The sequence below is a fragment of the Perca fluviatilis genome, chromosome 6 (genome assembly GCF_010015445.1).
Source record: "Perca fluviatilis chromosome 6, GENO_Pfluv_1.0, whole genome shotgun sequence".
NCBI lineage: Eukaryota > Metazoa > Chordata > Actinopteri > Perciformes > Percidae > Perca > Perca fluviatilis.
The window spans coordinates 49,282-121,370 of record NC_053117.1 but is presented as its reverse complement, the minus strand read 5'-3'; the positions used below and the strand labels follow the sequence as shown (position 1 = coordinate 121,370).

At 41.2% G+C, this 72,089-nt stretch overlaps 3 protein-coding genes and 1 long non-coding RNA gene across 7 annotated transcripts in view; 2 read left to right on the top strand and 2 right to left on the bottom strand.

Annotated features, from left to right (window-relative positions):
- Positions 1-1,764, top strand: part of LOC120559980 (apelin receptor A) — a 2,155-nt gene extending 391 nt beyond the window's left edge. The window contains exon 1 of the mRNA XM_039802055.1: positions 1-1,764. This exon is cut by the window's left edge and continues 391 nt beyond it. Coding sequence (XP_039657989.1) covers positions 1-907 — 907 coding nt within the window. The 3' untranslated portion in view covers positions 908-1,764.
- A 9,545-nt stretch (positions 1,765-11,309) lies between these two features.
- LOC120560560 lies at positions 11,310-12,805 on the bottom strand. The gene is made up of 3 exons (XR_005639491.1): positions 12,721-12,805; positions 11,980-12,210; positions 11,310-11,583 (listed from the first exon to the last, which is right to left on the bottom strand). It is a non-coding gene; the product is annotated as an uncharacterized LOC120560560 (long non-coding RNA).
- Positions 12,806-16,488: 3,683 nt separating this feature from the next.
- On the top strand, positions 16,489-18,612 carry LOC120560559 (putative uncharacterized protein BRD3OS). Its single transcript, XM_039803192.1, has one exon. The coding sequence runs from the start codon at positions 16,514-16,516 to the stop codon at positions 16,817-16,819; it is 306 nt and encodes a 101-aa protein (XP_039659126.1). The 5' UTR covers positions 16,489-16,513; the 3' UTR covers positions 16,820-18,612.
- Positions 18,613-21,866: 3,254 nt separating this feature from the next.
- LOC120560558 (bromodomain-containing protein 3-like) lies at positions 21,867-41,739 on the bottom strand. 4 transcript variants are annotated; one of them, XM_039803187.1, is made up of 12 exons: positions 41,613-41,739; positions 37,225-37,516; positions 34,782-34,893; positions 31,979-32,116; positions 31,650-31,794; positions 28,801-28,970; positions 28,128-28,523; positions 27,654-27,782; positions 27,348-27,554; positions 26,890-27,122; positions 26,468-26,766; positions 21,867-23,998 (listed from the first exon to the last, which is right to left on the bottom strand). In XM_039803187.1, the coding sequence occupies exons 2-12, from the start codon at positions 37,314-37,316 to the stop codon at positions 23,880-23,882; spliced, it is 2,040 nt and encodes a 679-aa protein (XP_039659121.1). In that variant the 5' UTR covers positions 37,317-37,516; positions 41,613-41,739; the 3' UTR covers positions 21,867-23,879. The 4 variants fall into 4 exon arrangements, with proteins under 4 accessions (XP_039659121.1, XP_039659124.1, XP_039659123.1 ...); XM_039803190.1 differs by having other exon boundaries at positions 27,372-27,554; XM_039803189.1 differs by having other exon boundaries at positions 28,128-28,520.
- Between the last annotated feature and the right edge of the window lie 30,350 nt (positions 41,740-72,089).

The following is a 72,089-nucleotide window of genomic DNA, read 5'->3' as shown; positions in this document are numbered from 1 at the left end:
ATCGAAACGTCGGGCTGCAGATGTCTACATAGGAAACCTGGCCATTGCTGACCTCACCTTTGTTATAACCCTGCCTCTGTGGGCCGTGTACACAGCTCTGGGCTACCACTGGCCCTTCGGTGTGGCTCTGTGCAAGATCAGCAGCTACGTTGTTCTGGTCAACATGTACGCCAGTGTTTTCTGCCTTACCTGCTTGAGCTTTGACCGCTACCTGGCCATCGTCCACTCTCTGTCCAGCAGCAGGCTGCGCTCTCGGGGCACCATGCTGGCGTCCTTGGGCGCAATTTGGTTTCTGTCCGGCCTGCTGGCTGTGCCCACCCTGCTCTTCCGCACCACGGTGAACGACCAAAACAACAACCGGACCACATGCGCCATGGACTTCAGCCTGGTGACCATGAACCAGAGGCACGAGTACCTCTGGATCGCTGGGCTCAGCCTGTCCTCCTCTGCCTTGGGGTTTCTCCTACCGTTCTTGGCCATGACCATCTTCTACTGCTTCATCGGCTGCACCGTCACACGCCACTTCAACAACTTGCGCAAGGAGGACCAGAAGAAGAAGCGGCTGCTGAAGATCATCACCACACTGGTGGTGGTGTTTGCCATCTGCTGGACTCCATTCCACGTCCTAAAGAGCATGGACGCCCTCTCCTACCTGAACCTGGCTCCCAACTTCTGTGGCTTCCTGCGCTTCCTGCTGCTGGCTCACCCCTACGCTACCTGCCTGGCCTACGTCAACAGCTGCCTCAACCCCTTCTTGTATGCCTTCTTTGACCTGCGCTTTCGTTCCCAGTGTCTGTGCCTGCTCAACCTGAAGAAGGCTATGCATGGCCAGATGAGCTCAATGTCATCTACGCTCAGCGCCCAGACTCAGAAGTCAGAGATTCAGTCTCTTGCCACCAAGGTGTAGAGGCTAAAAGGAAAGGTGGAGCAGGGCTGCGGGTTGGCCCGAGCTCCAACCACTGGAACACTTGTAAAAAAAGACTTCATGTGTCCATTGTTCAAAGCTGGTAAGCTGAGATGATAAACTTTCACTGCTCACAGTCATGAAATCCATAATATGTTCCTCCTATTCTACAGCGAGAGATGGGGATGCTCTGTATGTTGTGTGGACTTGAAGCCGGAGCCAGCTGGCTGAACTCCTGAGCTGCTTTGTTCCTCAAATTCTCAGAGAGAGAACAAAAAAGACTAAATTTTTTTGTTTTTCTCCTGCTCTGCAAAAGTTCTCATTTCTATCACGAAAAGAGGGCATAATTGTGATTTTTAGAAACACACAGTGATGTTGGGAATTGTAAATCAATTTACACGGAAATCTATTTACACTGGATGAAACATAAAGCTGTACAGTATTTTCATACCATAGCATTTTCTTTTTCTGATCTATTGCTGTTTTGTTTTAGAAGCACTTGTTAAAAAGATGTGTGAGCAGGGAAATAAAACAGAGCGGTGTCCTCTTAAAAGTTTGTTTATGAAGGTAGAAGTCTGCAGCAGGGAGGTGGGGGGGGGGCTGCGTAAGAGGAGAAAAGGTGTTGCGGCTTAATTATATAGCTTGTGGAGAGGAGACAGGGGGCAGACAGGCAGATGGCGGTCGACAAATGTTGGGGAACAGGAACGGGGTCGGGTGGGGTTGGGGGGGATTCACAGTGTAGTCGCAGCACTAAAAGGGGACAAAGGAACTCTGTAAATAAATGTTCCAAATTGATGTGTTTTATTTTTCGACATCACTGTAACTAACTACTGTATTAAAGATGTGTTCTATGAACCAGATCTCTTAGATTTATTGAGTGTGTGTACGTGTGTGTGTCAAGAAAACCAAAGTTGTACATGTGCTAACACCTTTGAAAATGTCATTTTAATGGTGGAGAGGAGAAAGTAAAGAAACATAAATACTAGATTTAAATATTTGCAAAATATTGGATCTTTTGAAACTTAAACTCCTGTAGTTTCACATCAGTTTCATTACACCATCCTTTTATTTAAATGTAAACTATATCCAGTGGATTAAAGCTTTGTTATGAATGCTTTGCATTTGGTTTACACCTTCAGACTAACAGATCCCTAATCTCTGTTGATTCACATCAGGTATCCAGACTGTAACTGGATTATGCAAAGTGACCGTCATCCTGAGAGTGTGTATTCGATACTCAGTTGTGACTTCTATCTGCTGTGGTACTTTTAACTTTTTTATGTCACAGTCTTGCGGGTCACGGTATAGTTATTTATAACCAGCAGAATGAGGCACCATCCCAGTGTTTTTGAGTTATTTGTCTTGAGTTAAAGTTATTTGAAAGTTCCTATGATTCATGTAATACAATGTCACTAAAGGACTATCTATCCGCAGGAGGTAAAGCCAACCAAACCCCCACATGTTCACTGAATAATAGGGTCATTACCAACGAGTGACTCTTCTGAAGCATCCTTTGATTTGACAGTAATGAGCTCTGTTGGACATAATCACCATTTAGAGATGGCAGGCGGCGGGGGGGAAGTGGGGCTCTAATCCTGGCAGAAGTCGGGCCACCGAACAAGTCAATATTTGTCCCCACTGACAAGTGATTGCAGTTAGAGCGGTGGGTGGAGGGGAGGGGGTGGGGTGTAGGGGGTGATGTGTGGAGGCCCTCTGACTGCAGATGCTCCAACACACTGAGCAGAGGACTTTGCTAAGAAAAAAATAGTGAACTAGGTGAGGAAGTTGGGGGGGAAATCCCAGGTCTACGGGTTCGTCTTGCATCACACTTAAAGTAACGTGTGAAACGCCGAGATTGTGAAGCCGCATGATTCATCTCGTCTCTGTGTGTGTGAGAGATCATATGTTACTTATTGTCCATCCTGGCGAAATGCAGCAGATTTGACAGCGGTGGAATTTGAAGCAGATCGCAGGATGGTCACGGTGATGGATGTGAGGGCCTTGGCGTGTTCAACACACGCAGACAGAAACAGGAGTGCTTAAACACACAGTTATTCTTCAAATAGTCTAGTCAGATGCCATTTGGAAGGATTTATAAGTGGAAAGCCCATAACACAGGCTTTTACAGCATCATTATAAGAGCCATAACAAAAGCACTCCTCCAGCCTGCATCTGGTTCATCTTTAAACATATGAGTTTGACACTAAGACAGTGGAATCAGGGTGGAGTCGATCATGCGTGCCGGACTGGCCAGACTTGTTGTTGTTATTGAGATGAGCTGGGCTGACAGCTTGTCTCATGCTGTTAGCCAGTCCAGCAAGTCCACTTTGGAATAACTCACCCAGAATACCAGCTGAGCAAAGCACCGGGGGTGCATGTGGGACACCGCCAACACAAAAACAACAGTTGTGTAGTAGGCCTCTGTATGCTCATGAATGTTATCTATGTTCGTGTGTGGCCTGTGTGACCTGTTTGCATGCAGACATGTTTGGGTGTGTGGGCTTTACAGTGCTCCCAGAGTATTCTTATAGGCTTTTGGCGGAATGATGTGATTGTGAATATTAAGGTACTGCAGCTACATAAATGGTCATATAACCCTAACATTTTGCATGGTGTATCCTGACACATAAGGGAAACTAGAAGAAAAAGATTCTGGGGATTGCTGCCTTTTTGCTGTCAAATATCACCCTCAACATACCCCCAAAAGAAAAAGAATGTCTGTCCGCCTCACAAATTGTCATCAAAAGTGATAAATTTCAAGCATTTTATTATAGACATCACTGCCTCAAATGTACATGAAAAACTTCCCAAGTTTATAAGCTTCAATTTAAGTCAAAGATGACCTTTCTATCTAGAGGATTACAGCTGGTATGACCAAAGTTCTCCACTGTACCTCAAATCGGAGAAAACAAAACTTTCAAGTATTCCCATTCCATATGGGATTAAGCATATTTTTTGCATATGAACAATATCTTTAACAAGAGTTGAGATTTGACTTATGTACTGCTATACTAAATGAAGTGAATTACCTTACAAGTGAATAATATTAAGCCCCTAGGTGGACTGGGGTCAGGGTGTTACTGGTGTAACAATGGTAACCAGGTTACACACATACACACACTAACCAACCAACACACTAACCCAGTGGTGTAGTCTAATGTATTGTAGTTGGTATACTGTACCACTTGCTCAGAATGGGCCTTTTGGGGGGCATATCAAAGTGTGGGGTCTTGGTGTTCTCCCCCAGGGTTATTTAGAGCACCAAAGACTGATATCCTGCATCCTGATTTTGTGTACGTATATATATATATATATATATATATATATATATATATATATATGTATGTGTGTATGTACACTTTTATGCATCAATTTATGGTGGGAATACCTTTATGTATGCTATGAGAAGGAAAACACAGATGCTATTCAAAATATATCAAACATATAATGGAATATAAAGCAGTAAGGGGGCTTTCACATCAGGGACCTGAGCCTGGATCACAAAAGTTGACCCCAAAGCAATGAGGACAAAATAAAATGGGCTACTTATATTTGTCTTAAACGTGGTGAAGGGAGGATGCTGGCGTTAGTGTAGGCGGAGCATTGGGGCGCTGTCGCTACGCACATGTAGTGTGTGCGTAGCGACTGGGCCCCAATGTACTACACACACATTACACACTGCACTCAGCGAGGAGCGGGTCAGTGAAAGATGAGAGAAGTCTCTCTGCATGTTCTGCAGTGTTAGTTTTGTCTGCTGTCACATTACTCAACCACATATTTGTGAATACAAATATCTGAAGTGAAAGTTCTGTCACAAAAATATATGTTGTTGCTTATCATTGCACATTTTTAAGTGGGTATATGGAAATCCTGGAGATTTCTTAGTGGGTAAACTGCATATACTGCGTATCACGTAGACTACATCACTGCACTAACCAACCAACACACTAATCCTTCATGTCACATCCTGAAGTTATTCAGCAAAGACAATTTCGAGGTAAGTTGATCTATTTTTCTGGTTATAGAAAGATATTGATTCTATTGGGAGATTGGTGTCCTAAATTTTTCTACATGTAAGGCACCCACTCTACTTCTAGATTGATTCAAGTCAAACTCAGGGTCTGGGACATTCTGCTGGGGTCTGTGGAATAACCAGTAAGCAAGCATCAACGTCATATCCTGACTGCCCATGCCAAAAGAGAGTTTGTAGAAGCCATGTGGGAAATGACAAGTGGCAGAGGCGAACATACAGAGAAGTGACAAAGAGATCTCAGACCACGTGAAATCACTCAGTCTGAGGAGCAAGTGCAGCAAACAGTACAAGCTTTTCAGAGTTTTATCAACCCATTTCCGCTGGAGACTTCTCAGCCCTTGACAAGTTTGAAAAATGGCAAAACTCAAAAAGAGAAGTTCATCCGTGATCGACTACAAACAAAAAAGGTCTTTTTCTTTGAACCCATCAAGAGGAACAGATTCAAGACAATGTCGTCTACCACCGCCTAAAAGGAAGCTTGTGGCATCAAACCAGAAAGTGATCCAGTACAAGGCCACAAGTGGGTTTATCTTTCAGATCTTCATCAAATCACAAGAGTCACAAATTAGCATCTCTGACCTAATGACCTATCCCTTGACTCTGACGCCATACTCCATCTCAACAATCGATGGCTTTTCTGCAAAAAACAACAAAGCAAAAGGAATTAATCACATGATCAAAGATGCTGAGAATGCACAACTTCCTTCTCCAAGCCAATGTGCTCTCATTCAAGATGGAAACTCCAGAGCACACCTTCAAAAATCTACCTGCTGCAGCTGAAACAGCATTCAGCACAGACACTTACATTGGTCGTCTTTATTCACCAAAATCAGCTGAGAGAGATCGCAGAGGTTGTGGTAAACGTTTTATAGTTAATGGGCTTAATGTTCATCGACCCACTGACTGGAAGGGTTTTCTCACAGATGATGAAAACAAGAAGGCACTCATTCATTTACTTCTGGATCACTGGAGCTCTCATGATATGATGGAAGACATCATCCGAAGGCCTGTCATTTTCATAGAGGCTGGTCAAAGCTTTCAAGCAGTGACGGACTGGCCATCTGGAATTTGGGCAAATCCCAGAAGGGCCGCACCCCTATGGGCCACTACTGATAAAGTTATTTTATGCATGCAGCCGCAAGGTGCGTGGAAAGATTAACTCGGAAGTTACTAATTTCCAAGCTAGGTTGTTGACAAAAATAGGGCCGGTGTGTTGCAAATGCCAGGGCCGTTTTTTGATCCCAGTCCGTCACTGCTTTCAAGATAGAATGCAATGCTGGAGTTATGTCAAAAGAACTTCTACCAGAGATCTCTTCAAAACATGAAGAAACAGATGTGAGGTTGATCATTTACATGCAGTATATCCAAACGCCTCACATAAGAACAGTTAGAGTCAGAGCAAAAGACTGACATTTTCTTCATCCTCCTATATTATGCCAAGTCATCAACTGTCAACATCATCTTTGACATGGGAGACAGACTAATCAACATCAACCAGCTGGCTGAAGATTATTCACTTGAACACATTTCAGCTCTTCAGTACCGGTTTTTGGCACGGGCGAAGCGGGCAGCCGCCTGGGGCGGCATTTTTTCATGACACATGGGGGGCGGCACGAGCACTTTAAAAAAACATCCTCTAAGCGTTTTCTACTGTATTATCTATCATTTCACCGTGTGGGGAATTGGCGCCCCTGCTTGCTGAGAAGGTACGGTGCACAGAGAAGCTGTGTGAGAAGGGGAAATTGCACAAATCCTTCATTAGAACATTTGAAAAACATATTACATTTACACAAACTGCCGTGAGACTGGGTTGGTATATGTATTTTTATTTTATGTACAGGTTAAAAACGTTTACTCAATTGAAGGTTGGCTTTTTGATAACAGATTGCACACTAGAGTCATCTTTATTCCTTGTGTTGCGAGGACTTTGTGGACTTTAATAAATAACACATTTGGTTAATTGATTTTGTGTGATTGTAGACTATGTTGCACCCTGAACTCAGTCCACCTAGGGGCATAACATTACTCACTTTTCATGCAATTCACTTAATTTAGTATAGCAGTACATAAGTCAAGTCTCAACTCTTGTTAAAGATATTGTTCATATGCAAAAAATATGCTTAATCCCATACGGAATGGTAATGCTTGAAAGTTTTGTTTTCTCCAATTTGAGGTACAGTGGAGAACTTTGGTCATACCAGCTGTAATCCTCTAGATAGAAATCTTGGACTTAAATTATTAGGGTGATATTTGACAGTAAAAAGGCAGCAATGCCCAGAATCTTTTTCTGCTGTGTCAGGATACACCATGCACAATTGTAGGGTTATATGACCATTTATGTAGCTGCAGTACCTTAATATTCACAATTACATCATTCCGCCAAAAGCTTTTCCCAAAAAGGTTTTTTTTTGGCCCCTGAGACCAAACGGGGCCGAGTTGGGGGTAGTCGTTAACAATTTGTGATGGCCCAAGGTATAAGATAATAGGAAATAATAGTGAAAAAAAGGTAGCAAAAAACATCCTGAGGAGTGGACCTGGCTCCGGGCCTATTAGAGGGAGTTCAATCATGTTAACCCACTGGCCCCCGTAAACTAATTTGGTTTTCCTCATTAGGAGAGCATGAGCATGAACACATTAATGCACTGGTTTTGCTTGTTCTGACCAACAGCTGCTGCACCAAAAAATATTCACAACACTATAATGTAATTGAATTATTCTAGAATGAAAATAACTAATACATTTTTTTAAGCTATGAGTGTTTTAATTATTATTAGTTATTATTATTATTTGTTTTATTTATTTAATATACTAAGTATTTGGAAACCAAATGACGTGTCCTACAACTCATGGTATTCACACAAAAATATACAAAAAATACACACGTACCCAAATATATAACAAGCAACAACAAAGTAGAGAACACACAGTTAGTTGTGCATTTTGGCAACTACTTTCAGCTGCTTCTAAATAAACATTTGGTGTTGAAGTGAGAACTTACAGCAGCAGGAGAGAGTGTATATAGTGTCTATGTTAATGGTAATAAAAGAACATGTTACCCAGTGAAACAGTAAGGTTTATGTGTCTTTATAGCTTTTGGACAACAATAGAGCTCTATTGCACAGAGGAATAAGACTTCAGCTTAACAGTCAAATATTTAATATCACCAGACTAATCGCACTGGTAGCACCATCACTCTGCATCTCAAGTCAAAACGAAACACATTAAAGCAGCAGACACAGGTGCCCGCTCTGAGTGTTGTCGCCAGTGTGAGCTGCCACACCCAAATGGGACATCTGAACCAAAACACAACTGCTCGCCTCTCAGATCTCCCTGCTGTTCCATCCCACCCAAGCAGCAACAAATGCACTCTGCACTCCACATGTGTGTGTGTGTGTGTGTGTGTGTGTGTTCATATGCACATGTAAACAGAGATCTGACACATTCCATGGGCTGTCAACACTAACCCCACTTTCTCATTCGTCCACCTGTTGCCAGACCAGACCAGACCATAACACACACACACACACACACACACACACACACACACACACACACACACACACACACACACACACACACACACACACACACACACACACACACACACACACACACACACACACACACACACACACACACACACACACACAGCTCTGCGACCCTATAATCACTCCTAAGACAAACAGCACAAGCTTGGGGAAATGTAACAGAAAAGACACAGTTAGGGAAAGTATCTCTCCACACAATCCATCTATTAGTTGGTTTAACAGTTGGTGGAGAGGGTGTTAATGTGTGTGTGTGTGTGTGTGTGTGTGTGTGTGTGTTTTCAGTCAGCTTTAGACTCTGATAGTGTTCAAATGCAAACTCCCTTAACAAATCCCATTTTCTTTGAAGAAGCATGAACATAAGTGAACAGGTAGGATTTTGTATGAGTAACCGTATTTTAAGCTCCGGATTGACAGCTTTGTGATGAGTAACTGTCCAGAGGATTAGTGCTCACACTGTACTATTAATAAAATAAAGTGTCTGAGACGGTTGTGGTCTGAGTATGAGCCCAGCACCTGTCTCGGATCCACTAAAACAAGTCAGCCCAGCCGGACGCAGAAACCCGGGAAAGTAGCAGTTTCCCTCTGTCAAAGCTGACCTTCATCCCCCCATCCCTTCCCACGGATGCCATGCTTCAATGCTTGTTAACAGTGTACACATTTGTTAGAAATTCTTTTTTTCAGTCTACTGTCTCCCCTCCAAAATGCTGGCAACCTTTTAATAAAAACCCATTTCCTGTAATAAATTGAAATGTTCATTCAGGATGGCGAGGCATTAAGATCATGGTAATAAACTAAAGAAAATATTGTGAAAATTGTATTGTATATACAGTATGTGTGAGTTGGATCTAAAAATGGGTTGATTACTTAATTAATTAATCACTAGAAAATTAATCTGCAACAATTTAATATAATCAATTCATTTTTAGAGAAGAAAAACCCAACATTTGGCAGGTTCCAGCCTTTCAAATGTGAATATTTGCTGATTTTCTTAGTCTTCTACAGTATGATAGTAAGTTAAATGTCTTTGGATTTTGGACTATTGATCGGGACAAAATACTTCATCTTGGACTCTGGGAAACTGTGATAACACTATTTTTATAAATAAATAAAATATTAATCAAAAAAAATAATCAATGCTGAAAGTAAAAATATCCTCTTTTTTTTTTAAATGATATATTTCATATAGAAATGAAGTGGAGTAAACATATAAAGTCCCACAAAATGGAAATATTCAGTTTCAGTTCCAATACTTGTGCTTTTTGGTTTTCCACCTTTCCACAGTGTGATCTTTTTGCAGTTTGTGCTCCTGAATCTAAATAAAAACAAGTAAAATCTCTGCATTCACAGCAACATTTCTACTCATATTCCTTCCCCTTTTGCTTGAATCTGTGCTGATTATGATCAGTGGCATTCCACAGCGTTTGGAAACTGAGCCAAATCACCACAAATCTTATCGATAAGGCCTCACAAATAATAGGGTATTACATATAATCATGCCTCACAAAAGTGGCCACTTGAGTATCCAATACACACCGACACTGCAGTCTCCCTCCTTGACTTCTCCCTGCTGTAAATTGCTACCACGTCTGCTCAAGAATTACTATTGAAAACAGCTTGTCTCAGTAATCTGTCTAGTTTAACCTGGAAGTGGCCTCTCGCTGTAATTGCCCAGACCTTGAGAACAACGGCCTAGAAAAACAGCATTTACATGAGATCAGTGTTTTCATGGTAATGTTGTTATCTTTTGGCACGTTTTGAGGAGGTGATTAGGCAATCAGGGCTTTCAAATGGATCTACCCCAACGTCGTATCCCTGTCATTGTTATTCACTGTTGTTCAGGGTCATGTCCACTCCACCCATTACGGCACTAACTAGATCTGATTCTGTGGCTAAGAAGATTTTAGTCAGCTGAGAAAATATATAAGAGGATGAACAGTACACTGTAAAGACTGGGGTTAAACTTCTAAACATATGTGGCACATATGTGGCCATGGATGTCGTGTCACAATAATCTGTGTGTGTGTGTGTGTGTGTGTGTGTGTGTGTGTGTGTGTGTGTGTGTGTGTGTGTGTGTGTGTGTGTGTGAGATCTTGTTGTCTGTCTGTTTATCTATCTATCTATCTATCTATCTATCTATCTATCTATCTATCTATCTATCTATATATCTATCTAGCTATGAAAACCATGAACCGGCTGCATGGTGCATAGTAATAAGCCCTGCTGCTGGTGGATATCGTTAGGCTAGAGATGCTGCTTCCGAGGACAGCATGGCTTGGCCAGACCTGAATGTGCTAGGCTCTCGTCCCCTCCGGATATGGTCGCTCAGGGCCCATCATCCCTTAGACACAAAGATCCTCTTCACATCCTTCTCTATCCCTTCCATTGTGAAGGGCCTGCCTCGAGGCACACGGCTCCTGTGCCTGCTTCAGGGCTAAATGCATCTCCTGTCACTGGCTGGTCCCAGTGCCAGTTCAGCTGCTGGAAGCACTCAGGTGCTCCGGTCTCTACTGGTAAATATCAGAACACCTTTCTTACACCTATACCCCTCATAAACCGGGAGCAAGCACTATACTTGCTGATGTGTATTTGAACACTTTAACCCTTTTATTGCTCATCTGAAGCTAGACAATTTGCAGGAAATAAATGGACTGTTTTCTAAACATCTACAAGTTTAGTCTGTCCTTATCACTGCATGTAGTGAACCTGAAATTCCTTCAATACCAGGGACCGGAATCAGCATCATGGTGACAAAATATTCAATCATTTAAAAAAATAAATAATAATTTCAAATAAATTTAAATCTTTAATCTGTTATTAGGAAGTCACATCAACATCAAAATGAAGTAAAATGATTTTGCACACTTTGCATGCCCCCCTTCATCTCTACTTCATAGTTACACGTCTTCTTTCCCGGGAGCTGAGTACAGCAGCAGTCCTCTGCTGCGGCCACTGAGGGGCAGCAGCAGACTGCAGAAATGAGTAAGGGAGGAGGTTACTTCACCTTAAAGCTGGTGTCTAACTTCTAATTAGTGACTTCATGGATCAGGCACTGTCCAATTGTCCCGTCACAATTTCTGTGACGTCCCGAGTTCATCTTCCTATAAAGAGGAAAATAAAATCAAGAAGTAAAGTGAAATACAACACACGTTGTTATTTGTATTTCCTATTTCTGTAAACATGTACTGTGTCATAATGAAATGAAAATTACATATATTTATTTTTTTGTCTTTAGTCTCTAAATGATTTTTTTTTATTACTTAAAGGTGACAATAACAAACATTTCTGTCGGGGCTGACCGTTCCCCCCGGTGTTAAAATGAGATTTAAGGTGAACCAGAGACACGTTCCGCCTCCAGCAGAAGAATGTGGAAACAAACTCTGACCAGTGAAGTCAACGAGAAGAACTTTAAACTCAAACATCAATACCCGAGAAGAAAAAACTGGGAATAAAAATCCAAACAACAGAAGAAGAACTGTGCTCAGTGTGTGTTCTACCTTCAGTCTGAGGTCCAGAATTGATCCAGAATCAGTTCTCAGTGTGTCCTTGCAGAAGAAACCAACAGCTGGTAATGAAGCTGGTGATGACAGCAGTGACCGTCCCCGCCCACTGCCAACCGCCATTACACAGCGACCAATCACAGCAAGCAACCGAGACTCCAGGAAGCTCCGTCTGCTGACAGTGGCGAGACGTCGCACAACCTCGAGACAAGACCAGGTCCAGAGACTCTACAGGGGTGATGATGTCCATATGATAAAATACTATGAAAACTCATCCCTAATAATAATAATAATAATAATAATAACAACAATAGAGCAGTGAAGTGTGATCAGTTACTTCAGTCTACTGCATGTTCAGTTTGTGTTCAACATGAAACAAAAGAGAAACAACTGAGTTAGAAAACATTTGCTTCTCTGATAAAAAAATAAATAAAAAAAATAAAAAGCTACAAGACAAAAAGTCACTTCGACTCCCATGGTGCTTTTCACTAACAGCCAATCACAGAGCTTCACATTAACGGTGAGCTGAAGATTAAACCGCTGAGAATACTGACTTATTCTTTAAAATAATACTCTTTCTAATTCTGAATCAGTTTTTCAATTAATTTAATGTCATTCTCAACAACAGCAGCCAAAGCTCATGGGAAATGTAGTATTTAGAGAGACAAAAACATCACAACATAACACCAAACAAAACATAAAACAGACAGACAAACAGAGAGACAGACAGCTACTGACTGCTGTACGTTGTGATGCAGAGTCGGAGTTTGAATCCTCTCTCTGTTCGACTGCAGTTCATGATTTCTGGTTGGCTGCAGCCCAGCTCCACGTAGCCCCGCCCCCGACCACGCCCACCACCTACATTACAACCAAAACACTGCAGACAGCCTCCTGACACACACACACACACACACACACACACACACACACACACACACACACACACACACACACACACACACACACACACACACACACACAATGTCTGAATCTGATCCATTTGTAGCACAACTAGAAACAACTACAACCTGCCCGAGCAACACTTTCATAGACTTTACGTAATCTTCTTTGGTTCCAAAATTTAGGCGCTCGGCTAAATTGAAAAATATTGTAGTTTCCCTTTTAAATTATGAAGACATCGCATATAGATACATGTCAGATCTTCCGTTTGATCCCCAAAAAGAGATGTTTGATGACGTGATGCTTTGCGAAGGTATGAACTAGTTCATGTGAAGCAGAGTGACCCCTTTAGTTTCAGACAGGTCTGTAAAGGTCTGTAAAGGTCTGTAAAGGTCAGAGGTCAGCGCCTAAAGCTCTGTTAGCATCTCATGCTAACACTGCATCACATTAACATTTAGACTGAGAACAGCTGCAGGTCACTCATTAAAAATAAACACCATGAAACAACAGAGTAACAGTCAGACAGCAAAGCAGTCTCTCTGTTAAAACACATCTGATCATATTATTGATCGTTGATATTTAGCTGTAGCTGTCACACGTCACATAACTGTCAATCAAACATCCCATCATCAACATCACTTTAAACAGGAAAAATAGCTATAGTAAATAGCACTTAACAATGAGTCAATCATTAGCTGATTAGCTGATGTAGAGATGATCATTATAGTAACTGAGTCAATATTTCTGACATTTTATAGATGACATCAGGGAATTAAAACACACAGATATTAAAGTAAATATAATGAGGAGTATGAGTGAAGTATGAATGTACCTGTCTTACCTTGCAGACAGATGAGAGACAGAGCAGTGAGACAGCAGAGGAGCAGCTGAGAGGACGACATGATGAGACAGACTGAACACCAACAGCCCGCTCTTTGTCCTCAACCTAAACACCGGCGTCTGATTGGTGGAGCCTGCAGACACTTCTCAGTGTTACTTTGCCCTTTCACCACAAGACTCAGTCCGTAATGGAGATATTCCACCTTGTTGGCATAATGATGTCAAACTGTTATAGACAGCAACAGCAAAAATGACTGAAAGCGAAAAGGATTCCAGCTCCACGGTGGAGGATGAGTTATTTCCAAAAAGTAGAGCAACGTCAGTGGTGTGGAAATGGTTTGGTTACAAAATATTAGAGGTACAAAAAACTATGGTAATATAAGTAGTGCAAGATGACTGTAACACCAAAAGTGGGCAATTAAACAAACTCATTTTACAACCTCAAGCAGGAGCATCAGGTATTTATATGTCAGGAGGTTATATGTAACCTCCAGATATTCAGTAAAACTAAATAAAATTGATCACAAACAGTTGTATAATATATTCCTCAGAATTTTGTAATATGTAAATAAGTAATATTGTAATCAATATTGTTATCGCATAAACAAAATGAACCCTGAAATATCGTTATATCACTCCCAACCCCTACAACACACACATTGTTCCTAAACAGGGAACATGTTACTGCTCAATCACTTTGGGTACTTTATCTACCTTTTGAGTGCATATTCCACACAGGGCCTCAACTCATCAGGGGCCCTATGTCGAGGGGGCCCCTCTATTTGAGATTTGTATGCAGGACATGGCCTGACAGACCATGCCATGCCATGCCTTGGCCTGGAGTGACATCTTTTTCTTTCAAAACTAGCCCTGTAACCTGGCAGGTTTGCATCTGGCTGTGCCACCTAAGCATGGGTGCTGTCTTGCACCAAGGCCATGGGTGCGTTTTCTTTTCTTTTTTTTTGCTGCTAACAATATCAAAGAAAAATATCAGGAACCCAACAATAAATTACAAGAACTCGTCACTAAACTCCATGAACCAACACTACATTTTATGAACCCGACACTACTTTTCTGTTTTCATGCTTCTTAAATGTAAGAATTTGATGCTTTTTTTCACACACGATAAACCGAATAGCTTTGGAATTTTGGGCTGTTGTTCAGATAAAACATACTGGTAACACTTCCAACCATCAATGGTAAATTGGAATTTAAATAAACTTAAGTTAAGTTAATTTACTAACGAACAATCAGAAGAATTAATAATGTTTACTACAAATATTAGTTATGCTATAATTTATGGGTAATTAAATTCTTAGAAATAACAAAGCAGGGTATGTTTCACTATTCTGACATTTTATTGACAAAACAATTATTTGAAAAATAAGAATAATCGTTGATGAAATAATTGTTGATTAGTAGTAAGGTGATTCAAATAAGGAAGGATGTTTGGTCAGCAATCTGACAGACTGTAGGAGTTATTTATCTCACTCCAGAGGATGGCAGTAGTGCAACACTCATAGACAGTTAAAGAGGCAACACTGAGGCTGCAAGCTGCCTTTAAAGCTAAAGAACAAGAAGAGGAACCTTTGTTGCTGTGTTTTGTGTTCCTCCTACCCGGACGCGGTTTGCAGACACACCGTTGCTATTGGATGCAAGAGGAGCTTCTCCGCAGTATGGCAGTAGCAGCATGCTAACAGCAGCTAAACTGTCAGAGAAAAGAGAAGAAAAGATATAAAACGTCACAGTTTATACTCCGACGTTATCACACTCTGACGTTGTGACGTCATAACGGTGGTAAACTAAAGCTATGTGTTTATCTCAGGAGCTAACAGCAGGATGAGCTGTAACGTTAAGCCTTTAAACTAAGCTGCTAACAACCGTTAGCTCCTCTCTGTGTGTGTATGTGTGTTTGAGCGGAGAGTCTCCGGTAGTTTAACGGCAAAAACGACAGTTTAACAATATGGGGAATGTACGGGAACCGACAGGGACACGAGGATGACCCAGCTGGTACTGATGTGAGTCTGTTGGCGTTTATACAGTAGCACTGAGTTAAACCAGCTCACCTGAAGGTCTCACCAACTTCGCTTCACTCATAGATATAAACATGAGCCTCTAGACTAAATAACAATACATAATACGTTATATATTACACACTACAACACCATACTGTACAATATTATATTTGATATTCTGTTTGTTATACTGCTGTACTATATTATACTACTATACTATAGTAAATTAGTATTATTACATTGCACCTTATACATCTTATACCACATAATTTATTCCCTATTGTCTTTGTGTACATGTTACTCCAATTTTGTATTGTTTTCTTTTCTTTCATGCTTAAAAGGCCTTAATGTTTCTATGGTGTCAATTTAGTTCATTATTTCTTTGAAAGTAAATAAAAAAAATAAATAAAAAGCAATTACAAAAAACAAGTTTAAAATATACAGTACCAGTCAAAAGTTTGGGGAAAGCGTGTCCAAACTTTTGACTGGTACTTTTGACGGTGTAAGTACTGCATTAAAGATGTTACTAAAGTAAAAGTAGGCGATGTGAGTATAATCAGGAAAATTGTGGATCCAGTTTAAACTCCCAGCTCACCGACCTGGTTTTGTTCCCTCAGGTTCTGCTGAAGGATCAGACGAGCAGCTGGACTCTTCAGGTGTTTGAACATGACTGAGAAATACTTTGGCCTTAGCCGGTGCAAACCGGGCCAGGCCATCCCGCTTCTGGACGTTTCTCTTCTCCCCATGCTGGTTTATGGAGCACTGACACCTCCAACATGTCTGACTATGATCCAGCTGCTGTAGAGGGGCAGGCGGCCGCAGAGGAACCTCCTGGTCCTGGTCGTCCCCCCCTGGCAGAGAAGGCCCTGTCGGAGGCCTTTGCTCGGCTGAGGTACCGGGACACGTCCCTGCTGATCTGGCAGCAGCAGCAGCAGGACCTGCAGGCAGCCCCTCCCTCCACCTACCTGAACCGCAGCCAGTCGGCCTGGTACAGCAGCTTCGGAAACCAGGCCGTGCTGGTCCGGGACAAGAAGGGCCTGGAGGACGCAGAAGGGCGGTCCAGGATCTGCAGCGTCATGTAGACTGGAACCAGAAACCTGAACAGACTGGTTTGATTTTAAAACCGAGACTTAGCTTAGTTTGTGATTCACACCGAACTCCATGTATTTTTGAGTCGATTTAAACCTGATTTTAAAGGCTGGTGCTGCTCCATTTTATCTATTAATGACCCTTAAAGATGAAGCCACATCTGCTTGTTTTATAAGCAGTTTAACTCAAAGTGGATTTTCCCTCAAATTAACCTCAAATGTTTTCTGAAACTGTTTTTATTTTCCCATAAAGCTTATCTTGCTATGGAGTGTTGGAAACGACTGGCATTGTGGGAATCAATATAGTTTGTGACGTAAACAGCAGTGTTACAGTTTGACTACATATTCTGGTTTTAACTGCAACAAATGTTTTTATTCTTGTGGATATGGTTTTACATGCTGCATACAAGACCCACTCGTACACAGGTTTTTTGTATTTGTAAATATGGTTTTTCCTCCTTCATTCTCAAAACAAAATCCCATCCACATAAGCACTGTATTAAAAAAATCTTCAACCAAATGAAATCAAGAGCATGTCAAACCAACAGGCAGCGATATAACCCTAAAGTCATGTTGGTCGATCAGACCAGGCTGAAATGGTGCATTGATCGTTCCATAGCGCATCCGAACCATGGATGTATTACAAAAACCTGGATGCAACGTTGATGACGGAGCCCCGTTCATTCCTATGAGAGTTGCTCGGTTTCTAAGCTACCGGGTTTACTTCTGTGATAGTTTACCACTGACTATGCGCAGTAGTGTTTGTCTCGCTTGCCCAGCCCGCGGCTTTACTTTGAGGTGACGTCACAGGTCTTTAAATCGCTTTCCTCAGAGGTTTTTCAAACATAAAAAGTCCATGAATTTAAAATTCAGAATAGATATAACCTACGTTTGCAGTTGGAAGTGTCCTGGCAGCAGTTTTACACACTTCTCTTTTACAGTGGTGGTCTATGATTAAAATCCTTTCTGGGTCACAGAGGGATTTTTTTCAGTGCAATACCGCAAGTGGCCACTGGACAAAATCAGCTGTATGTTCGGGCCTGATTGGGACGCCTCTGTTCCTCAATATAGCAAAAGAGTAACTGTGCATTTATGTATAAACACATTAAAAAGTGTGTTGTTAGCAGATAGAACCAGCACCATTTTGGACACATCTGCCATTGCACGAAATCTTGCCTCATTCTCTAAAGGAAATAACAGCGCACACTGACGTTACAAGACAAAAACTGTTTTTCCTGTCCACACGTCAACACTGAAAACAGACTTTCTGAACATCTTCACTCTGAAAGGAGTTTTACAAAAGATCTGTTTTCAGTTAACTGTGCAGACGAAAGATAAAAATGCAGAGAAACGTGTTTTTAAAATACCTACTTTTGAAGTAGGCCTTAGTCATGACCAAGTCCCTGGTCATGATAAGTAAGTCCAGAGTGGAGTCCTGCGTTCACGTTACTTAAAAAAAATAAAATAAAACCACCTACATCTGGGTTTTATCTGCCATGAAGAAAAGAAAGATTACAATCGACATTCACTACTGCAGAGTCATTCCCGGAACGAATGACTCTGCAGTAGCCGCAGCAGCTCCAGCTCCAATCAGCAGTGATGGAAACATGACATCCGGGTGGACACAATCATTTTTGCCCCTTTTCCAGTGCAACCACCTTCGTTAACTTCTGTCATCATGGCCACAAATGCCGTCCGCCTCCGCCCAAGCAGTGCTCGGACATGGTTCCAAACTGGTCGACACAGAGTTTGAAAGAGACACAAAAATAAAAAAGTAACCATCCCAACATTGTCACTGGCCTCCATGCTTCCTACTGTTTACTAACCCTGTTTTCCGGCGCATCCCTGATGTTGAACATGACACACACAAAAAACATAAAGTCGTACTCATCTACTGGCAATGACAAAAGATTATCTTCTATTTAATTGGTTTACCCACGTTAAAAAAAAAACAACTTGCATATACACTTATTTTGGTGGAAGGGGTATACGACACATGTAAGACGTGAGGAAAACAAAGATGCAAAGCAAGGTAATGTTATGAATCCCTCATCTATTCTTCGCCTACTCCGCTAACATCTCAGGTGGGAAGAACTAGGAGGCGAGAAAAGGAATCCAGGATGTACACGCTAAGAAATGAGAAGAGGTAATTGTAAACATTGTATGTGCTAAACATTAGCATGTTCGCATTTAGCTCACAGCACTGCAGTGTCTCATTACAGCCTCACAGAGCGGCAGACATGACTGTAGACTGACCGAAACGTTCACAGGTTTGTTTTTATGAAAATGTGGGGACTCGCCTCCCACCAGGGGACAATCGGGGCCCCATTAGATAATCCACAAAATGTTAGGGTTAAGACGATATGATGTCTCCAGAGAGAAATATCTTGTGGTGTGTGTAAATGAGAGTCGAGTCAGCGGCTCAGTTTATGTGTTTATTTATGAAAACAAAGGAACTCAGAAAATAAGGATCCCATATCAGTAATTACATCAAATAATTCACTTGTTGGTTTTCGTCAGTTCGTCCTCTCCCTCTCTCTCGGTGTCTCTACTCTATCGAGTGGAGATCGATCTAAACCCCAGACAGCTACTATACAGTGCTCAAACATACGGAAGAAAGAACGTACGGCCGGAGTGCATGCAAATACATAAAATCACTTTTTTCCTTTTTCTTATTAAAATACAAAAATTAACTATTAGCATCAAAGCTCGACCAACTAAAAACAGAGGAGGGTTACTGTGGCAACGAGCGGTCTCACTGTCTGTCTGTCTGTCTGTCTGTCTGTCTGTCACAAGGGAGCATTTTATCATTACTTATTGTTATCTTGGTCTGTAAAATATCCAAAATAAAACCAGATGTCTGTTTTTAGTTTCCTCAACACGCTTTTTTCAGTCTGACATCAAAAAGCACAAACGACTAACTACGTAACTAAACTATCTCCATGACAACTGAGCAACTTCACCCCGATGAAGGCCGTAAAATTTGGTTGAGAGCTTCGAAAACTTAGATTTGTTTGTCCGACTAACATCCAGTTTGAGATGAAACTCAAACAAGAAAATCTGAAAGATCGTTGAAGCTAAAGTTTGAAAATGAAAAATTCCATCAGAATTGTCAGATTAATTCCTATCTAAACAAGTAATCAATCACTTGTTACAACTTCAAGTTCTCTGTCCGGTTGTGAAGCTGCTGAACTTTAACAGATTGTTCACCAATAATCAATAAGTATTCAATATCTTTAACCACAAAATCAATACAAATCAGAAGCTTTTAGTTTACAGACAAGTGAGGCTTGACTAATCACAGAGGAGGCAGAACACAGTCCGAGACACACAAAAAATAAGTCTTATTACTCAACACAGGCTACACCAAGGTCTGGGAAAAAAAAACAAAAAAAAACACTACATATCCAGACTTAAAGACTCAAGGGCCTGACAGGTGTGGACATACGAAGTCCTGGTTTGGATCTAGGACAAGTCAGGTTGGAGGGTCCCAGCACACAAGGTCAAAAGTCAAATAAGAGGACAAACATCAACAGGAGGCGTTTGTTTTTAACCAACAGCAAGAAACCAACAGACTAGAGACAGACAGGCAGACATACAGATGAGCTGTGTGTTTGAGAGAAGTCAAATGATTTAATCTGATTGGTTCAACCTGATTGACTGATTGATCTAATCAGCAGCACTGCAGCGAAACCAGATTGACACATAAACACGGTGGTTAGACGAAAAACAAACTGACGCACGCCCCCCCCCAACATCTGACTATGAGTTTAAAACATGGTGGAAAATTGGAAATTCTAACTTTCTGCCACAAGAAACTTTCCTGTGAGGTTTCAGGTGTCCAGCATCACAGCCTTTAACCAACCAATCAGAGCAGAGCATGGAGTTTGGTCTTGTGTTGAAGTTTGTTTTACCATATATTTGAGTTTCCCCTTTAACTCAACCTGACCCCCTGGAGACCGAAAATCCTCCAGCAACAGAAAACACTGCAACGCCAGCGTGCCCTGCCACAGTGACCCAGATATCAGGGATCAAAGGTCAAGGCCCAGAACAACCAGTCAGACATCTACCAGAGTGCTGACAGGCGTTGGCTGCATCCCAAACGTAAGGAAGCTTCCTGCGGCTCAACTCCAACAAACCAAGGCGATTAAGAAGTTGTGGTGTCACCACAGACACAATGTGGCTTCTTCACAAAAAAATATTTATTTTTACTGACGGGGCTGCTGCAGCCAATCAGATCAACTTCATAAAAAAAAAAAAAAATCAAAACTTTAAGTAAAACATGTGATAAAACTGGTTTACGGTAAATAAAATGTTGATACTTATAATTCCCAAAGTTAAATCATCAAATCATTAAATCATCACCTACAGATTAAAAACTTTACTTAACATTGAGAAATAAAATATTCTGTATCGTCTGACCAGAGAATGTGATATCTGCCTTCATGAGAGTTTGTCTTTATTTTGGACATTTAAAGCAGTAAATAATCATAAAAATAACCAATAATAAATAAGCTGTTTTCCTCTCAATTTGTAAAAGACATTGTATTTATTTTACACCCTTGCAACTTCCTTTTTTGGGAAACCTCCATTTTTCCAAGCAGATTTTTTTTCTTATACTAATTTTGTTGAAGTTTGAAAATCGCTAAAATAATAAACGTTTTTTAAACTTAGATGTAAAACTCACATCTGATCAGGACTCTTCCTTACATTTGGTGAAGTATCCTAACAGGAAGTATCCATGGGGTGGGGGCTTTTACAGTATGAGTGGTTTTCTTTTGGCAGGGGGGTTTGAAGAGGACAGCGGTACAAAGACATTTTTTTTTATATAGAGAACCTTATAAGACACAAACAAGTTCAGCACACAACCTGAAAAATCAAACAGAAAAATAAAAAGGAAATGTAGTGTTAAAAAAAACTAAAAAAAACGTTTGTCTTGCTCTGTGCTGACAGAGCCGGGCTTGGGGGGTCTGGGTCCGAGCCTTGTGATCCCCCCCCCCACTGTTGACCCCAGGGACAGACAGTAGGTTGTGGGTTTGGGTTGCAGGACCAGCAGAGGACAGGTTTTTGGTCTCAGAGGGTTTTTACTTTCAAGTAAAAGAAGAGTTTGGAACCTGGATCCTGTAGCAAACTTTTTTCTTTTCTTTTTTTTTAGCAGAGCACAGATTAGCTTCACAGCGGATCATTATACAAATTATCCATCAGATTTTCAATTGATTTCCTTCCTTTCAAATAAAAAAAAATAATCCAAGATTTTCAATAATAAAAAAAAAAAAAAAAAAAAGAAGTCCTGCACAGACTTGAAAGTTGTTGCAGAGAAAAATCCATCCCAGTCAAATTTTATTGTTAAAGCTAAAGCTAAAGTTAAAATTAGAGTGCTGATGTAGTTGAGACCCTTTCTGAAAATGTTTGGTGCATTAAAGAACGTTTTGGACTGCTTGGAAAAACCAGACATCTGAAGACGTCACCTGAGACTGAGAAACTAAGACTGATGTTTTTCACGATTTTCCGACATTTCTAAAACTAAATGAAAGATCAAGAACATAACTAATAAAGACAACAATTGTTAGGTGCTGCACCAGTTTAAACCAGATTTACATCACGTTAAAGAATAACAAAATGCCTAATTTCAGCTTGACAATCACATATTCAATAGATACAAAGCCTCTGCAGTTAGACAACTAATGACAGCACAAGTTTAAACCATCTTCTTCGGTCACAGATTTAATAAGTGGAGCTGTCTACAGCAGCAACGTAACACACCTCTGACCAAACTAGAGATAGTCTCCATACTAGAGAGAGATATATATGACAGCTCTGAGGTCAGTTTGACATCCAGACTCAGTATGTGACTCGTGTGTTGAGCAGGAAGAATTGATTTCTGTTTTATATATGTGTGTCTATGGGACCAGACCAAAGACACATCAGAGGTAACACCATCATTTTAAAGACATCTTTTGGTCTTTAAAAGAATAACTGGATTTTCACTGGAAAAAGAAAAAAAACTGCTGTTACAGTGAACAATGCAGACTAAGACCAGAATGATAAATTGACCATACAGACAGTTTAACCTGATGGATTTCAGATACTCTTTAAAGAAAAGTAATAAACACACTGAGTGGCTCTAAAAGTGGATTATTTAAGAGCTTTTCTCTGCAGCAAGTTTCAAGTCCATTTAAGTTGATTTGTGGACGTCATAAAGCAAAGAGTTGATGTTTGAACATAATTGATCAGGACTGGATCATCTCCAGTCTGAAGTTAAACAGTTTCACTGGTTACAGATTTACTGCAGATGTGAACTACACTCTAATGTAAGAACTTGATTGGCTCCCATGTGTCCCATGATGCTCCGAACTTTGTCCCACAGGCGTTTCCACCTTGTTGACCAAAGGTAGCTCTTCAAGTTCAACTTCCATTCAATCAATATCCAAAACCTTAAATCAGAGTAAAACCCACTGAGATCACCTCCTCCTCCTCCTCCTCCTCCTCCTCCATGATGCTCTATAGATGCTTCTGGAATGTTTTCAGAGGTCAGGGGTCACAGCCGGCCGTCCAAGGAGAAGAAGAAAGCCTCCACGGAAACGATGCTCGAGCGTTGTGTGAGAGAAGATCAATACGACTCTCAGACAGACAGACAGACAGACAGACAGCCCGTCTCTCTACCATGTCTCCCTCCCTTCTTCTTCTCTCGCTGGGAAGTTGTTTCTTTCTTCTTCCCTTCTATCTGTCGGCATTCCTCCAGGAAGAAAAAAACAACACTAGGAGCTAAAAAACAGGGCAGCCTATTTACATACAGTCTCCAAGTCTGGGCGTGTGTGTGTGTGAGTGTGTGTGTGTGTTGTAAGTTCAGAGTGTGTATCTCTGTCTTTTGTTTGTGTTTGTTCAGGATGGAAGTTTACATGGATGTGTGCGTTAATGTATATATGCATGTGTTAACTTTATAGATTGAGCTGTGTGTGTGTGTGTGTGTGTGTGTGTGTGTATAAACCTCTGTGTGTGCGTGTTCAGTAACGTGTGGGTGTACTGTGTGTTTCTGTACGTGTACTGTGTGTGTTCAGTCTGTGTCAGAGGAAGAGGAGGTTCCTGTTGAGGAGCTGTCATCAGAGGAGGAAGAGGAGCTGCCACTCAAACGACTAGCCCCGCCTCCCGAGGCCCCGCCTCCAGCTGCCTTCTCTAGAGAGAGAAAAAAAAAAAAAAAAAAAAAAAAAAAAAAAAAAAAAAAAAAAAAAAAAAAAAAAAAAAAAAAAAAAAAAAAAAAAAAAAAAAAAAAAAAAAAAAAAAAAGAGAAAAAGAAAGGGGTCATGAGAAAAAAAAAAAAAAAGAGAGAGAGAGAGAGAGAGAGAGAGAGAGAGAGAGGGGTCATGAAATCTGACCTGCTAACTACTAGAAACCCTGTGGCAGAAATGTGCAACCCTGTAGTGCCGGGGCAATACCTGAGTAGGCCATATTAGAGGCCTGAACAGGCTTAAAATCTCTGCCCTAGGCCGGCCCTGTCCCAAGACGCTCAGGCCCTAGCCAAGCCCTTGTCCGACAGCTTATCAGAATTCTCAGCCCGAGCCCAACTGGAGCACTTTTTTCCTTTTCCTCCTGCCCATAACACAGCCTAGAGGCTACCATTGCAGCCATTAAAATAGTTCCATTTGATTTTTAACGGCAAAGTGGATACATATGTTAAGATGTCTCACCACTCCAAAAATGAAACCTAGCATTCGCCACTTTTTTTTTGTTGCAAACCCAAACAAAAAGGCGCTGATTGGCTGATCCTTGCCATCCCGAACATTAATGACCTAAGTCATTACAAAATGAAATGGTGAGACTTTTGTCCAAGTTTCCCTCACATACATGCATAAACACACACCCGTCTATTTCAACAGCATTGCACACACAGCAGCAGCTTTGTTGAATTGACAACAAAGCTTTAATCAACCGATTTGTACCGCTAGAATCGGGCCATCGGCCGGTTCTTGGTCCATTTAGATTGATCCAGGGGTCCATATATCAGTCTAGTTGTACCTGTGATTATATAACCGGATACCAATTTGTATCTGTGAATCTTTACAACCCTACCAAGTAGTGCCAAGGATATAAACTTTTAATTATGGGTAGATGCCATACTTGAAATATCCAAGCAGCGCCAGGATTATACTCCGGGAGAGCCGAGGCAATACCCGAGTGTGACAAACATCATGTCAGAGTGTCACAAAGGTCAAGTACGATTGCAACAAAGGCCAAATTTGAGCATGACAGAAGACCATTGTCAGGGCTCCACACTAACTTTTTGCCTTGGTTGCACTGGTGCGCCTAACTTTTTTTATTCAGGTGCACCAGCACAAAATTTAGGTGCACCCAAATTTTTCCTCGCATCGCCGTAACGCTGAATGGCGATACACGATATATAGCTCTGTATTTTTTCACAAAGTGGGCTAAATGTTCAGTTTTAAGTCAAAGCCACTTTTCACAAGCTCTTTTATTTAAACAGATTGTGATTAAAATAAAATGCAAAGACAGGGTTTTCTTTACCAGTTTGAAAATATACAGCTGCAACTTATCTAAAATAAATAGCCTGAGAAAGCTCCTTCATAAGCTTTCAACAACAATAGCAGACTGATTAAAAGAGAGAGAGGACGCCCGGATAGCTCAGTTGGTAAATATAGAGCTTTGACTCCGACCTGCAGCCCTTTCCTATATGACAGGCATGAAAACGGGTCAGGGGTGAAAAAGGTGAGAAGGATATTACCCCTCTAGGGGGGTCCGGGGACATGCCCCCCCCCAGAAGAAAATTTTAAATATTCCATATTTTAAAGCATCAATCATCCCCCCACTCTCTCTCCCCTTTCATGTATTCAGCTTTCCTATCAAAATAAAGGCCGAAATCTTAAAAAAAAAAAAGAAAAAAAAAGAAAAAAGGAACGATCGAAAGACAGGGGGAGTGCGATGGACTGAAGCGTAGGGCTATGCTAGGCTAATCAGAGAGTGACGGCTGACTCATTAGCGGCGTTACACCAGTCTTGTGTAGGCTATGAAATGTCTGGATCGTCACTGCGCTGCATTTTTATGAACTATGATCCAGCATGCTCCGTCTTACACGCTATTACTCAACGAACTGAAGTTAGTTTAATAATGTGTTTTTCGCCGTGGCGGCCGCAGTAACAGAGTTACCAGCGGAAACACTGGTACCAATACAGGTTTCCCTCTCATACTTAACAATATACAGCTGGGTTATAACAATTAAAACTGTAGACAAATGTCGGGAGTTTGGACCAGCGGCGCTGTGTCTCTCCATGTTGCAGGTGAGCCGGCCGGTGTGTGAGTGAATGGGGGGGGGGGGGCTGCGGAGAGATCCAAATCCAAACACATGCACGGCTTTCCAGAAGGAATGGGTCATGTAACGCAACATTAAACCATATCGATATAAACAACATCGCTCCGTTAGTTGAGAGGCAGCCGATGCGAGGACGTTAGGTGCACCGGTGCGACCTAGGAAAAATCTTAGTCGCACCCTTACACATTTTGGTCGCACTCTCGAGCCCTGATTGTGTAATAGTAGTCTATAATTACTCTGCAGTAATTTCCCAATCACGTCATCGTTTGTATGATATACAGACAACAGGGAGTCCCTCAGTATTAGTACTCTATACTTACGCAGTAGCTTCCTCTGCTTCTTCTGAAGGCAGGATTTGACGTAGCGCTCCAGCTCTCGAAGCGTGGAGGGTTTGAGGGTTTCAAAGTCGATTTCGATCTCGTCGGGGTTGGAGTCCCTCAGCGACGGCTCTCTGGACTGGATGATGTGGACGACACGGCCCAGCTTCTCCCCCGGCAGCCGGTTTATATCCAGACTCAGCTGGCGCTTCTCGTCATAAGACATCGGCAGCGATGACTCCTCACCGTCATCTCCATTAGCCGAGCCACCGCCCGACGCCTTACTGCCTTTCTTAGGTTGCCTGGAAACACACACAGAGAGTCACTCTGATTGGTCAAACTCTAAATTTAAATTCCCAACGGAGAATATGAAAATTGTTCACCTTTGATTCCAAGAAAAGGGGAACTAATTGATTTAATCGTACCTCGTGGCGGTTACCGTGCTGTTGGCTTTCCTGGCTGGCGCTTTCTTCTGATTGGCTGGTTTGGGCTGCTGAGCGGCAGCCTTGGGCTTCTTTTCTTCCTCCATCTTGCCCTTGTTCCCTTTGTCTTTCTCCTTCTCTTTCTTCTTCTCCTTATCTTTCTTCTCTTTCTTCTTCTTTGGCTTGCTGACTGGAGCCTGGGACAGGACGGCCAGCTGCTCGTGCACCGCCTTCAACTGGTGGAATATACTAACTATGAATACCTTTAACATCTAATCAATATTTAGTAACGCCTTCAGCTGGTAAATTATTCTAGAAATTGATATAAAATCACATTAATATCTAGGATCAGTAATTTTATATCAAAAATAACAATTGAATATAAAATTAAAACAGAATTTCTCAACTTTCATTAAATCTACAATGATATTAAAAAAGAAGAAAACCAGGATGTTCTTGACCTGTGATTGGTCGGCAGCACCAACCTGCTCCTGTAGCTCAGCCAATCGCGTGGCTCGCTCCTCCTCTGAGTCGGACGATTCGTCGGAGGAGGAGTTGTTGCTGCTGTCAGAGGAGGCAGTGCTTTTACTGACCAATGGTGTTGTAGATGGGACCGATGCTTCCAGGCCCTCATCTGGGATCTTAGCAAAACGCATCTCAAACACATCCTGAGAGAGAGCAAGAGCGAGAGATTAATGTTAAATGATTACCAACCAATGAGGTTAATGTTCTGGAAGGTTCTATAAAGTTCTGGAGGTTTTGCATACCTGCAGCTTGCGGGCCATGGCCACCACCTCATGGTCTGGAGGGTTGTACTTGTAACAGTTGGAGAACATTAACCTGACATCAGTCGCAAAACTTTGAGGATCACTGTACTCTGCTTTATCCATCTTTTTCTGTTGGGGTGGAGAGAGGGGAGAAATATTAAAAATGAAGAATAAAAAGACTCAAGGTTGGCAGCTCTGTGAAGGTTACAGAATCGTCTCTACACCAATATGTGCACCATCTCCTGTGCAGTGGTATGAATGCTGTGGTAACACACCAAAGAATGCACCAACAAAGGTAACGATGTAGAATTAAAAATATTTTAAGAAAGGAAAGGCACTTATCAAGTAAGACACCAAAGTGGGGCTGCACAATATATAGTTTTTTTATTGTTTTATTTTGGCAGAATACTGAAATGGGGTGTTGTGAAGTAATGGAAGTGTGTTTTGTATGTGATGATGTCATGTGAGCATTACCCGGACGGTGCTGAGGTCCATGGGGTGTTTGATGATGTCATGGTAATCGTGCAGCTCCAGTGCCTCGGCGTCCACTGGCTTGTAGAAGGGCCAGGCGTAGGCGGCATGTTTCTTAGAGAGCATCTCCTTCAGGATGGCGTCGCAGTGTTTCATCTGCTCACCCAGCTTACCGCCCTTACTCCTCCCGGCTCCACCTCCGCCGCCTCCCACCTCACCCCCTGGCACCTCCTCCACCGTCTCCCTGCGGGCCTTGGCGGGTCGGGCGGCGGCCTCACGGCGGGACAAGCCTAGTTTGGGCGGTTTGGTGTCCTGAGCGGATGGAGAGTCTGCACGGCCGGCAGAGATGGCCGATGTGGTGGGAGTGGTGGTGTCGGCTTTCCTCTTCACACCTTTCTTCTGTTTGAGACACACAGGTATGACGACAAGCAGAGAGAGAGACAGACAGACAGACACACAGGTAGAGACACTTAGAAAGAAACAAGTTAAGAGAGATAGATAGAGGGAAAGACACAAAAGGTTCACAGGTGGAGACAGACCGGTAGAGAGAAAGAGACAGGGAGACACACGGGTACAGAAAAGGGTAGAAAGACAAGTAGAAAAAGAGATAGAGGATGGAGACAGATAGATGGCACAGAAAAGTTATCTTTTATATTTTAGGTCACACATCTGTTACCTTTACGACGGGCTGTGCAGACGGCATCATGGTTGCCGGGGGCTGTGGGGCAGAGACAGGGGGTGTGGTCTGAACAGGTGTGGGCGTGGTTGAGATGACAGGCGTCTGAGAGGGGGAGGGAGAGGGGTAGGAGGGGGGTGGGGAGGCTGAGGACTCTGCCTGCTGGCTCACTGAGAGAGACACAGAGAGAAAAGTATTGTTAGTTCTGGAATTAGGTACCACACAGTAATATATAAAACTCATGTTTGTGTTTTTAATTCTACATTGAGATTTCACTAACCACTAACAATAACATTGAGATTTCACTAAAGCTTCAGTCTCACCACCTGCACTCCAGTACAATTCTATACAGCGCTCTACTGCAGTAATACTATAGAACTGTACCTGTAGTAGCAGCAGTATTATGGAGCTTACCCACTACTAGTACCAGCTCGGCTCAGCTCAACCGCGGTGCCCCGTAGGGCTGGGCGATATGGCTGAAAACTGTATCACGATATAAGGGTTTCATATCGGTCGATATCGATAATTGATATATTTTCATTTTTTTAAAACAAGGTTTATTTATAAATTTTTCAGTTACAAACATCACAGTTTATGCGGCAATCACAGGTTGCATAGATTATTATTGATCATTTTTATGATCTATTTAAAATAAGGACCAGGAGAAAAATATATATAAATTTAAACAACTTAACCTTCCTCTGATTATAATCCCCTCAGTTATAAAAGCAGAAATGTCAACACAACCATGGAAAACAGCCAAATAATTAAAATGTAAACATAGGTCTAAAATCACAATGAACACTTAACAATTATAGTGCAAAGTGTTAAATATAAGAAACCTGAAACCTGAGAATAACTATTTTCTGCAAGTTTAGTGCTAGGTTGGTAACCTGGCTTCTCGACAGTGCTCAGCATGTCTGCCTCCATTATTTCTTTGTACCGTTTAGTAAGGCGCTGATGCAGAGTACCTCTCCATGGTGGTCTGCTGCTTGTGCGGTGTTGCAGCTGCAGATGTTGTTGGACGTTGCTGCCTAATACGGCTGCGCTCCAAAGTGTGAGCTTGGCTAACGTGGTAAAACAAGTTTGTGGCATTACCAGTGTTGGTGTTGGATAATTTGCTGACGGCATTGGTCTGACTACGGTCAGACTTATAAAATCCCCAAAACTGCCACAATGATTTATCCTGTTTTATCAACAATTTCCTCGCTCGCTGCAGCACTCACTTTCCACTTATCATCACTCCACGCCGCCAGTTTTGTTATTGAACAACCCAACACGAGACAGCGATGTGGCGCAACCATACTTGATACTGTTACATGATTGGCTGTTAAGAGCATCACTCCCTACGCTGCTAGGTTACCAGAGAGTGAGGGCATTTGTTCATGCAACCAAACTTGCTTTGCAACCTCTGGTTTCTTCCAACGAAGAAAAACAAGTTATCGAACGTTTTATCGGCCGCATTTTTTATTGATATCTATCGCAAGACATATCGTTATCGTTTTATCGCCCAGGCCTAGTGCCCCGTCCTCCATTTTCCATTGCAAATTTAGTACCGCCTCATACGTGAGGCGAGCGTGGCTGGTCGTCATAGCGATGCCACAGGAAACTGCCGTGACCTAACGCAACAGACACATAGAACGTCAAAGGTGTGTTGTTTTTGATTCTCGGCATGTTTGCCACAGCCAGAAGAAAATTTTTGTTTCAAAAGAAGCTGGAGGCAGCAAAAATGAAAAAATGAAAATAAAAATACAGCTGTCCAAACTATTAAAAAATGGATGGTTTGTTCAGGACACCCCCGTCTGTCGCTAGCAATGATGACGCAGTGATTAGTGACGATTCTCTCTGACTAATCAGTAGTCTGCAGGTTTTCAAGTCACCTTTTGGTATCGCCTCACCTCTACGGAGGTGATACTAAAAAAAAAAAAATGTATCTGTTAGCAGGTACCAGCGACTTTTTTTTTTATAATGGACTGGAATGAAAACCAAAAAGGCGAGTAGAGTCGAGGCAAGTCGAGCAGAGCAGGTACCATGTAATGGAAAAATAAATATAACGCAATAAATGCGTTATATTTGTGCCACATTCCTGAGTAAGCAATGCCAGATTTGGAGACACAAAATCAATCAGAGAATTGAAAAAGGTAAATTTTGATTGACTGAAATATAACCGTATAATAAATAACACAATTTAGTTTAGCTGCAGACATATACATGCACACACGTACACGACCAAACTGACTAAATATCAACTGAGAAACAACGCCGAGGGCTCAAAACTCCACAACGAGTGTTTTTCAAGCTGCCATGATGACACAGGACATTCTCCCCCCACAGTGATTATTTGTTGTAGTTCTGTCAACACCGCTTTAGTTAGGACAAAATAGTTCCAAGAGTGCTTGTAAAATGCTGAGCTCTTTTTTTGTAATTTAATAGTATGTTAAAAGTAGAAGCGAGTACTGTACTGCAAGCCCCTGCCTCCATGAGCCAGTTGTTCAGACAAAGTGCATAGACCATGTGACACCACCTGGTTTTCGCTCATCAAAATGAGGAAGGAAGGAGAGTGCACCGGAGCGCGAGACAGTGCTGCATCACAACTTCAAAAAAGCGGAGGGATATCTGATTCTGAGCAAATTCACGTCAATTATGTCTTGATGAACAAAACTTTGGTCCAAATATAAGACAGCATTATGTGGTTTATTTGAATGTCATGGACTTTTTAGGTACCTTGTTAAAAAAGGGCTATTTTAGAGGTATTCCAGTACTTTAAGCACCTTGTGCAAATCCTGAGCACTACAGTAGTACAGTATTATATATCTGCAGTAGTAGCCGTATTAGTACTGCAGTATTACCTGTAGTAGCAGCAGCGGGTTTGCTCTTGGTCTTGCCTTTGGGAGCTGGAGGCAGCAGAGCGACTTCTTCCTGAGGCATCTGAGCGACTTTCTGCAGGAAGATTTTCTCTAAAGCCTGAGCCATGAGGACGATGTCATCTGTAGGCTAAAACACACAAACACAAAGAACTCTTCAGCAACATCTAGTGGCAGCCATAAAACCCTGCCTTCTTCCTTTCGTCACCACCTGAACTGATCACAGAGATCACACCTGAGGCTGCAGGTATCGGTTAAACACTATTGATTTCACCTTTTAAGCAGAAAACGAGATATTGCAGTAACGTGTGTACCTTGTTGTAGATATAACAGTTGGTGAACATGGTGTTGAAGTCCTGCATGGCCTCACTGGCACTCCAGTAATAATTGTTCTCCAGACGTTTCTTGATGGTTCCCATGTCCATCGGGTTCTTGATCACCTTGTGGTAGTCCTGGAAACATGGATGAGGTTAGCTTAGCATAAACACTGGAAACAAAGAGAAACCGCTAGCCTGGCTCTGTATACCCCCCATAGTCTCGTTTGACAGACCCTCCTCCATCGCGCACTGAAGGAGGGTCTGGCTTCTCCACACAGCATTCAGGGATGGGAGGAAAACGTGCTCTGGTTTAATGGAATTTCTTTAAACCAATCAGAATCGTCATGGACTCCGCTAAACTCCGCACAGAGCCGCTGCAAAATAGTTGTGCAAGACAAAACTCAGATTGGACAGATTCTAGCTATCCATCTCAATTTACCCATATACAGTTAAAGAAATGGACAATATGACGCTGTAGATTTCCACGGAGATCAGTAGTGGTGCACGATATATCGGCCGCCGATATAATATCGGCCGATATGGTCATTTCTTTACACATCGGTATCGTTCCGATGTCAAAATAGGGCCGATGAATAGGGACGATGTGAATCATTCCTGTGTATTTGACGTGTGTGTGAGAATTTAGATCTAAATCTGACCTGTGGAGGGCAGTAATACACTTAACAGCGTCTATACTGCCGATATCAGAAGAAGCAGCAGCAGCGAGTCTGGGGGCGGGGATGTTGGTTTTTGCCAGACGGAAACTGCCGGCGAAGTGGGACACTTGGAGGTTGCTGCGGCCTGCCATACAGGTCAGTTTGACCAGCGGGCAGCGGCGACGGCCGGAGCGGGCAGCGGCGACGGCCGGAGCGGGCAGCGGCGACGGCCGGAGCGATCATGGGGGGACATTCTCAGCGGTGAAACGCAAACGGGGGCTGGAGTATAGCTAACCTAGCTAGGTGGAAAGCTAACGCTAGCCAGCCACCTGTTCCATCAATGCTGCTTGCAAGTGTCTGCTCATTAGACAACAAACTGGACTACATCCAACTTCAACGAAACGCCCATCGCGAGTTCAGAGACTGCCGTTTTCCTTGTTGTGGAAACATGTTGCCGGGTAAGAGTGGAGATGGGCTGTATTAACACGGGCTTTACTTAGCTGCTTGTATCCAACGAAATGCTAACTGCTGGGGGAGTTTGTGACTAGTAAATGCCGACCATTATACATTTCACGCAAATTTACAACTGTGTTTATAATCGGCTACATTTAGCTATTGCACACACACGTAAAGTTCAGCTAACGCATACTAGCATTAGCGCTTGGTGGACTGTAAACACCTGTTTCGTATGTCGTTTTTATATATTTTAAATGTGTAACCATTAGAGCCACGGTGAAATGTTTCGTGTATATGGTTGAAATGACAATAAAAACACATTTGGGTTGATTGAATGCTGCCTCACTGTCTGTCTGTAAACGGTAGGCATGGCTTGGGAGTGGAGTCTAAGCAGCGAAGCAAGTGCATTCTGGGATTTGGTGTCTTTCATCCATATGAGTCAAAAACACATTTTCTGGCTTATCTCGGCCTAGAAGGCACCAATTTCTATAATTTTGAGGGTTAGGCCTAACCCTAAGTACTTGGCAGTTACTGTACTTACAGTTCAGAAGACTGTAAAAGCCAGTGTCTGTTCAGTCCAGTTTGTTCTGGCTCCATTTTCACATTTTACCTTTTTCAATACTTTTGGCTTTGGCCATTTAAGGCCTACTACTGTACTTTAAAGTTTTGAACTGTTGTACAATGTTCACAGAATACAGTGACTCAAGTGAGTTAGATGTTTATTGTGAATACTCTTGGCTGGTTGGCTTATTCATAGTGTGAATTCAGGACACACTTGTATCCTTTTAAAAATTTATTTTTATATAAATATTTATTTTTTCTTCTGAAAATCTGATGACAGTCATATTTTGCACACAGGTAAAGGTGCCCAATATCAGTGATTTCTTAAAATAAATCACAAAAGTAAAAACAATGCGTTTTGGTAAATAGTTCCTTATTTGATTATCATAAATGTGTTTTCTGTACAGAGATATCGACATCGGTAAATATCGGTATCGGCCATAACAGCAATATTAATATCGGTTATCGGTATCGGCCACAATTTTCACATCGGTGCATCACTAGAGATCAGTGAAGTCTACTAGAAGCACTTTTCCGGTGATGGCTGAGCGTTAGACGTTAGAGACAACGATGTAGATGTGACGTGAGCAACCGAAAGTTGTTAGTCTTCTGGTAGCTGCGCCAAGAGAAATCTCAATCATTCCCAATCTTACAGAGACGGAGAGTGTAGGTATATGTAAGGAGATAACATAGGCACAAGCTCATTATTGCCAATTAAAATGCTAGTTAACATTAGTAATTAAACTTAAACAGCTAATCTAAGTCGAAACTGCCTGCGAGCTTCTCCTGTACTGTACGGTAATTCCTATACTGTGCGTAATTCCCTCTACAAAAAAGTATGCTGCGGAGCCATAACGTGAGATACAAGGTGATAGAGCCTTTTTATACATTGTCGTGTTTCTTTAGAAATAAACAATGGACAAATAGAGTCTTTAAAATCGCGTCAGATATAAAGTTATTCGCTGTCAAAGTGGCGCCAAAATGAATGGCAGTCAATGGGATGCTAACGGCGGGTGATGGCTTGTTAGCAATAAAATGGCTCCATAGGAGGCACGAAGATGGGGAGGATACAGACTGGGACTACTCGTTGCTGAACGAACTGTCGTCAGGTGTGGGCAGCGACTTACTGCCAGGCAGAGTTTGATGGCATCGACAGGTTGGTAGAAAGGCCAGGCAAACTGATGCTTCCACAGAGTCTTCACCACCACATTCTGCATGTACTGCAGCTGGTTGGTCTTTCTGATGGACACAAACACACAGAGCACAACATAATGTTCACCTCCTGCTTTCACCACTGTGGAGGGAGCGGTGTCAAATCTACTTTTTCATTTGTTTGTACAGCTTGTTTGACTGATGTTGGACATTCGTTGACAGAATAAAGCAGAAATCAAACAGAGTTCACAACAGCCATGTATCAAAACCCCTTTGCCATCATCACATCATATTTATCTTGATCTAATTATGCTGATGTTCAATGTTTCCCCTAGACAGTCAAGTGAATATTCAAAAATATATAATTTGACCAAAAAGCTAAGTGTACAGAGATTTACAGCGATCACATTTAGATAAAACGTTTATCCATACCACGGTACAGGTTAAAACACAGAGGTTATCGTGCCTTTGCCATTGCTGGCCCGCCACTATGGAATAGCTTGCCCTCTCATATTCGCTTCTGACTTCGGGGGGGGGGCGGCCCCTTTTTTTTTTTTTTTTTTTGTTTTTTTTTTTTTTTTTTTTTTTTTTTTTTTTTGGTGTTGTTTTTTTTTGGGAGCCCCCGGGGGGGGTTTTTGTTTAATGGTGCTGTATAAATAAACTTTGACTTGACTTGACTTCTGTTGTTGTCTGGTGTTTAATGAACATGTGGAAGAAATGGAGATCACTGATGCCCCTAATGTTAGTTAATTGCTGAAGTAACAAACACTGTCAGCTGTTGCCACATTACAATTTTTCTTTAGATAATCAAATAACAGAAAACTTAGCCCAGTAAAAACTCACACCATCACAGGCCTGATGTTACATTCATTAATAAACCGTGAATTTGATCTGATATTTTCTTCTGATGTTTCTAGCACCATGTGTCATGTCCAGAGTCGTCCCTACCGCTTCGTGGTACAAGCAGCGGAGCCTTTGTTGCCGTCAACTGCGCTTTAGAATGACCAAAAATCCACACTGCTAAACAGTGATAAGGTCTGGGTGCGTTTTATTTCTAATCCTCGCTCGTCCCCGACTCTGGCTGCTTAAAAGAAGAGATCGCGAGTTTTTGGGGGAGAGTTTTATAGCAGCAGTGCTAATCATTTAGCAGCGGCGTTGTATGTTTAATGCATATTAGACTGTCCGTTCATGTTTACTGTGTTATTACTGATCCACATCCCTATCTAGATTACATCTTGCACTCACTGTATATTGACTTCACTACTTCTCAGCATTCATATAGACTATTTATATATACTGCGTTATAACTGATCACTGGATCCAAATCACTATCTTGACCACAATTTAATTTGCACTAACTGTATTCTGACTCTTTACTACATCTCAGCAATGTTATAAATTGTCTTTTCATGTATATTATGTCATCACCATTAGGGTTGCAAAATTCCGTGAATTTTCAAAGTTGGAAACTTTCCATGGGAATTAACGGGAATAAACAGGAATTAATGGGAATAAACTGGATATTTTTGATATTGCTTGTTATAATACTGTTAGTCTATAAGAGGGAACTTAAATGTAGTTGAAAAACAAATGTCCTCCCTATATTCGTCAATGACATGCACGCACCCAGTAATCAAGTCAAGTCAGCTTTATTGTCAGATGTGCATTACATGCATGACATACAGCACAAATGAAATTTCAGTCCTCTCGGTAATCAGCATAGGCTACTACATACTTTTTGGAGGGGGGGGATACATAACCCATTGCTATTATTAACCTATGTGTGTTAATTGTATAGCCCACTAACCATAGTAAATCAAAATTGGAATGTTTCCAAAATTCCCTGGCTAAACTTTCCTGCGAAAGCAATATAAAAAATATCCAGTTTATTCCCATTAATTCCCATGAAAGTTTCCAAATGGGAATGTTTCCAATATTTCCCAGCTAAACTTTCCATGGAAAGTTTCTGGAAATTTACCAGAAAATGTCCACCCCTTTGCAACCCTAATCACGTACCACTTTGCGCCGGCTTTGAACTGCCTACTTAATCATTACCTTTGTAGCCTAAGTATTGTGTTTTCTTGCACTATATTTAATGTGAAACTGTATGTTGTCTTGTACGCTTATGCTTTTCTTGGCCAGGTCGCCGTTGCAAATGAGAACCTAAAATAAAATATAGGGAAAACACTGGTAATGATAAACTCATAAAATAAAGGTCAAAACAACAAGTATTGTAAGGGGGGTGGGGGTCCTTTTCAGCAGCCAACTCTCCAATCTCAGATGCTGTCTTTAAACACACCAACTGCATCACCACGTGACAACATCACAACTCTGACCAATAAACTACGATGGAGATGAATCTAAGAATGATGGCAGATTGAGAAGTGTGATTACTGAAGGAGTCTCAGTGTTTCTTACCTGCCAGGTTTGGTGGGATTGGTGACCTCAGGTGGGGCGGGGTTGGTAAGGGTAGGGGGGCTGGGGGGCGCAGCCTCGGGGGCGTCCGACATGGTGGACGGCGGTGACGCAGCAATGCACTGTGGGACGGCAGTGTCTGACCTGAAGGTGAAAAAACAACTCCCTCTGTGGTGCGAGGGCGTGTGTGTGTGTGGGCACACAGGTGTGTTAGTGTGTGTTCAGTTCAGGTGTTGTTGGTGTTGATTCTTCAGCTCGATGTTTCCCCCGTGGAGACAAACTCCCATCGCACAACCTGAGACAGAGAGAGAGAGACATCGTTAGCTCTCTCTTCTGTTGATAACCATCAGAAAATTGATTTTAAATATTTCTGCTTTCAAACAGAAATTGAAGAGGTTCAGTACACACAGTGAAGTATTAATATTTGAATACTTTGTTTTTCATTATTATACATAACCCAAAATAAGCAATAGTAATCATTCATTCATTCATTTATGCATCAACATTATAATTAGTTATTCTCTGAAGGAGCACTGTTTGGTGTTTGTGTGTGTGTGTGTGTGTGTGTGTGTGTGTGTGTGTGTGTGTGTGTGTAAAGGCGGGGTGCAGGCCTAGGTGCCGCGCTGTCACAGGTACTGAAATCGATATACAGACAGAAAAACATGTCACGGCTTGCATCACTTCTTTCTGGCGCCTGAGCTGTCATCTAACATTTTAAGCACTAAAACTAAAAATCATTTGACCATGTGAGTGCTACTTGACTTCAACTATTGGATGTCAAAAAAGTCAAGCGTCTGAAAGATTTTCAAAATTTGCGATAACGTCAGTAAAAAAATAAAAGTGCCTGATATACCAAAGAAAACGCGCCTATTACAAATCAACGAGTTTGGCAAATCATCTGAAAAACTGTAAGTAACAGCTTACCCTTGATAAAATATGCTTGCTAGGCCTTTTCAATTAAATGTATGTATGTATGTATGTATGTATGTATGTGTGTATATATATATATATATATATATATATATATATATATATATATATATATATATATATATATATATATATATATATTTTATTCGCACAGAGGCTGGCTAACCTGACAGAAAGCAGTTAACTAGACCTAAGTTAAAGTTAACTAATTGCTCACCCACCAGCAAAAGTCCGTAGGCTGACTGATGTCTTTATCGGTGTGCATCAGCCGACTAACACACGCCAAGATGGGACAGCCCAATATTTCTTTAGAAATGGGGTAATAACAATATAAATAAGGACGGCACTGAGAAATCTCCCTTTTAGTAAAAAAGACATCCAACTTTGTAGTTTGTTTTAAATGATTTCAGATAATATTGCAAACTTTGGACATGGTTTTGTTTATGTGGGTGCAATCAAATAATCACTGACCGATAATAATAATAATAATAATAATAATAATAATAATAATAATAATAATAATAATCTCTTCCTGTGTAGTTCACATGTTGTAACACGTGTTTAAACATCCTGGTTTTTACAAACATCACAACCTGAGGATCACCAGATCATGTCAATCATCATCAAACTTTAAATATTGTTTAAATGTTAGGGCTGTACCGAATAGCTCGAAGCTTCATAACGTTGACACTCAAATTCTAAATCAACATTCGAATGCTGCGCAGCTTTTTTTTGCATGTCTATTCATTCTCTTTAAAGCCGTTATTACTGCACGGTTGCAGATAAAGGTTAGGCTGCACTGACATTATTAGTATTATACTAATTGTAGAATTAGATTTTAGTGGGGGCTGCATAGAATTGTTTCAGATTTGTGTAAACCAAACATTTCCAATAACTAAAAATATTTTGCTTCGATCCATATTTGCTGTGTTTAGCCTTTAAAAAACAATGTTTTCAAAAACTGTTTAATGTGATTCATTTAACTGAATCTCTTTGGGTTTGTCAGACACAAGACACATGAAGACGTCACCTAGCACATTTGTCACAGTTTTCTGAAACTTTAATGTACTATTTTATTACTTCGCTTTTCAAGAAAATTATGAACACAATCGTTAAGAGTAGGACTAAAACGAACAAAAGTATTGTAAGAAACATGATGAATCTTCAACTTTGTGCTTCTCTCTGTATCCTCACAGTTGATACGGTTTGTGCACAAATATTGAGAAGTTGCAAAATGTAATTATCAATTCATCTTTAGATTGTTTTCTCAATATATAGAGGAATTGTTTAGACATTCAAATTATCAACTCAAAAATATTCAATTTGCTATAGTCATAAACAGCAGTAAATCTTTCCATACGAGAAACTGAAAACTGAATTTTTTGTCCTTTTGCTTAAAAATTACCATCGATCAATCACAAAAATTGCTGATGTTTAACTTGCAACTAATAAATCTGACTAAATATTTTGTTTACAGCATATTTACAACCACACACTGGAATAATTTGCAAACATTTCACAAAGTCAAAACCCTTTAAAAAGGCCATCAATTAGAAAACCAGACAACCCACATTTCTGTCTTAAACTCACTCTAAATCATCAAATTATTGGTCAATCTGAAGATTTTCTAAACTCAAACGGTTTAGTGAGTCTATGAAAAAATTCAGATCACAATTTCAAGCCCACAGTGACATCCTCAAAACTGTTTTTTTTGTCAGTCCAAAACTCGATAATTTCACATTACCATCATTTATTAGAAAGAGGAGCAGTAAATCATCATATTTGAGAAGCTGGAACAGCACATTTCAACGATTATAAAAAATAAGTGATCAACTGGCCGATTTATCACCTGATCCTTTCAGCTACATTCTGAAATTTCTTTCAACAATTAAAAATCTTTTATACACATTACTGTCATCTGACCTTAGAGCTGTGTGTGTGAAAACAAATCCCCCACAGGGACAATCAACACTGAAGGTAAACATTCATCCCAAGTTTCTCCAGCAGAGATTGTGACAGGAGTACAAAGTACTTAATATAACTACAGACTTCGGTATACGATATATAGTGTCAAAATGATATAAAAATGTCTACAGTTTCTATTGAGATGTCCTTTGGACAATGCTTTACGTTCTGATCCTTACAGAGTTCATTTTGCATTCAAGTTCTTAATAAAATGAGAAAATACTCTTTCATTTGCAAAGTATTCATGCGAGGATACAAAAAATAGGCTTTACCAGGTGGCTATTTCATATAGACTAATTATTTATCAAATTACCAGAAAACATGCTATATCGTGATATATATCGTTAGATATATATAAAAAAAAAAGATCTATATCAGGATATTAGATTTTGGCCACATCGCCCAGCCCTATCTGCAACATAAAAGTGATGAATGAAGTGATGAATGATGTGGTGAACATATTATTGCATCAATAATTATAATTCAATTAAATAAGATTTATTACACTGCATAATGAGTACTTTTACTTTTGGTAAGTATATTTTGATAATACTTTTGTACTATTTCTTAAGGAAGATGTTGAATGCAGGACTTGTAACGGACAAGTAACTTGTAACTCTACAACACTGTTTTTTCTACTTTTACTGCAATACATACTCTGAGTAAGTCTTCCACCTCTGTAATCACTAACAACAGTCGTGCATGAATACCTGCAGCAGTGTTAAACACTGAAAACACACAGCTCAGTTCAGCGTTTCCTTGCAGCTCTGCTACAGTAGCAGATAACCTTTAACGTTACCTGCCGGTCACATCGTCTCTAAACAGTCCGCTCACAGTGAAGTCCTGCACGGATCAACAGATGTTAGAGTCCGGCGGCTGCTCGCTCTGCCTGCATGCTGCTGCGGTTCAGCGGCTAACGAGCGAGCTAACTGCTAACAGACACCGCTGCGACCAACAAACTCAACAAATCCCGTCAACAGCGACACCATCCACAGACACACACCCTCTCCCGGTTATTTACTGCTGAATTACACATAAAACCCCGCGCTAACTGCTCCACCTGCTCAGGTGTGGATGTTTTGCAAGATAACGAAACATCCCATTTATCTTGCTTTAAAAAGATGGCGGGCAAGCCAAGGCAAAATATGAGCTAGGTGGCTAGCTAATTGAGCTAGGCTACTTACCAAAGACGTAAATGTCGTTAATATTAAATATTAGCGGTCGTGTTGATATGTGAGCGTGTGTTGAAGGGGGTATCTTGACTTTTGTTTGTTATAAGACGCATACCGAGCATATTAATGCGCTCACAGATCCAATCTTTGCAGATGTTACCGCTCGGTGTTTGGCTAGCTAATAAGCCGTTAGCCTGTTAGCTTGAGCTTTGTCTGAAGGCGCCGAGCGGCCAGCCAGGCTCCGACACACACCGACACATTCCGCACAACCTCCGCTCAGTTTAACCGCTAACCCCCCGGTACCGGTCAGAGAGGCGTGTTTACTTTGTGTCTCGGTCCTCCGGTGCGTCCAGCGACGGGCTCCGGTCAGTTTTCTTGAAGATTTTTTATTTAGCGAAGTAGCATAATAGATGAGTTATCAGCTGTCTACCGTCTGCGCAGGCGCAGTGGAGAGCAGCATCATGGATGTTGTTGTGGTTGGATTGGCTGGCCGGGTGGCAGAGGTGTTGTGATTGGCTGCAGGGTATTTACGGGGTTATGATTTGTTGCTGGGGGATGTGAAGTGCTGTGATTGGCCGTTGAGTTAGTTGAATTGCAGTGACTGGCTGGCGTGATGACTGGGCGGCTGTGTTTGGCTGGGAAGGTTTACCTGGTTCAATAAGACGACGTCACCCAGCATGCAGAGAACCTGAGGCCCGGTCTGCGCTGCAAAGATTTCCTGATCAATAAATAACTGATCTTTATATCGATCCATCAGACTGTGTTCAGTCATATGAACTAACAGTGGCGAACTGGGGAATTCAAACAAGAATATTTTGTGATCTAAACACACATTTATTTGGATACTCTTTCAGTATTTATAGATGTGTTGTGTCATTTGTTTATTATTTTTATTTAACCTTTATAAAATATTTATGAGTGAAAAGGTTTATCCTGTGGTTTCATGCTGACAGCTGAAAATGTGCCAAAAGAACCAATATGACTGAAACTAAAAGATTTTTTTTTTTTCGTAGGCCTAATTATAATTTTTTGGACACATAAAACAAAGATGATATTTATTTGAACCCATCAGCTTCCTAACAGCAAATAATAAACTAACATTTCTGCTATAGTAGCCTACATATTAGCACATATATTTCTGTGTATGAAAATATCAATCCAGTATCGCCTAAGCGTGTAATACACCCGCAGAACTGTGTGTCTGACATGGTGGTCAGCAACACTGGGGCTCCACGGGACTGTCCTCTCTCCCTTCCTCTTCACCCTCTTCACCTTGGACTTCAACTATTGCACTGAGTCCTGCCACCTTCAGAAGTTTTCTGATGACTCTGCAATAGTTGGCTGCATAGAAAAGGGTGATGAGAATGAATACAGGACTGTTGTTGACAACTTTGTCACTTGGAGTGAGTTGAACCATCTGCAGCTCAATGTGACAAAAACAAAGGAGCTTGTAGTGGATCTGAGGAGGGCGAAATCATCTGGGACCCCTGTTCCCATCCAGGGGGTCCCTGTGGACACTGTTGAGGAGTACAAGTACCTGGGGGTGTACTTAAACAATAAACTGGACTGGACTAGACACGCCGAGGCTGTCTACAAAAAGGGCCAAAGTCAACTCTTTTTCCTCAGGAGGCTGAGGTCCTTTAACATCTGCCGGACGATGCTGAGGATGTTCTACCAGTCTGTTGTGGCCAGTGCTATCTTCTTCGCTGTCACGTGCTGGGGCAGTGGGATGAAGGTTGCAGACACCAACAGACTGAACAAACTGATCAGGAGGGCTGGTGATGTCGTGGGGGAGGAGCTGGACACACTGACGACGTGGCTGAGAGGAGGATGCTGTCCATGCTTCAGTCCATCTTGGATAATGTCTCCCACCCTCTCTACGACACACTGGCCCAGCAGAGGAGCACCTTCAGCAGAAGACTCCTCTCACCCAGATGCACCACAGAGCGCCACAGGAAATCATTCCTGCCTGTGGTCATTAAACTCTACAACACCTCCCTCAGAGAGTCACTCACCCCCTCTCTGTAATCATCTCAAACAAAGACAATCACTTCTCTTTTTTATCGCACTAAAAACATCTCAACATAGACAATCATTTCTCTTTTTTATTGCACTATTTGCACATAACTCTGTACATTTCATATTTTATATATTATTACTGTATATTTGTTTTTATTATATATGTTTAAAGTATTGATAATATGTTTTTTATTGTTTGTATACCTGGAGTGGTAACAAAAATAATTTCCCCCTGGGATTATTAAAGTATTTTGATTCTGATTCTGATTCTGGTCCATTGGGTTTGGCCAAGGGGGGTAAGCGAGCATTAGCATTCCATTGACTGCCATTCATTTTGGCATCACTTTGACAGCGAATAACTTTACATGTGAATCGTTTAAAGACTATTTGTCAACTGTTTATTTCTAAAGAAACACAACAATGCATAAAATGCTCCATTACCTTGTATTTCACATTATGGCTCCGTAGCAGACGTTTTTGTAAAAATAGGCTAACGATTGTGTCATAACCACGTGACTTTCTGTCGCATAGTAGACAAATTACCGTATAGTCAGGAGAAGCTTGCAGGCAGTTTCGACTCACATTAGCTGTTTAAGTTTAATGACTAATGTTAACTAGCATTTTAGTGATCAATAATTAGCCTGTGCCTATGTTATCTCCTAACATATACCTACGCTCTCCGTCTCTGTAAGATTGGGAATGATTGAGATTTCTCTTGGCATAGCTACCAGAAGACTTACAACTTTCAGACAGGTTGCTCACATCACATCTACGTTGTCAAGCTCAGTTGGAGGCTGCGCAGTAACGCCAGAGCCGGTCTACGGAGAGCCATTTCACTCCCTATTTAGCTGCATTGTACCGAATTTGGTTGCAGTTCCACCAGAGTTCCACTGGGGGTGATCTATGGAGCTAGACGGCTAAATTTGTCTTTTTCGCCTGGTTGCCGTTGACAAATCTCATATTTGATTGTAGTTTTTGCAAGTTCAACATGGATTATAGGTCGAAAGTTGAATGAACGAGTACTTATGTCTTTCGATTCCTTACAGGTTGAGTTGTTGTTGCCCATAACATGCTAGCATTCTGCTAATGAATGCTGATTGGTCAGTGAAGGACTGATTACGACCAGAGATCCCACTTAATGGCATCCGAAGCGGAACCAGAATGTAAGAGTGAATATTTCGGTGTGGTCTTTAAAACATTAGCAAACCTCTTTCTAGCACGTGTATTGACAGGGAGAGACTTACCTGTCAGCTGTGTTTTCGATGCCTCGAGAGAAAAAAGGAAGTGACTCAGAGTTGGCCGTAAAGCAGTATCTCTGGCCGTACGATGTAAGTAAGTTTATTTCATTAAGACAATGCACGTTAATCAACATTTCCGTAAATGCACCAGTGTTAGCCAGTCAGCTAATTTTCAACTGTAGTCCTAGCATGTTTTATGGTGGGAAGAAACCAGAGCACCTGGAGGAAACCCACACAAAGACAGGGAGAACATTCAAACTCTACACAGAAAGGCCTGGGACAATCTGGACTCGAACCGAGGACCTTCTTGCTGTGAGGTAGAAGTGCTAACCACTGAGCCACCGTGCTGCCTTGTGTGTATAACATTTTAAAAGGGTTTTTTGAACAAAAAAGCCACTTTAAAACACTCAGCAGTGTGTATTTTCTTAGCCTCCTCCATTCAAATTACTAGACAAAAAATATATATCCTGAGAAAAGTGGATTTTGAGGGGTATAGCTCCATAGACCACCATTCATTCTGCACTGGAACTGAAACTAGTTCAGAAGCTGGAAGTATCGAGAGAGTGGAACTTCTTCCCTTATTAGAAATTATTTGGTAATGCGCAGCCATCACCGGAAAAGTGCTTCTAATAGACTTCACTGGTCTCCGTGGAAGTCATAGACGACTGTCTGGCGTGTCAGTGTCACATTTTGCATTGCCGAGGCGTGAACATTACATGCATTATGAAGGTGCTACCAGCTGGGGGCGATACTTTTCCTCAATGCCAACAATTCCCCAAATTCCCCTTGGACCAAAGAGAAGAACAGTATATTCCAACCTCCTTCCCTGCCATAGATTAATATATCTATACACTGACTAGATGTCGCCTTGGCTACTGCTGTTCATTGGAACGAATGCGCCAATAGAGCCGCCATCTTGGCGCGGGGGAGCCACTCCTCTTTAATGCATCAGCATCAATGTAGGTAAATGTCTAACAGAAATAAAATCACTATAAATCGTCAAAATCTCATGCGATTTGCTAGTTTTTTTGGTTCGTTTCCAAAGGTCAGACATGTCCAGAGAAAATTTAAGCTTTTAATATTAATATAATCTACTTATTCATGTTCAAAATGTAATGCCTAGTAGGCCTAGGTTTATTAGTTACATTCTTCCACTTAAGTAAACTTAAAATGAACTATCTCTACTCACCTTAGCCTAGCCTACTGCATGCAAAATGGCTACAATGGTGTGACTTATTTGAAAATACATGTTAATTAATTTAAACATTTTAATTGTATTGATTTACTTTGTACATCAGCAAGTCTGCAATACAATGTGCTGTAAGTTTATACAAAATGTTTCCACATTAAAACACAAAATAGTGTCTATTTTTATCAACTCTAATATGTGATCGTTTGTCTCCTTCCTTATAGTGTTTATATAAATATTAAAGTTAGTTTTGTTTGTGATTTAAAAGTGTAGCTTTATCATCATGTGCAGTAACAAAACAAAGGGACTAATTATTGTGTTAATACAAAGAATATTTATTATAATCAGTTCACAGATCTGAGTCCAAATGGACTGAAATGTCCAGTCTCACTCCTCCACTATTTATTCATTTATTTATGTATTCATTTATTTAACGAGACTTTAAGTCATGTTTCATCGTCCACAGTCCGAGTCCCGCCAGACTCCCTTTAGGAAACCTCTGATTTAAACTTCAGCGGGCTGTGACAGTCCGCTCCGCTCAGTCTGGGTTCTGTTTCTGCCAGGCTTCCCTTCCCTCCAGCGGGCCCAGCAGTATGGCCTGGGCCTCCAGCTGCGTGGAGTGGGTTTTGGCTCCCAGGAAGTGGGCAGTGAGTTCCAGATCCTGCAGCTGCAGACGGACTCTGCTGCCCCTTTTTAGCTTCTCTCCATCCGCCGGCCGCCGGCAAATGCATTTCTGTCAAAATCGACGTACAGGTCGTCCTGGACTACGTGGCAGATCCTCCTGATCACCACTCTGTCCTTTGCCGGTCCCATCTGGATCAGCGGGGACCGGCGCAGCAGCGAGGCAAAGCTGTGTTCCTGTCCGGGGGAAGAGACGCTGCCGCTAGCCACGGAACTCTCTGCCTCCTGCTGCCGCTGCAGCTCAGATTGTAGGTCGAAGGCGGCATATATATATATATATATATCAGAAAACACATTCTCAGCTGTTTATTTTTTTCATTTCTTTCGTTCGAACATTCATAAGCAGCACAAAAGTCTGGCATCTTTAGCGTTGATCTGAATGCGGGAAAACTAATTTGGTGCTTCAGACCCCTGTTCCAAAATGGCGCCGGTGTTGACGCATGCTTAGAAGTCCAAGGCGACATCTAGTCAGTATATATATATATATATATATATATATATATATATATATATATATATATATATATATATATATATATATATATATGCCTTCTCCCACTTACAGCCAACTGGAACTGAACACACAAGAGAAAAGATTGAGTAAGTCATTAGTCTACAGCAGTTAGAACTTTAGCTGCAGCCTCTGCAGGACCCCGGCAGTGATCACCTGGTTGTTGAGGTGGCTGTGCTTCTTGCTGGCCTCCTGCAACTTCGACACAGAGACCCGTCGAGCCCACTCAGCGCTCCCAAGGGCTGCAAGGGTCTCCTTGCCCTCGCTGACCAACAGCATGCAGCGTCGTTCCACGGCCCCATGGTCCTCCCTGCTTTCCTCGTGGCTCCGGACCTCCTCATCCAGGTGGGCCGGCACCTCCTGGGACAGGGCAGTCATTCTGTCAGTAAGACTCAGAGGACAGCAGAGTAAAAAACACACCGTCTCTTAATCTGCTGCTGCATCTTCTTGCTGCTCTTGCTTAGCTTAGCGTCGTTCTTGGTGAGCAGGTCCACCTGCAGCTCCAGTTTCTTCTTCAGCCCCTCTATTTTGCCTTGAACCTCCACATTCAGACTGGCCTGTATAGGTCTCCAGTGCCCTCTGGTGGCCTTTTCTGACAGAGGAGGGGAGGGATGGGTTAAATGGGACATGCCTCACCTCCAAAGACAATCTACCATCACCTTGTTGAAGAAATACATGCTGCGTTCATGCCACCTTGGAATAACAGGCACCGCCCCCCTGGTTACCTTGTTTTTCCGACTGGCAGCATTCACATGGTCGGGATGCGCGTTCCTCTTCTTCTATTATATTGGCGTTTGGCATAACAACTTTTTGCATGACTGCCACCAACGGTTGGCCGTAGCCTAGAGCATCAGGTGTGTGAAAACATGGAGGCCACAATAACAAAAGATCTTCTGCTGTTTTGTTATGCGAGCATCCAAACAGCACATCGCCAGGTGTTTGTTTGTGTTATCTGCATGACAACGAACAGGAAAAGACACGGATAATGTGTTTCTTGGCAGAGGCGTTTGTCCACAATAAACAGTTTATTGTCATTGAAATATGTTCAGTGAACCAAAGTTGCCTACATCAAACATCAGTTGTCAACAACACGTCACCAACTGGGAAACTCGGTTATCAAAATCCAGCCCGAGTTTCCCACCTCTGATTCCCACAGGAAGATACGTGAATGGTGACGTTTTCACTCGGAAAAATGTTTTTCCGATGTCCATGAACGCACGGAAAGGGAGACAAATGACAGGATTAATACAATTAGAGTTAGAGAACTACAGAGCATTACAGCCATAGGTAATAATGATAGAGCACTTTCCAGGCAAGACACAAAATGTTTTCCAGAAGTAGGAAAGTAAGATAATGAGGCATACGCAGCAGTAAACCATGCAACCAATATTAAAATCCCATTCACTGTTTTGGGAAATACACAAATTTGCTTTCTTTCTCAGAGTTAGATGAGATGATCGATACCACTCAAATATACTGTCCGGCAAATAATAAGTTAAAGCCAGCAGCTGGTTAGTTTAGCTTAGCATAGAGACTGGAAACACATAGGCTGGCTCTGACCTAAAGTGAGCTCTCTAATGGGGTGGCCTCTAGCTCACCCAGTAGGAGCGTTCACCCCATGTTGGCTGAGTCCTGTGGGTTCGATTGCCACCTCTTTCCCACTTTCATGTGTATCCACTGTCTAAATAAAGGGAAAAGCCCCTCAAAAATTATCTTTTAAAAAGTGACCTCACTAATTAGCATTTATCTGGTTTGTTTTATCCCTGCAGGAGTCTTTTCTTGTTTGGGTGCAGGGATCTCCTGGAGATTCATTGGCACAAATTGCCCCACACATTAAAACACAATTTAGGATTTCTTTCCATCATTTTATGTACAGATGAAAAAAACAAAAAACAACTTATTGAGATTTAGAGGTTTAAAGATAAAATAAGCTAAGACAGTTGTCTGTCTGTCTGTCTGTCTGTCTGATATCTAGTAGCAAACAGAAAAAGCTTCGTAGTGTATGCTTTAGACCAGGGGTCGGCAACCTTTTTGACATGAAGTGCCCTTTTCAAAATTTCTTGTTTATTAGTGTGCCATGTCAACATTAAGTTTAATTATGACATCACATCAAAAGTTTAATATCCAGGGAATCTGTAGTTTTATTCCATAGCAAAATTTGATAACATTTAGCCTAGTTCCCTTAATAAAAACAACGTAATTATATCCGGAGTATGATACAAGGCTGTCATCCTTATGAAAACATCCACATCGGAGTTGAAATCATTAACCTTACCAACATTACACCAATGTTTTTTATCATCTTAAATTTCACTCCGTTATAATGGCAGTAAATGTCAAAACAGGAGAATTAAGAGTAACAGACATATGAGAACTATACAATAATGCTGCCATGCTTATGAAACATCCACATCTTAGTTGAAATCATTAACCTTACCAACATTACACCAATGTTTTTTTAGCATCTTAAATTTCACTCCGTTATAATGGCAGTAAATGTCAAAACAGGAGAATTAAGAGTAACAGACACATGAGAACTATACAATAATGCTGCCATGCTTATGAAACATCCACATTTTAGTTGAAATCATTACTCTTGTCAGCAATACTCTTAATACTTGTATTTTTTTTTACAGATTTATATGCAGTTCCCATTTTGCATACTGCTTGCAATTATATTCCTTCATTTCAAAAAAGGTTGAATGGCAGCAAATGTCACAAAGGGAGAATTAAGTGTAACAAACACTATACAAGAATGCTGCAATGAAAACATCCACATCTGACATGAAAAAAGAGACTGGAACAGAGCTCTTGTATGTAAAGTCATATGTGCTACATTAAACAGATGCCTACCAGTCAATGTGATCCCTGGACCTGCTTTTCTTTGCTGAGCTCCATTATCTGGGGTTCGTACTTAGTCACTTTAAGTTGCACACAAGCTTCGGAGTGGTCAGTTGTCAAACGACTGCGGGAGGGGCTGAGCACGCTCTTCATATGTGAGAATATCTGCTCACAGAGATATGTTGATCCGAAGACTGTCAGCAAAGCCAATGCAATGTTCCTGAGACAGCAAAACGTATCTGGTACAGATATCCAGCAGGTGAAGATACAAGTCCCGTGATCATGCCTTGCGGTGGTTTCCAGCTGTTTCCGTAGCTCTGCAAACTTTGTTGCCCACAGTGTTGAAGTCTTCAGCTCAATCAGCTGCATTTCCACGTCCTGTATATCCAGCCAGTCCATCAGAGCTAAATCCAGTTCATGTCCATCAAAGCTATCAGGTTTAATCAAGAATGAGAACATGGGTCCATACTTCTGAAATTCCCGAAATCGTGTTGTAAACTCCGACTCAAGTCCGCTGATGTATTTGCATATTTCAGCGGTGCTGATGCTGTGCTCCGTGGACAGCTCCCTTAAGTGCCTGAAGTAGCGGAAAGTGGAGGTGGCAATGTCACTTGAAAAAATTGTCAGCTTTCCAACAAAAGCAGCCCATGTGTCGTACATGTCCAAAACTGTTTGCCCTGCACCTTGCAGGTGTAGATTAAGCTCGTTGAGGTGTCCCGTAATGTCCGTGAGAAACATAAGTTTCACAACCCACTCGTCGTCATGCAGTTCGGGATAGTCTTGCCCTTTTTCAGCCAGGAAGGCCTTTATAGCATCAAAACAGCCGACAAACCGCTCCAAAACTTTCCCGCAGCTTAGCCACCTGACTGCTGTGTGGAGAGGGATATCTTTGTGTGCGCAGTTCATTTCCTCGAGCAGAGATGTGAACTGTCGGTGTGTTAAAGCAGATCGCTTAACTATGAAGTTAACAACTTTCACCACTGTAGCCATAACCTCATTAAGATCTGAATTTGACATTTTTGCACAAAGATTTTCTTGGTGTATTATGCAGTGAAGTTTCATGATGGGGTGACCAACTTGTTCCTCGATTAATGTGACTGCTCCCCGCTGTTTCCCGACCATGGCGGGGGCACCATCTGTTGTCACTGCAAAAATCTTGCTAATGTCAATCCCTCGCTCCTCAAAATGCTCCAGAAAAACTCTGGCTATGTCCTCACCTTTTGTTGTTTCAGGCATTGGCTTTAAGCAACAGAGTTCCTCTCTTACAGTCCCATCGCCATATCTTGCCATGACTGCCAAACGTGGTATGTCATTTACATCCACACTCTCATCAAGTGCAACGCTAAATACCATAGCTTCTTTCAAACCACCTGTCTGCTGCGCTCTTACGTTTTCTGCCATTTCTTCGATGCGTCGTTCCACACTTCTGGCAGATATGGGAATGTCTTTTATTCTTGATTTTATTGTCTCTTTGTTTGGTAAGCCATCAAACAAAACATCTGAGCTACAGATGAAAGCCTCCTTTATATATTCCCCATCGGTGAATGGCTTTCCCCGTTTTGCAATGCAATTAGCAATGTGATAGCTTGCTTTGGTAGCATGATCTTTGGCCGTGGCGAAGACTTTAAGGGTGTTAGCTTGCTTCCCATACCTGGACACGGCACGTTTGACAGATTCAGCCTTGTCTGCCAAATCCTTGAAAGTTTTCTCATGTTTGGTCTCAAAATGGCGTTTAACACTCGATGTTCGGCAAACAACATTTTCAAGACATAATGTGCACACCGCACGGTCCTTCTGAAACACAAAGCCCCACTGTTCTGTCCATGAGGGCTGAAATGCCCGAACATTAACTTTAGCTTTCTTAGCTAGCGGGCCTGCCATTGCCGACATACCGCTACCAAGCCCGCTCTGCCAGCACAGATTTGGCCAGCAGCGTTACTAGTAGCTTACTAGCCAATCAGAGCAGAGGCAGAGTAGGTTGGGTCTTTGCTGCATGCGTATGGGGATAGTTTGTATACAGTCTGGTGGGGATACAAGTCAATCAAACTAGCCTACCGTAAATAACAGGTCGCGCAACTGTGAACGTTGTAATTTGGCATGCGGATGAGGGAGTGCTTCAGCATTTCAACCATGATTTCAACACATCAATAACTCTATTGAACATATTACCAGCGTGCCATTGGTTAAGGTCCCGCGTGCCCATGGTGGCACGCGTGCCTAAGGTTGCCGACCCCTGCTTTAGACTATGGCAACGAACTGAAATTCTTAAATTGCTCATCAGAGACTGCCCCTAACCCTTATCAAACCTATAGTTGACTTTTTTTTATTTAAGACATACGTTTGAACACTTACCACAATCTTGTCATAAGTGATTTATCTTACCTACAGTAACTTAAGCTTTACATTGAATACACACACAATGGGTCTAAGAAAAGGACCAAGGCAACAAATACACATCAGCAATATTTGGAAAACTACACTATTAAGTCTATTTAAGGAACATTAAGATGGATGCTGTCGCCTGTCCCCAACACACACCCACACACACACACACACCCACCTGTTAACTTAAAGAGAACTGCTGCTGTCATCTCTTGTGTATCAGAAAATGAAACGGTGACGCTTACAGGGAGCTGAGATTGAGTCTGCCCGTAGGTTTAAAGTGCCCACGTTATGCTCATTTCAGGTTCCTAATGTATTTTGAGGTTGTACCAGAAAAGGTTTAATTTAAATTTTATTTTTGAAAGATAATTTTTTTGTTGTACTGCACGTTGCTGCAGATCCTCTTTTAACTCTGTGTGTTCAGGTATGTGTTTTAGCTACAGGGTGAGGCATCACACTTCTCTCCCATCTTTGATGAGAGGCGCACATGCGCAGTAGCTAGGTAAGGATCACATCAGCTAGCTGTTTGTTTCAACAACTTCAGTTAGTACAAGGCAGGATTAGCAGGGAGACGCGAGAACGAAGGTGCACTTCCAACTTTGCGTGGAACACCTGCAGAACAGGGACATGTAAGTAGTTCTTTTGTAGATTATGGTGAACTAGTGTGTGTAGCAGTGTTTTGCCATTGAGAATGAGCAAGCATGCTAGCGCTAGCCACCTTGTCTCGGCTACTGACGTAGAAAGCCCTACAGATTTTGAACAGCTCACCCGGAGACTGAAGGCAGAAGACATTTAGAAACCGTATCTCACTCCAAACAGCATGGATAGGTTTTTTTCCCCAAGTTTGTATGCGTGTGGAAGCACCAGAGACACAAGATAACACCCCAAATCCCAGAAAAAGTGATTTTCTTTTCATAATATGGGCACTTTAAAAAAGATAGCACAACTGTGCTGCTTACATTTAAGCAAGAAACCATGCCAACAAGAGCATACATGGGATATATGAGTTTCCCAGTGAGAGAGTACAGACTGTTACGACAGGGGTTCTGATCCAGATCACAGAGAAACCACACGCTAAAACAGAGTAACGATTTCAAACATTTAATGAGAGTCTGTACTTAAAGTAACCAAGGATGGTAGGAACAGGGCTGGAGGACTCCGAACTGGCGGAGGCGGTGGTGTGTCCAAACGGTCTCTCTTGAATCTAAACAGGTAGGTGGCAAAGTCTGAGCGGTGATGAGCTGGCCGAACAGCAGACAACGGCAGCAGGTCTTGAGGCGAAGGTCTGAACAAAGAAGCAGGGAGTTAAGCACGAGGAATACAGGTCTAGGAAAAAACAAACAAAGTCTAAACTTAAAGCCAAATTACCACACTGGTAGATGTAACAATCTGGCACCGATGGTGAGCTCCACCCGGGTATAAGTACTGCAGGGGTGGTTAGTGGAATAGACAGCAGTCTGTGCTGTGCAGGTAGGAAAGATCGACCGGCCACGCCCCTTGACCTACTTCCATGCAGAGTCAGCAACACAACACACACAAAACAGGGAAAAGGAGAGAGAACACACACACACACAGGACAGGAGAGACCAGCTGCCCCCATAACAGTACGGCAACTTCAACCGGACAGCTGCAGAGAGATTAACAATTGACTCTACCACAAAAGGTCCCAAATACCGGGGCAACAACTTACGAGACTCTGTACAAAGAGGAATGTTTTTGGAAGAGAGCCTAACCTCCTGACCATGTTGAAAAAGGGGCGCAGGGGTCCTGTGCCTCTCCGCCACCTTCTTGTTCCGTTCAGTGGTCTGAAGCAGGGCCTCACGGGCGTCGCTGCAGCGAAGGTTTTCCTGAAGCAAGGGGACAACCAACTCTCTCCTGGGCGGGAAACAAGGGGGTTGGTATCCCAGGGCTACTTCGAAAGGTGAGAGACCGGTGGTGGAGGTGGTCAGGGAGTTGCGGGCATAGTCAATCCACGGGAGATGTTTGGCCCAGGAGGACGGATGCTGAGCAGCCACACAACAAAGGGACGCTTCCAGGTCCTGATTAGCTCTTTCGGCCTGACCGTTTGATTGGGGATGGAACCCTGAGGACAGACTAACTGATGCACCCAGAGCAGCACAGAAAGATTTCCAGACACAATAAATGAAATGTGGGCCTCTATCAGACACGATGTAAACTGTTGTAGCTGCTTACGGGTAGTAGGCGTGGGCCATTCCGTAACTGTCTTGATCTTCTCAGGGTCCACCGTCACCAGCCCGCTCTCAATGATGAAGTCGAGAAATGGAACTGACTGTCTGTGGAACTCCCATTTCTCCACCTTCACATACAGCTTATTCTCCAAGAGACATGCTCCTTGGGGGACTTAGAAAAAATGAGAAAGTCATCAAGAGATAAAAACAAAACGGTTAAAAAAAAAACCTCTCAGAACATCGTTGACCATGGGTCAACGATGTGATGAACGCAATTTTCCACTCATCACCCTGCCGGATCCTAACGAGGTCCAGTTTAGAAAAAACTGTGGCACCCACCTGAAGGGGTTCGAAAGCGGAGTTGATGAGCGGCAGGGGATATTTATTTTTGACTGTAATGTTGTTTAACCCCCGAAAATCAATACATGGACATAAAGTATTGTCTTTCTTGTCTACAAAAAAGAACCCAGCTCCAACAGGAGATGATGAGGGATAGATGATGCCTGCAGCCAGAGAGTCGCCAATGTATTTCTCCATCGACTCTCTCTCTGGTCGAGACAGATTGTACAGACGACTCAACGGCAAAGGGGCCCCTGAAAGCAACTCAATGGCACAATCGTAAGGTCTATGGGGAGGTAACGAAAGCGCTTTGTCCTTACTGAATACTGCCGCTAGGTCATGGTATTCCTCCGGGAATAATGACAGGTCGGGAGGAACAATAAGGGGTGCAGAATTGCCCTCTGCTGGAGGCACAGCTGAATCAAGACACTGAGTGACAGCGACTGCTCCAACTGTGAATGGAGTGATGTTTCCAATCAATCTGAGGGTTATGGAGGCTCAGTCAGGGGAAACCGAGGATAAGTGGGATGGTAGAGGCGAACATGACTTTAAAACGAATGATTTTAGCCCAATTCTGGGCTCGCTAATAGACCCACACTTGAACTGCCTTTTGGTCGTCACTTAGCAACAAAGTGTGATGAGACATTTTACAGCTCAAACGACTGCCTGAGGGGGTATCAGTTTATACAACAGAGCTAATAGCTATAATTTGGGCACTAAAGTGGGTGGAGGAAGTGCTGCCAAGGAGTGGTCATATATATATATATATATTTAATGTTCAGATTTGGCCTCAGTTTTAAAAACTCTATAATATATATATATATTTATGTATAAGATCGAGAAGGCTGGAGGATTGGTGGGATTTCTGTGGGTGCCTGCCCATGTTGGGTTAGATGGGAATGAGATAGCAGATAAGGCAGCTAAAATAGCACTGGATTTGATGACACTGATTTAAGGGTATGTGTTGGGATATCTGAATGCCGGTCTGTTATTAGGAAAAATGTTACAGCAGTGTGGCAAAGGCAGTGGGAAAAGGAAGAGAGGGGTCGTCATTATATTTCAATTCAAAATAGGGTCCAGGCAGAGCAGTGCTATTTGGGCAAAGAAAGAAGACACTCCCTAATGACAAGGCTGAGACTTGGGCATTGTGGACTTGACATTCTGTTAAAAATATCACAGATTCATGCCCCCCAGGTATTGATCCTGATAGCACTATACAAGTGGATGAATCTGAAAATGTTTTCTGCAGGGTAACATGTACGACTAGTACTATTCCAGTTATAATCAACAATAGACCATACAAAGTGGTGAATCCCATAAGTAATAAGAAGTTGAATGCAAACATAGTCAATTTAGCATCCAGTTCACGTCAGCCACAGCATGTCCCAAAAAATGAGACGTGTCTGTTCCTCGACTCAGATCAGTTAGATCAAAGGTAACCAAGAGAGGGGCAATGCTTAACAACCTAATTGGAATTAAAACTACCACTGCAATGATAGAACAGGATAGGAAAATTAGATGTGGACTATTAAGTATCAGATCTCTATCTTCTAAAGCAGTACTAGTAAACGAATTGATATCCGATAATCAAATTGATCTATTCTGTCTTACTGAAACCTGGCTGGGCCATGAAGAATATGTTAGTCTAAATGAAGCCACTCCTCCCAGCCATATCAATACTCAAATTCCTAGAAGCTCAGGCCGAGGAGGGGGAGTTGCAGCCATATTTGATTCAAGCCTGTTAATTAATCCTAAACCTAAACTAAATTATAACTCTTTTGAAAGCCTTGTTCTTAATCTTCAACATCCAACATGGAAATCAGTACAGCCAATTATATTTGTTGTTGTCTACCGAGCACCAGGTCCATATTCTGAATTTTTATCTGAATTCTCAGAGTTTTTATCATATGTAGTCCTAAAATCAGACAAAGTATTTATTGTAGGTGATTTTAATATCCATGTGGACGTTGACAATGATAGCCTTAGTACTGCTTTCAACTCACTACTAGATTCAATTGGTTTCAGTCAGAGTGTTCGTGAGGCCACGCACTGTTTTAACCACACCCTCGACCTTGTGCTGGCATATGGCATCAAAATTGAAGATGTATTAGTATTCCCGCAAAATCGTTTATTATCAGACCACTTCTTAATAACTTTCGAATTCTTAATACCCGATTATATGAAATTAGATAAAAGCTTCTACACTAGAGGCCTATCTGACAGTGCTATAGCTAAATTTAAGGAAGATATTCCAACAGCACTAAACTCATTACCGTGCTTTAATACAACAGAGGACCTTTATGTAAACTTTAGTCCCTCTCAAATTGACAATTGTGTAGATGGTGCTACGGCCTGCCTATGGATTACTTTAGACTCTGTTGCTCCCCTCAAAAAGAAGACGATGAAGCAAAGGAAACTTGCACCTTGGTATAACTCCCAAACTCGTAAATTAAAGCAAATCTCGCGAAAACTTGAAAGTAAACTGGAAGAATCTCGTTTGGATTGGCAAGACAGTCTGAAAACCTATAGGAAGACCCTCAGAAATACTAGATCAGACTATTACTCATCATTATGTAGCGCTCCCCTCAGTATTTATATTGATGAGGGCAGGGCTTTTGGGTTCTTTTAAGCTATTTATCAAATGTGTTTTAACCCTGATCAACTCAGTTTAAATTTAATCTTGGATCTCTCGTTTTTAGTACACACATGACATGTTTTTCTAAACCTACCTATAACTTCACCTTTCTTAAGTTATAGTTTAAACAAAGATTTTAACCATGTGTCTATATGTCTCTCTCAGGATAAAACGATAGATAGATAGATAGATAGATAGATAGCACTTTATTGTCCGTATACACGGAAATAACCTATTTCCTGGTAAATAATAAAGTAACACAATACAAGGTTTTAGAAAAATATATCTCAATTATTTTAGAAAAATATATCTCAATTATTTACTCACTAAAGAAATGATTATCTCCAATGAAATAAGAAAATGAAATAAGGATATAATTTTTCTTTTATATACCTTCAATATAAACTGTCCCTCTATTTTAAAAAAGGAAAATACTGCAACTAAATTGTCCCTCTTTTTAAGACAACTGTAAATGAATTATCCCTCTTCTTTAAGGAAAACAAGGTCGATTCTGTACCATATATAAATGCACAGACAACAGTTTTAACACTATTAACCTGCAATTGGATTAATTCAGCAGACCTCAATGTACAATCTTCAAAGTCACTTAAACCAATATAATTTGTGGGCCCACACACACCTTAATGCAGTCTAAAGCCGGCAACCAAAATTATTATAAAACAAAAATACGTAGCAGGCCTGATGCGGTGCTTGTGTTCGTTGCGGCCCAAAACTTAATGGCCGTTTCCACTCGTCAGCAAGCAAACAAAATGAAGGATACCTTGAGTTAATGTTTCTGTCCCGTCCTTTCTCCAACAGTCATAGGAGCAGGCTCGATCAGCATTTCAACACTTCCGTTGGTTTCTCTTTTCTCCTCCACGTTTTCAGTAAAACTCACGAGGGAAGTCCTGGTTGCTCCAAGCTCTGTCTGAGTCTCTTCTCCGTCTTCAGGTCGAAAACAAGAGATAAACCCCTCAACCAGTTCAACTGAGGGAGTCAACTTTAACTAGAAAATGTCGTTCACTTGTAATAAACGGACTCTAGCCTATACTTCAAGGTGGCTAAGCGTTAGCGTTAGCAGTAGCGTTAGCATTAGTACAAAAATAAACAGTCTCTGAACATCGTGTAGAAATTCCTCCCGTTTCTCAATATGCAGCTTGTCACTTTTCTCACTGGTTGTCGTGTAAACAATCATAAGATGCAAGTTACACATTGGTTTGTGCACTACTAGCTACTTCACAAATTAACTCAGAAATCTCTGTGTCACGCTCACTCTTTTGCTTCACTCTCGTACCTCTTTTCTCTCTGTTCATGTTGAAAAAAAAACCCGAGACCTGACTTTTCGGCCGATCGTCATTAACCCCATAAATGCTGGTTTAGACAGGTTTCAGAAAGACATTATCTTTTACATAAAACAACAAACATAGAATACATTTTAAACTGCTTTTAACATTTTTATCATAACTTTTTAAATGAATTTTAACCTTTTTAGTCACTAGCTCTGTTTTTTAAATGATACTACAAACATCACTCATCACCTCATGCTTTTTTAACCGGGTTACAATTAATAGAAGAAAACAAGAACAACCCAAGGTTTCTTTTCAGCACTGTAGCCAGGCTGACAGAGAGTCACAGCTCTAGTGAGCCTTCTATTCCTCTAGCTCTGAGTAGTGATGACTTCATGAGCTTCTTTAATGATAAAATTATAACAATTAGAGATAAAATCCATCACCTTTTGCCCTCAACTTCTAACGGTTCACCTTTCAACGCAGGACTCCTAGAAAGAACGACTAGACCTGACATATACTTAGATTGCTTTTATCGTACAGACCTTCAACAATTAATGGTAAAGGTATCTTCAGCTAAGCCATCTACCTGTCTCTTAGACCAAATCCCAGCGAGGTTACTCAAAGAAGCATTACCCGTGGTTAACACTTTACTACTAGATATGATCAATATGTCTCTATTAACAGGTTATGTACCGCAGTCATTTAAAGTAGCTGTGATAAAACCTCTTCTGAAAAAAACCACTCTCGATCCTGAGGTCTTAGCAAAGTATAGACCTACAGTACAGGCCAAAAGTATGGACACACTTTCTCATTCAATGCGTTTCCTTTTATTTTTTTATGACTATTTACATTGTAGATTCTCACGGAAGGCATCAAAACTATGAATGAACACATATGGAATTATGTACTTAACAAAAAAGTGTGAAATAACTGAAAACATGTCTTATATTTTAGATTCTTCAAAGTAGCCACTCTTTGCTTTTTTTATTAATAAGGGAAAAAATTCTACTAATTAACCCTGACAAAGCAAAACCATTTCAGGTGACTACCTCATGAAGCTCATTGAGAGAACACCAAGGGTTTTCAGCTCTATCAAAAAAACAAAGGGTGGCTACTTTGAAGAATCTAAAATATAAGACATGTTTTCAGTTATTTCACACGTTTTTGTTAAGTACATAATTCCATATGTGTTCATTCATAGTTTTGATGCCTTCAGTGAGAATCTACAATGTAAATAGTCATGAAAATAAAGGAAACGCATTGAATGAGAAGGTATGTCCAAACTTTTGGCCTGTACTGTATATTATCTAACCTTCCCTTTCTCTCCAAGATCCTTGAGAAGGTAGTTGCTAATCAGTTATGTGATTTTCTCCATAGCAACAGTTTATTTGAGGACTTTCAATCAGGATTTAGAAAGCATCATAGCACAGAGACGGCACTGGTGAAAATTACTAACGACGTTCTAACTGCTGCAGACAGAGGACTTGTCTCCATACTCGTTTTACTAGATCTTAGTGCTGCATTTGACACTATTGACCATACAATCCTGTTACAGAGATTGGAATACTTAGTCGGCATTAAAGGAATCGCACTAAGCTGGTTTAAGTCCTATTTCTCTGATCGATCTCAATTTGTTAATGTTAATGATAAATCCTCCAAGTACGCTAAAGTTAGCCATGGCATTCCACAAGGCTCAGTGCTTGGACCAATTCTATTCTCCTTATATATGCTTCCTCTTGGTAATATTATTAGGAAACACTCAATTAACTATCACTGTTATGCGGATGACACCCAATTATACTTGTCAATCAAACCAGACGAAACCAGTCAGTTATCTCAACTTCAAGCGTGCATTAAAGATATAAAATCCTGGATGATCTACAATTTTCTGAGGTTAAACTCTAACAAAACTGAAGTTATTGTGCTGGGCCCTAAACACCTCCGAACTTCATTATCTAAAGATATAGCTACTCTGGATGGTATTGTCCTGGCCTCCAGCACTACTGTCAGAAATCTAGGAGTTATTTTTGATCAGGAAATATCCTTTAACGCCCATCCAAAACAAAGCTCAAGAACAGCCTTTTTTCATCTTCGTAACATTGCCAAAATTAGGAATATCCTGTCTCAAAACGATGCTGAACAACTAGTCCATGCATTCGTTACTTCCAGTCTGGACTATTGTAATTCCCTACTGTCAGGTTGCTCAAATAAGTCCCTTAAGACTCTTCAGCTGATCCAGAATGCTGCAGCACGTGTTCTGACAAGAACTAAGAAAAGAGATCATATTTCTCCCGTATTAGCTTCTCTGCATTGGCTTCCTGTAAAATTCAGGATTGACTTTAAAGTCCTTCTCCTGACCTACAAAGCCCTAAATGGTCAAGCACGATCCTATCTAAAACAGCTCCTAGTACCTTATTGTCCCACTAGAGCACTGCGCTCCCAGAATGCAGAGTTACTTGTGTTTCCTAGAGTCTCTAAAAGTAGACTGGGGGCCAGAGCCTTCAGCTACCAGATTCCTTTCCTATGGAACCAGCTCCCAGTCTGGGATCGGGGGGCAGACGTCACCACATTTAAGAGTAAACTGAAAACCCTCCTCTTTGATAAAGCTTATAGTTAGGGAGTGAGGAGTTGCAGCGTCCGCCTAACCCGGCCCACCTGCTTCTCTTCGTAGTCATCAGATTTATTTATCATATAATCAATAATATAGTGAGAGTAGAGGGAGGCAGGCCAGTACAGCCCGATCCGGCAGGGGAGAGTTCAAGCCCGATCCGGCACCTCTCTGCTAGAAACCTGCCTGCTATTATAATTCTAGACTACCGGGAAGTTCCTTCCTTCCTATGAGACACTGAGCTGCTCTCTCATCTCTGTTTTCACTTGTTTCCTTTTGTGTGCATCCTATTCCTCCCTAATGCCCAACGCGTCCTGCTGCGTCCGCTGCATCCGCTGCATCCGCTGCATCCACCCGTGCTCTGCAGTGCCACGTTACATCCCGCAACGCCCTGCTGCGATGTTCATACACACAGAGTAGTCAGGATCCGGTATAGGAGACTGCACTACTCAGTATGCCACGATGTGCCCTGCTATGACATGAACTACAACGACTACCTTCGAAGTCACTGTTCCATTATCTTTAATGTGACTATTATTGCCACTGTGAATCACACCCCCAACCGGCCCTGTCAGACACCGCCCCAAGAGTCTGGGTCTGCTGAGGTTTCTTCCTAAAAGGGAGTTTTTCCTCACCACTGTCGCAACAGCCACTGCTAATGCTTGCTCTTGAGGGAATTACTGTAATTGTTGGGGCTTTGGAAATTATAGAGTGTGGTCTTGACCTACTCTATCTGTAAAGTGTCTCGAGATAACTGTTGTTATGATTTTATACTATAAATAAATTGAATTGAATTGAATTGACTTGCATGGGATCTAGCAAAGATGGGCAAGCATGAGGATGGACTTTGTGGAACCTGCAAACAGCAACAAACTGTTCAACATGTACTTTTGGATTGTCTTCAATACAAAAATGAAAGGAACATTTTGGGGTAGCGTCAGCTCCTCTAAAATAGGCCTAACGATTTGTCCCCTGGTTTTAAACCAGTATATTCAGTAAGAATATGTATGATGTAACCCTAATATCTTCCTCTTTTTGATTTTCTTTGATTTGTTCTGTAACAAAACAAAGAGTCTCTTTACTGGACAAATTCCAGTCCAGGATGTCCTGTTAACATTCTTTAAAAAGGACAAGGCATTGTGGGTCTGCTATAAGCTGGGAATCCCTGCCTCAGCTCACGACAGAGTCATCAAGATTTACCAATATCAAACTGAGGATCCCAGCCTCAGTTCACTCCCGACTCAAAAGAATTTGTCAAGAACACCAGGTATTTATTTTAAATGGTCTTACCTGAGATTCAAAACTAACTATTCTGGGGTGTTGTGGAGATGCCAGCACTCTCAATGACTTTCTGAAAGAGAAATTACTCCTAAATATTTGAGCAGTTAGGTTTATATTTATTTAAATGTTTTATTTTCATCTGTCATCTTTCTAGGAGAGAGGGCGGGGGGGAGGTGACATTTTAAAGTGTTATACTCCCGCTGACCGTCCTGTCCAGTGGTTTTTTAACCTGCTTTTAATCTCTGGGTTTCTTTTAAACAGCGTTTCATATAACCAAACTTATTTAAAAAAAAATTAGGTTTTTAAGTGTTTTATCCACATAAGTTGTCTTCTTGTGCCAGTTTAACCCAAACCTAACCCTAACATCTTCCTCTTATTGATTTTCTACAGAATCCAGTCTTTCAAGTTGTTGGGACTAGCCTAGAAATCTAGACGCACCCTAGTGGCAGCAAATTTATTTTGCAGTCAGGGTCAGTCTAGGCACTCTCCGTTGGCTTGCGAGCTGGAAAAACCAAATTTTGGTCAGACCAATCATATTGTGTATAGAGTGGGTGGGCGGGGCTTATGGCTGCTGCTGCTGGGAACAGCGGTCTTCTGGAAGACTTGGAGTTCAGCTTTTCTTTGAGAAAAGAACAAAGAACGGCACAGAAATCATTCTTAAAAAAGGAAGATGTGTTTGGAGTTTTGCCGACCGGCAAAAGTTTAATCTATCAACTAGCTCCGCTACCTTCTTCGTTGCTCTGCCTGGTTGTAGCGCTATCCTAAAGACAACCGTTTATCCCGCCCCTCGGATTGAGCCCTGCCAATGGTGAGTTCCCAGACCCAACATCTTGATGTGGGTCTGGCTTGTCAGGCTATGTTGGGACTGCACAGAAAAGAGAATCATCGGGTGCTGGAGCCTTCATCCACTTTCCCTTTCCAAACATCCACACACTCCCACTGCACTATTATTGTAGCCATAAGTGATTGTTCAACTCTGATCTGTAGAAAACCCCAGGCGGCTGTGAACATGATGCCAGTGACCAGATTAACAGTCTTCTAGGGTGCAGACAGAGCCCAGTCCATTCACAGAGTGAGTAGATCCCTGGCTTACTCACTAGGGTTGGGTACCTTTCGCATCTGAACCAATACTAGTCCCGATACCGGTACCTGAAATTCGGTTCCCGGTACCCAACGGTACTTTTTTTCGGTACTTTCCCTCTGCAATTACAAAAGAATTTGAGTATTTTACACTGACAGAAATTAAATTAAAAAAAAAAAAAAAACTCCCTCTCTCCTCCCAAACCCTATTTTAGTCTCGTCTTTTTTCGTCAACAATAATGCATGTTAATTTAGTCTTAGTCAGCGTTTTTGGACATTGGTCTCGTCTCGTCTTAGTCATGGAAAAACAAGTCGTTGATGAACATATTTTGTCTTTTCTCGTCTGACGAAATTAATACTATTCTGCATCTACAAATGAGGTTAGTCAGTTTAATAATGCTAATAATTCCTACTTAGTATGCAGTAATGCTTGCCTTAATGTAGGTTAAAGGCCAAAATTTGTAAAATTGGTAAACTCCCAATGCCAATGATTGTCATCATGAATCCATATCATGTATTTTGGTTAACAAATAGCAATTATACGTTTTGTGATATGGTTTTGGTTAAATGTTGTCATGACCTGGCTCAAAGGTATGACAAAAGGTGAAGAACACACGTTTGCTCAGTTAGATCAAATTTATTTAAATAAACAAAGGTAAACATGCAATCAGTTTATCAGTAATGTGTGTAGTGTATGGATGCGTGTAGGTGTATTAATGTTAGAATGCAAAAGTACTCAAACAAACCAAGTAAGCAACCTTGAGGAGGGAGAGAGGAGGAGTGACTGCTCCGACACTCCTATTTATGGACATGTGAGCAATCAGTTCTCCAGGTGTCAATCATCAGTCCTTATTAGCCAATCCCCAGATCCCAGCAAGCAAAGGGACTTAATATGTCTTAAGGCCTAGGAGCCATCACAATGTATATGAACATAGCTAATTTGTCAAAATGAAGAGGACACAATATCTTACAAGGCCAATATTAGATATTTAGAGTAAAAGTGGTTTATTTTATCTCAAAATATTGACTTAGTATCTCAATATATTGACATATGATCTCAAAATATTGACATAGTATCTCAATATATTGACTTAATATCTCAAAGTATTGACTTAGTATCTCAATATCTTGACTTAGTAACTCAGAATATTTACTAAGAATCTAAAAGTAATGAGAAACTTTAAAATATTGACTTAGAATCTCAATATATTGACTTAGTATCTCTATATATTGACTTAATATCTCAAAGTATCAACTTAGTATCTCCATATCTTGACTTAGTAACTCAGAATATTGACTTGGTATCTCAATATATTGACTTAAAATCTCAAATTATTGACTTACTATCTCAATATATTGACTAAGAATCTCAATATATTGACTTAGTATCTCAATATATTGACTAAGAATCTCAAAAAATTAGAAACTTTAAAATATTGACTTAGTATCTCAATATATTGACTAAGTATCTCAATATATTGACTTATATATATATATATATATATTGACAGAAGCCGAAGCACTGCTACTCAGGCACAGAGATATTGGCAGCCCGCAGGGCTCTGCGGCTGGCGAAAAGTCACTGTTTCTGGGTTAGTGGACAACCAAATGCAGCTGCCATGACTGAGATCCGCGGGGCTCCGCGGCAGGCACCCTGCGGGGCTCTGCGGCCGGCGCAAAGTCACTGTTTCTGGGTTACTGAACGGGCAGCGGCCCACCAAGCCCCGCGGAGCTCAGTCAGGGCAGCGGAATTTGGTTGTCCAGCAACCCAGAAACAGTGACCCCGCGGGCTGCCGATATCTCTGTGCCCGAGTAGCAGTGCTTCGGCTGTAGCCTACTTCCACCCAATATAGTCCCAAATCAATATCTACCTAGGAAATCGTCTAGTCTTAATCTGCATTGCTATTTTTATTCGTTGTGAATACGCAGGCCACAAGAAGCAATTAGGTTTTGTTTTTGTTGTTGTTGGGTCACTTTTACTCACGACATGCTAACAGCAACAAAGGATTCCATTCATTACGCGAAGCAAAGCTAGCGGTGCTGGTGCCGGACTAAAACAATGCATGCACTGAGACAAAAATGCGTTTGCCCACCTATATAAATATAGAGGAGACGGTGAATAACCCTATTTCAACAAACGGTGGCGTATTCCTTTAACCACATCAATTTACTCCTTAACTGTACTTCAGTCTAAATGTTGAGCTACTTGTACTTTACTTGAGTCTCTTCTTTTCATGTCACTTTCTACTTCTACTCCGTTACATTTCAGAGAAATATTGTACTTTTTACTCCACTACATTCATCTGACAGCTTTAGTTACTAGTTACTTTACACATTAAGATTTCTGCACACAAAACACATAGTTTATATAATCTTTTGTTTTATTATAAATTAAACTAGCCAACAATATAATGGCCTACAAGTCCAGCTGAAATGATTAGACCATTAAACACACAACGGTTTGGATCCTTTACACTTTCTAAAATGGGAGGATTTTTATACTTTAACAAAAAAATTTTCTGATGATACACACTTTTACTGAAGTAACATTTTCAATGCAGGACTTTTACTGTAATAAAGAATTTTTACAGTGTGGTATTAATACTTTTACTGTAACAGAATGTATTTACAGTGTGGCATTAGTACTTTTACTGCAGTACATGATCTGAATACTTCTTCCAGCGCTGTTGACAACAATAAAAGCAGACATATTGTAGTGTTGACCATGGTAGATGATAGGGGCTGGTTGCTGTTCAGTAAACAGTTTACTTTGAGTTGAAGATTATAGAATATGGGATTCATTCTTATCTTCATGAATAAAATCTTCTGCCATATTATGAGTCAGAAAGAAAAGTCTGGAGAATTTCTCAGACACAAAGTCATCTTTGTGTTGACGGTAGTTAACAAACTTTTAGCTAAAAGATACAAAAACATGCCCTCAACTTGATTCAAAAGTAACATTTTTGGCTTCCGGCGAACGGCTGACCAAAATGGCGGATTAGTCTTTGAGCTCCTCAAAGTTGGGTTGTACTTTCTACTGAAATTCAAGTTGACTGCTTCTGGAATAGACTATTTTGTCTGAAAATATGCCAGGGGGGGGCAAAAGAGGGCCTCGGAGAATGCAAGGCGATAAAGAACAGAACAATTTCGAACAAGACGAAGCACATGTGAACGCCGATGAAGAAGATGGCGACGGCGAGGCAACAACGCAGACCCTACATGAAACTATGCTAAGTATTAGCAAGCAGATAAGTGGCCTATGGACGGAGCTGAAATCGGATCTGGATGCTTTCAAAGCGGACATGAAACAAGAGATGATTACTCTTAAACAAGACATCAACCAACAACTTACAGTGACAAAGCTAGCGGTGCAGGAGCAGAGTGAAAAACTTGAAGAAGCCCAGAGCCGCATAGGAGGACTTGAGACTTGGTCAACGGCGGCTAACGACGCGCTCAGACAATCACTAGAGGAGCAAAAGAAGATGATGGACAAGATTAACGATCTGGAATCAAGGGGGAGAAGGAATAATCTGAGAATTGCGGGGTCCGCGAAGGAGAAGAGGGCAACTCCACAATAACCTTCGTTGAAAACCTACTTCGAAGTGAAAAGTTGATCAGCGAGGATACAGACCAGCAAATACAACGAGCTCACCGCTCCCTTGGCCCCAAACCCACCGATCCATCATCGTGAGCTTTCTTCAATTTAAGATCAAGGAGGCTGTACTGAAAAACGCGTGGCAGAAGAGGATACTCATACGAGATAAGCACGTAGCTTTTGACCATGACTACACCACGGCTGTGGTGCAACAGCGCCGAGCTTATAAACATATAAAGAGTGCGCTAAAGGCCAAAGGTATCCGATTTCAATCACCTTACACCAACCTTCGAATCCATTGGGACACGGGCCCACGGTTGTACCACACCCCGGCGGAGGTTGCACGGGAGATGAGAAATCAGGGAATCGAGGTGGAAGAACCCCAGGACCGCGGAGAATGCGATACGGCTGTCCTGCTGGATCTGCTGGAGAGCGCATCACCATGGCAACTCGTCCCTCGCCACAGAGGCAAGGAAGCTATCAAACGCGTACGCGATCGGCTACAGGAGTTTCAACGTACCCCGTCCTAACTAAAAATCAGCATGTCCTACAGGTACTTTCCGCCTGTTTATTTTGGGTCTAATAACCCACACATAAAACGTGCTGATTAGATCTACGGTTGTAACTTGACAAAGTTGATTCTATTATAGGCTTTAGGAATATATTTACCCTACTTCGAGGATGACAAGTTTGAGCTGGAATGAATGAATCTCATGTTGCGTTATCACTAGCTTTGGGAGGGGGCCCTCGCTTCGTGCGAGGCTTTTCCCCCTCACTTAATGTTGGGATTATAACCCAGAGTGTACTTTTAGTACCTCATTTTGGAAGTCAATGTGTTCATGTTAAATACTTTTGTGTGTTCATTAGTTCATTTTTTTTGCTTTCTGTTTTGGAGGCTTTGGGAGGAGGAAGAGCTATATTTTATTTTATTGTTACCTGATGATACAAAAACTTGAAATAATGTCACTGAATGTAAACGGTCTTGGGAATGCAATTAAAAGGGTAATGACAAAAATAAAGAAAGAAAATAAACACGTTATCTTTCTGCAGGAGACCCATTTGTCACCAGAAGAAAATTTGGATACGAGAAAATCTGCCACAGCTCTTATGTTCACAGTCACAAAAGAGGGGTAGCCATCCTCATCTCGAAGTCTTTGAAATTTGACATATATAAAGAAATAAAAGACAAAGAGGGACGCTATGTTATAGTGAAGGGCAAAGCTGAAAACAGCAAATTGACTTTAGTTTGTATATACGCACCTCCAAATAGTGATAGATCATTTTTAAAGACTTATTTGATGTGATCTCTCTAGAATCTGAGGGAATTTGTATCTGTGGTGGAGATCTCAATGTAATACTGAATTATAATCTGGACACAACTAGTCAAATCAGAAATAAAAAAGCAATTGGAAAGTTTTTAAACACTACCCTTAAAGAAACTGGATTTGTAGATGTATGGAGGCTATTACACCCCACGCAAAGAGACTATACCCATTACTCGGTCCCGCACTCTGTACATACGCGAATTGATTATTTTTTAATGCAAAAGGAAGCATGTTACAGAGTGTTGGACTGTAAAATTGGAGTCGCTGATATCTCTGATCATAATGCAATTTTCTTAACTATCCAAATAGACTTCACACCCAAAAACTCTGTGTGGCGCCTTAATGTAGGTATTCTCAACAATGAGAAAATTGTGAATGATATTAAGCAAGAAATTGATACATTTCTTAGAGAAAATGATAATGGGGAAGTTGACCCTTTAATTCTCTGGGACACGTTGAAGGCCGTGCTGCGGGGAAAGTTAATAGCTATAACTGCACAACTCAAGAGAGTTAGAAAAGAGAAATATGAAAAATTTATGAATACTTTAAAAGAATATAAAAAAGAATTAAATACACAAAAACAGATAAAGGAAGTAAAAATACAAATTGAAGAATTACTTAATCTGGAAGTAGAGAAAAAGGCAAGATACGTCAAGCAAAGTTATTATGAACTTGGTCCCAAGTCAGCAAAGTTACTTGCTCGTAGATTACGGAAACAACATACGGATACTGTAATTCACAAAATTAAAAACCCAATATCACAGAAAATTGAAACTAAGCCAGAGGAGATTGAAAAGATTTTTAGAGAATACTATCAAAAACTTTATTCACAAGATGAGAGTGGTACATAAGGAATTTCCTCTATTCATTAGATTTACCTAGCATTGGGGAGATACAGAACAAAACAATCACCAAAGAGATTTCACTGGAAGAATTAAATAAGGCGCTGGGAAAAATGAAAACTAATAAAACTCCGGGTGCTGATGGGTTTCCTGCGGAGTGGTACAGAAAATTTAGTGACAAACTGAACCCAATTTTGTTAAGATCTTTCAACTGGACAATAAAGGAAGGAGGCATACCACCATCTTGGAAAGAGGCCATTGTGTCTTTGATCCCCAAGGAGGGGAAGGATCGAGATGATTGTGTTAATTACAGACCCATTTCCATTTTGAACGTGGACTATAAATTGTATACTTCAATTATTGCTAAAAGACTGGAATCATTTGTTACAGATTTAATTGATGAGGACCAGAGTGGGTTCATTCCAGGTAGACAAACACAGGATAATATTAGAAGAACTTTACACATACTCAGAAAAATCAACAGAGGTAAATCAAGTGCAGCTCTTATAAGTCTGGATGCTGAAAAGGCATTTGATAGGGTGGGGTGGGAATTCCTGTACCAGACGCTTGAAAGATTTGGATTCAATCAAGACTCAATAAAAATTATTAGGGCAATTTACCAACAGCCTACCGCCAGAATCAAAGTGAATGGGTCTCTAACAGATCGTTTCTATTTGGGCAGAGGAGCGAGGCAAGGATGCTGTCTAAGCCCCACCCTCTTTGCTCTGTATATTGAACCACTGGCACAGGCTATTAGACAAGAGGAGCGATTAAAGGGTATCATTATGGGACAAATGGAGCACAAAATAGGACTATTTGCTGACAACGTTATGTTATACTTACAGGACTTGGACACCTCTCTACCTAAACTTTTGGAGGTAATTGAACAGTTTCATGTTTGCTCAGGTTATAAACTAAATATTACAAAAACTCAAATTATTCATTTTAATTACTCTCCAGGAGAAGAAATTAAAAATAAATTAAATGTGAATTGGAAAACAAAAACACTGAAATATTTAGGTGTTAACATAACAAAAAACCCTGAGCTGTTATACAAAGCAAACTATAATCCAATAAATGATAACATAAAAAAAGATTTGGAGAGGTGGTCGACCTACCCGCTAGATTTTAGTAGCAGAATAAATGTAATAAAAATGAACATTCTTCCAAAGCTCCTGTATCTGTTCCAGTCGCTTCCAGTGGAAATACCTCCTCAACAATTTGCACAATGGGACAAAATGGTGTCAAGGTTCATATGGGGGGGAAAACACCCCAGAATACGTCTCTCTACTTTGTATCTGCCAAAAGAGAAAGGTGGAATGGCGTTGCCAAACCTAAAACTATACTTTCAAGCTGCACAACTACGACCTTTGTGCCTTTGGTGTGATAACTCTTATATTGCATGATGGAAAGATATTGAGACCTATGCACCAGATTATAATGTTCAAACCCTGTTGGGAGAGGAGGGCCTGGATGACACTCTAAGGAAGGGCCTGAATCCTATAGTTACTTTTTCCCTTGGGATATGGTTCTCTCTGATTAAGCAATTGAAACTTAAAAATGATCAAAAAATACTGAGATGGATAGCACTAGACAATAGATTTAAGCCGGCTATTTATGACAGGACTTTTAAGGATTGGATGAATAAGGGCCTGAGAGCTTTCTGCATAGCTATTAAAAACAACAAGATGAAGAGTTTTCAGGAGCTAAAGGATAGTTTTGATCTAAATAATCATGATCTATTCAGATACTCACAGCTGAGAGATTATTACTGCAAAGAAATTAAGGGGATTCCTTCTGACGTGGTAAACCCTCTTATTGAAATAATGTGTGGTGCTTATCAACAAAAATCTAATAAGATCGTGTCTAAATTCTATCGGAGTCTGATAGAGAACTTGAAAAACACTACACTCTATGTAAAAGCAAAATGGGAACGGGAATTAAAGATTGTCCTCACGGAGGATGAATGGTATCAAACATGCTGTCTACTCCAGACCTCCACCAACTCCCATCAGTGGAGAGAATTTAATTGGAAGTGTTTTATGAGGTTTTTCATCACTCCTTATTTGAAGAGTAAACAACTTGGGATACCTCAAGACTGTTGGAGAGTCTGTGGTAGCAGGGACGCAAACCACACACACATCTTCTGGACATGCCCTCAAATTCAACCATTTTGGAATATTGTTTACAATACATTACAGAAGGTGCTGGGATACACTATACCAAAGGAATGTAAAGTTATGTTTCTTGGAAACATCACAGAAAGTGTGCGGAAGGAGGATCTATATTTAGCCAAGATTTTATTATCTGCGGCCCGGAAGGCTATTACTAGACTTTGGCTCAAATCGAGCATCCCAGACCAACAGCAATGGAAAAGTATAATTCAAAGCATTTTTATAATGGAAAAATTGACCTATTCCATAAGGTTAAGAGATTCATCATTTAAGGAAAAATGGAGAAAATGGGTCAGTTTTCTGGCTCTAGAGACTGCATAACTGTTCCTCCCAATATAACTATACTCTGTGTGTTAACTCTGTGAGATTCTACTGATTGGGTTTTGGTAAACTTGCACAAAAGAGGGTAGAAGTACGGTATATGTATGGTGTATTGATCAGTGACTCCGAAGACCACAATTTTACATATTTTTTTTCATTTGTACTAGATACCTCTTCCTTGGGCTCCCTTTGATTTGGTTCAATGTATGGTATTTTTATTTATTTATTCATTTATTTATTTTTTCTACTGTTTGTTGTGGTT

Coding starts and splice junctions, on each gene's coding strand:
- LOC120560558 (XM_039803187.1), bottom strand. CDS start 37,316: ATGTCGGACGCCCCCGAGGCTGCGCCCCCCAGCCCCCCTACCCTTACC. Junction 27,783..28,127: donor TGGACCTCAGCACCGTCCGG/GTAATGCTCACA, acceptor CCACCCCAACAG/AAAAAGATGGATAAAGCAGA. Junction 23,999..26,467: donor GAAGCAGAGGAAGCTACTGC/GTAAGTATAGAG, acceptor TTCTCTCTCTAG/AGAAGGCAGCTGGAGGCGGG.
- LOC120560559 (XM_039803192.1), top strand. CDS start 16,514: ATGTCTGACTATGATCCAGCTGCTGTAGAGGGGCAGGCGGCCGCAGAG.